The sequence below is a fragment of the Nicotiana tabacum genome, chromosome 13 (genome assembly GCF_000715075.1).
Source record: "Nicotiana tabacum cultivar K326 chromosome 13, ASM71507v2, whole genome shotgun sequence".
NCBI classification, from domain to species: domain Eukaryota; kingdom Viridiplantae; phylum Streptophyta; class Magnoliopsida; order Solanales; family Solanaceae; genus Nicotiana; species Nicotiana tabacum.
Window position 1 is genome coordinate 73,549,201 of NC_134092.1, and position 72,089 is coordinate 73,621,289.

At 40.8% G+C, this 72,089-nt stretch overlaps 1 protein-coding gene across 1 annotated transcript; it reads right to left on the reverse strand.

Moving 5' to 3' along the window:
- Positions 1-29,325: 29,325 nt before the first annotated feature.
- LOC142168167 (uncharacterized) lies at positions 29,326-30,803 on the reverse strand. The gene is made up of 4 exons (XM_075228829.1): positions 30,738-30,803; positions 29,928-30,373; positions 29,571-29,757; positions 29,326-29,478 (listed from the first exon to the last, which is right to left on the reverse strand). Exons 1-4 carry the CDS (start codon positions 30,801-30,803, stop codon positions 29,326-29,328), a joined length of 852 nt encoding a protein of 283 aa, XP_075084930.1.
- Positions 30,804-72,089: the final 41,286 nt, after the last annotated feature.

Below are 72,089 nucleotides of genomic sequence, written 5' to 3' on the forward strand. Positions count from 1 at the left end.
GGCTGGAATACAACTGGCGGTTGGAAGAGCTGAATTAATGGGGTGACCCACATAACCCCTACCATGGCGAGCTGCTGGGGCACGAGCTCCAAAATAAGAACCAGTCTCTCGAGACCTCTTGGCCCCTCTCTCCTCTCGGTCCCGGGCAAGCATGCCCTCCAATCTCCTAGCAATACTCACAACCTGCTGGTAAGGAATATCCATCTCCAGCTCCCTGACCATACTAATCCTGATACTGGGGTGGAGTCCCTCAATAAATCGTCGAACCCTCTCTCGAACTGTGGCAACCAAGGCCGGTGCATGTCGGGCCAAATCACTGAAGCGGACTGCATACTCTAACACAGTCATAGCACCCTGGCGCAGCTGCTCAAACTCCGCACGCCATGAGTCACTGAGGCTCTGAGGGACATACTCTCTCAAAAACATGTCCGAGAACTGAGTCCATGTAAGTGAAGCTGCCTCATCCGGACTACTCAACTCATAAGCAGGCCACCACTTATAGACTGCTCTTCTAAGCTGGAAAGTGGTAAAAGAAACCCCACTCGTCTCCGCTACGCCCATAGTATGGAGAATACGATGACACTCCTCCAGAAAACCCTGAGCATCATTTGTCGCCAATCCGCTGAAGGTTAGTGGGTAGTACTTCTGGTACCTCTCAAGTATAAGATGCTCCTCCTCAAAAGCGGCTGTCCTAGTCTCATACTGAACCGGGGCTACCGGCGGTATAGGAATGAACTCTGGGGCCTAATCAACCTGACCCTCTACCCAGGAGTATGGGCTGCGGGAGTCTGTGCCCCTCCTCTGGCCTGAGATGTGGCGGGAGCTAACGGAATCAATCCAGCCTGAGCTAAGGTGCTGAACATGCTCATGAACTAAGCTAGAGTCTCCTGGAGGGTTGGTGTAGCAATAGGAACCTCCTGTGCCTGCCCTCCAGCTGGAACTGCTGGGGGCTCCTTTGTCGCAGCTGGCGCGGGTGCTCTGTCTACACCGCGTGGCTGTACTCTACCCCAGCCCTGGCCTTTGGCGGCTCTAGTAGGTGGGGCGGGTGCCTAGTCATAAGATCCTCTGGTATGGATCCTCACCATCTGCGGGAAAGAATAGAATAGAGAATTTTTAGAATTTGATGCCAATAACTCGCACGACAAGGAATCAAAAGAAGTATGTTTGTTCCTAAAAGTTCAATAGCCTCCCGAAGATAAGTACAGATGTCTCCATACCGATCCGCGAGACTCTAATAAACCGGCTTGTGACTCACGACTCCTATGAACCTAGAGCTCTGATACCGACTTGTCACGACCCAATTTTTTCTTCCGTGAACCGTCATGACGACACCTAGTCTCTACGACTAGGTAAGCCTAACACTTTTGCGGAAGTGAAACTAAAGCATGAACATTAACTACAAACAGTATCAAATATCTAATAAGCAACTGAATGCCACTCGGCATATACAATTATCACCTCTTAAAATGTACAAAACAATTTCCCAAAACCCGGAATACCGTAAGTCACAAGCTACTAAGAAGTCTTAACCGTTCTATACATCATTTCTACAAAAAGAAGGAAAAATGAACATAGGGGGATAAAGGATGACTCTGAGGATATGCGAGCGCGAGCAGATGTACCTTGAAGTCTCCAATAAGCAGAAGCGACTGCAGCTAGTGATGAGGCTGGTAAGATGAACCTGGATCTGCACACGAAAAACATGTGCAGGAAAGGGCGTGAATACACCACGACGGTACCCAGTAAGTGCCAAGCCTAACCTCGGTCGAGTAGTGACGAGATCAGGTTAGGGCCCTACAGGTATAAATATAATGAAATAAGATAGAATGAAATATCACAGTAAAATAAATATGAAAATCTAACTGGAATAGAATCAATGAAAGACAACAACTCAGAACAAAATGATAACAACAGGGGATCTCCTGAGATACCGTCTCGTAGTCCCAAACATAAATGTGCAGGGGGATCTCCTGGAATACCGTTCCGTAGTCCCAAAATAAATATGCAAAACATGGGGATCTCCCGGAATACCGTTTTGTAGTCCCAAAGTAAATATGCAGTACAGGGGGATCTCCCAGAATACCGTTCTGTAGTTCCAAAATAAATATGCAGCACAACCCACCGAAATAATAGTTATAACAAGGATTCCTACAGATTAGACTAAGTTCAAGTCAAGGAAAGCTGATAATTTCACTAAACATACTGCACAAAGTTCAAATGGGCAGTTAAACAAGTAGGCATGCTATTCTAGTCTAGACAAGATATTTACATATGCTAGTGTGTTACAATTAAGGAGAAAACAAGTTAAGACATAGTGAAAAATGGAGATTTACAACAAATAGCCCGTGTACGTACTCATCACCTCACGTACACGGCGCTCACATATCAAACAGTACCAAATCCTGGGGGGGGAGTTCCACCACACAAGGTTAGACAAGTCACTTACCTTGAACCAAGCTCAATACAATCTATCACAATGCTCTTTCCACAAATCTAGCCAAAACCAATTACATAACCTAAATATAGCTACAAAAAATTAATCTAGCTAGCGAAATCAAAGCTAAGGAAAGAAACTAGAAAACGCCCAAAAAGCCTCCCCTGGCCCACGTATCGGAATCGGGTTAAAGTCACAAAATACGAACACTCATTCACTCACGAGTCTAACCATACCAAATTCACTCAAATCCGATACAAAAATCTCGATCAAAACCCCAAAATATGGTCTAAGAACTTTTCTTAATTTTTCTCAATTTTCACCCCAAATCCGAAATTAAACGATACAATTAATGATAGATTAGTGAGTTATAACCATAAAGTAGTTAGGAATCATTACCAAATGACTCCCTCTGAAAACTCTCGAAATTTTGTCTTCTACCGAGCTCCCAATTCAAGTTTGGAGAAATGAATCAAACCCTCAAAATTTTCCCTTTTCTGCCTAGCAAATTCGCTCATGCGACCTATTCATCACACCTGCAGAAATTCCATCGCAGGTGAGGAAATGACTTAAGGAACCTGGGATCGCTTATGCGAGAAAGTGGCCGCACCTGCGCGTTTGCACCTACAGAAACGGGTCCGCTTCTGCGGTCTCTCTTAGCACCTGCGCTCCAGGGTCGCATCTGCGGGCATCGCAGATGCTGAATATTACCTCGCACCTGCGATCCCTGAGCTCCTCCTTCCAAACCACTTCTGCGCCTGATCTTTCGCACGTGCGTGTCCGCACCTGCGGTTCCCCAACCGCAGATGTGAAAGCACCAGCAACTAGAAATCTTCAGCAATTGCATAAGTCCAAATTTCAACCCGTTAAGCATCCGAAACACACCCGACGCCCCAGGGACCTCAACCAAACATACCAACCAATCCTAAAACACCATACGAACTTAATCGAGCCTTCAAACCACATCAAACAATGCTAAAATCACGAATCATCCTCCGATTCAAACTTAAAGAACGTGAAACTTCAAAATTCTACAACCGATGCCGAAACCTATCAAACCACATCCGATTGACACCAAATTTTTCACACAAGTCATAATCAACACTACAGACCTACTCCAACTTTTGAAATTGGATTCCGACTCCGATATCGAAAATTCCACTACCGGCCCAAAACTCCAAAAATTCGACTTTCGCCATTTCAAGCATAAATGAGCTACAAACCTCCAAAACACAATCCGGACATGTCCCTAAGCCCAAAATCACACAATGAAGCTAACGGAATTGACGGAATTCCATTCCGGAGTCATCTTCACACAGTTCCGACTACCGTCCGAATCCTAAAGCTTAAGCTTTCCGTTTAGGGACTAATTGTCCCAAAACACTCCAAAAACCAAAACGAAACCTCCCGGGAAGTCACAATAGCAGTAATAGATATGGGGAAATCAGTTAATAGGGGATCGAGGCTATAACTCTCAAGACGACCGGATGGGTCGTCACATACATATTTTCGCAAAAGACATGTGCTATAGGGATTGTCAAGAGAATTGGTTCAGATATGTTAAGGCTATCCCTTCTTTCTTTTTGGCATGATCCATACGATACAAACGAAACGAGTAAATGCACAACTTTCATAAATGACTCTATTCATAGAAGTATTAGAGGTGCCTATATTCTTGATTCCCTATATGAATTCTTATTCTATCATATGTTCATGGGTCTCAGAAAAATACGTATTTGATAAAGTTTATTTCATGATATTAATCAAAGGCATAATGGTCTTATGACATTCCGAGGAACTTTATTGATGTACTTCTCATGCATTGCATTCATTTACATTGACCCATGACGAGATGGCATTATATACGCGTATATATGTATATGGGATATGGGATATGGGAAAAGGATACGACGTTCTATACGCACCACCACCTGATCAGCTGGTTTACGTTGATGATTTGTCCACAGTGGCCGAGATGATATGATGGGATGCACTCAGAGGCTTGATGATGTTATGTACGCATATACCTATGCATGGTATGACATTTATACGCATATGCATGGCATTGTAAATATTATTGATTCACAGAGTTATTCAAACATACATGTTGAGTTTTTTACTCCATGTTTCTCATGTCTATTATTTACTGATTTTCATTCCTTACATACTCGGTACATTATTTGTACTGATGTCCCTTTTGCCTGAAGACACTGCGTTGCATGCCCTGCAGGTCCCGATAGATAGGTCGAGAGTCTTCCAGGTAGGCTATCAGCTCAGCGGAAGGTGTTGGTGCGCTCCATTTGCTCCGGAGTTGCTATTTGGTCAGTATGATTAAGATATGTATTGATTGGTATGGCGGGGCTCTGTTCCGACCTTTGTGACAATTATGTATTCTTAAAAGCTTGTAGACAGATGTCATGTATATGAAAGATTGTATGGCCTTATCGGCCTATGTTCAGTATAGGAGCGATCACTTTGGCCTTATGGCCCGTATGTCACGTGTATAAGTTTTTATATCAAATTAGGTCATCTTATATTGAGTATTCCCTTATGTTTACTCTGGTTATCTCATGACGCCCCTTCTGGCCAACGTACCCATGGTGGTGTTATAAGAAAGATACGTTACGTTGGTACTCGATTGAGTAAGGTACTGAGTGTCCGTCGCAGCTCATCGGTTTGGGTGGTGACAAATGTGGTAACAGAGCAGTTCTGTCCTAGGGTGTCTACAAGCCGTGTCTAGTAGATTCTTGTTTATGGGTGTGTTGTGCACCACATTTATAAGCAGGAGGCTACAGGGCATTTAGGACTGTCACTCTTTCCTCTTACTCTAGATCGTGTGGTAGAGCTTAGTTGTAAAAACTCAATTTCCTAAACTCTATCTTATTCATAATACGACGATGCCTACATCTAGAAATACGGTTAATAAGGGGGATTGAATGTAGCTGTGGAAGAATTGAGTAAGAGGAACTCGATTTTGCATGATGCTCATGATGAGTAAATGTGAGGTCTTCAGCAGATCATGTGTGTACTAAGACGTGTAAGCCTCTTGATAAGGAGCCTTAAGGCAAGAATATCTATCCACTTCTATGGTGAAGGGCAATGAGAGATTCAGAAGCTAGATACAAGTTTCAACAAGTAAAAAAAGCAAGATGAAGAAAGGTACGAGGTACCCAGCTAGTGAAGATTTTCATTAATTACCATTCAGGAAGAGAGATATAAGCATTTTGAATCACCTTAGACGGTAGCAGAGGTATGTACAATCAGCCATACCCATCTCAGTTATGCCCTATGGAAGCTAATAGATATGGTTTAAGAGAAGGACGGGATATCAGGATTCGGCTGGGGTTAGAGTAACCCAAAATGGTGAATGGATTGTTTGAGTTAGTTGACATTTCTGAAGGATACTACAAATGTGCTAATAGATCTCCTTGTGAGACACCAGATGGTGCACTCTAGAATAGTACAATTCATTTTTACAAAGATAGGCACCGGAAGCCTAGAAGGGATAAATATTACCTTAGTGTGGCTCCCGTCTCTAGTAGAGAAAGAATGTTAGGCAACCCGAAGAGCCAGTAGATGGAGCAAGGGGAACTAAAAGCAAAAGAATGTCTTGTTTGAGTTTTCAGAATAAAGTGATAGACATAAATGTTAGCGAAAAATAAGAAAAGAGTTAATGAAGCATTATGAGTAAGATATGATACATGGATGACAACGCTAGATCAAAAAAATGACAGTATTACAGAGTCTATAGTCAAGTGAAGGAAAAGACGAGAGGTGACAAAAAGAGTATAGGCCATAAAGTCATATCCTCATTTCGAGAAATAAGTTCGTGACTCCAACGCGACTGCCAGAAAGAAAAGTTAGACCCCAGAATAATAGAAATCAGTATGGCTGGTGAACAAGATAAACTAAACATGAATTAGGGACTAGTAATTTGATAATAGTCGGCATCATGAGAAATTCAGAGATTGCATTCCAGCGATAATAGAATGGACAACAGAAGAATATTCAGGAGAAATTCAGAGAATGGCCATTCAGGAAGACGCTTCCCTAAAGCAAGCAATGTGAGAAAGGTTAAGCTTAAAGGACTTTGTGTGCCAGTGACACTAAGCGTCACCCTCGTGAGTAAGGAATTTTGTTATCCTTGGTACAGAAGGATTACCGCAAGGCAAGTAAAGGTCATCGATGATGTGAAAAGACGCCAAAGATAAAGAGGTAAAATATCTATGGGTAGATCGTCGTAGCTCTAAATCTTAAGTACTCCCCTAAAGGGGCGAATATGGAGTGATGTGACATTAAGTCAGACTTACGTGGTTCTAGTAACTATGGAATGGTGAAGGAAGAATGCGATAAAAATGAGAAAGGGATGAGACTGCACTTATCCGAATCCTACAGATATGCTACGATTCCAGAACATTATGCAAGCACGACGTCAAGGAAAGGAAATAAGAGTTCCAGCCCGGGATGTTATTGATAAATAAGGAGCCGGTACGAGAGGTAAGTTAAGACAAAGGAAATAATCCAAGAAAGATTACGCGGACTATTGATATGAGAATGGGCCAACGAGTAGTTAGTAGTTGATTCAAGAAGAGCCTAGTTAATGGCTAGACAAGAGGACACAGACAAATCAGCAGTCATGCAAGATAAACATAGTAAAACCCAATATAGTAAATTCAACCTCGCAAATATGACATTGCAATACTTGAGAAATATTCAGATAAGAGTTGGGATAGTTAAAGGTACCGTATGAGTGTTACGGAAAAAGAAAGAGTGCCACTGGGAAGACAGTCAAAATACTAGTTTAGAAGCAACTGTACGAGCACATGAGTGTGGAGGTAAGTGACTACGGATAATTAGATGCGAGGAAGAACGTCAAAAATTCGGTCGAGTATTCGATGTAATAAGCTCGCAGCTTTACAAGAGTCAAAGGGTCCTCCCTAAGTACTACAATGAAAGACTAGCTGAGAAAATAAGGAAGAAGGCTTCAACCTAAGCACAGTGACCTAAAGAGGAAATGGTCTTGTAACAACAGTCTCACTACAACATTGTATGTACTCCATAAGAAAGTGGCACCTACCGTGGCTAATGAATGGGAAAAAAATAATCAAAAGGTGATATTCAAGATCATATGGGTTGTATGGAATTCCAATATGTGTGGGCAATAAGATAAACCAAGTATTCATGCAACAAGTGGCAGAACGATCAGGAGAAGTAATTGCTTACATTTTAAAGAAAGTTGAGAAGGAACGAAAGGAATTATTCAATCGATGATCCAGAGTTAGTTACGTTATGAACGCACTTAAGATTTTGGAGTATTATCTATGCAACATATATGTTGACAATCATACAGCCATCGAAGACTCCTGTATAAGTTAAAAGAAAGAATTGAGTCGAGGTCATAGACGAAGGATAGAATTGTTAAAATATTGTATCATGGATATTCCATAGCGCCCATGAAAGGCTAAAGTAATAACTAATACCAGGAGCCGCATATCGAAAGATAGCTTAAGCCTACATAAAGGCTGATCAGAAGGAAGAGGAAACTAAAGAGTTACATCAACTAAGTAAATCAGGAGTCTGATTATTGGACCAAACAAATTATAGACCTTGTGATTGAAAACATTGCAGGATCACTCTTAAATATCAGAGGTACAAGAGAGATAATACATTAGCCATATTCTATAACGGCTCTACGATAAAGCCAGTTAGAAGAGTACCAGCCTCATAAGAAGTTAGTATGAAGCTCCCACCGGATTGTGTATGCACCAGAGGTGCAAGTGTTATAATAGAGCTTCAAATTATACCTATGTGGAAGGGAGGTTATGAAAGAGATAGAAGATATGACGTGAGACTTTAAGATAAGTAAGGTAAAGGTGGACAACGTAAGAGATACTCAAATGCAGAAGGTTGTGAATAGTCCTTACTTCAGATAAATGGTTAGAAGCGTGTGCATTCAGTATCCAGGAAAGATAGTGGCGTCGTCAATGGTATGTCTTCCAGCTTATGGTTTCTAGGTATCGAGAAGTCTAATTAAGAGGGTAAAGAAGAGTTAGAGACGATGTGATGTCTCGCTTGATGTTCTAGAATGATATAAGGAAATCTATAATGCAAGCAAGTTGAAGGAAGATTGCAAATAGTATAAATAGATATGTGTAGGTCGCAAGCTAAAGTATGGTAGAGCGACAAGGTTTTAAGAAGACATTAGTAAGGATAAGGAAAGGCGAGTGAGAAGGCAACGAGAAGGGATAAGTTCTCGGGATTAAGCCCATGAAAACAAGAGAGCTAATGGGTTTTCTAAGTTATAGAAAGCTCATTATAGCCTGAATGAACTCAAAGGAGTCCAAGACTAATAGCATTTTGGAGAGATGGAATGCTGCCCTGGTAGTAGAATAAGGATGTAATTGCGATAGATAAAGGATGACGTTTGGTCCTTCGATTGAGTAATGATTTGAAGAAGAAAATAAAGGGATTTCATGAATTGTACAGGGTTAAAATACCCACATAAGGTGAATCATATTGGGATGCTATTAGATATGGTTATGAAAGCATGGTATCGCCCCAGGCGGATTAGTCTAATCATTTCAGACGTGAGCCCTAGCGGCAATGTTACATAAAAGGTCAAGTTATCAGTAGTAGATTATAGATCAATATTGAGGTGAATCAACAATGGATGGATAAAATCTACAAAGTATGAGATGAGATTAGGCCGTCATTCTTAAGATAAACAGTAATAAAGAAGCAATAAAGGACTTAGACTTAGACTTATACATATAGGATAAGCAACGAGAGTAACCTGGAGTTTGGTAGTAGAAATCAGTAATGGTAAATCGAAGTAAGAGTTATGGTACAGTAGTACCTACCTAGATGCAGTAAAGTCATACGGATGGATAACTGGGTCAATGAAATAAGATATAGCAATATTCGTAAGTTCAACAAAGTACGGAGCGAAGAACTTCAGTATACCTATAGATGCCAGAGGGATATCTTGTCAAGCTCTGCATATGTTCACAAAGTGAACCCTAGAGATTGGCTAAAAACTAGAGGGAAGAGTCCCATAGGTGCACATACAAGGGAAACGTTACAGGTTTCATGACAGAAGGTAGCAAGAGTTACGAGATTAGATTTATTCACAAAACAGTTGCCTAGATGACAAAGAGAGTACTAAAGTATTCACAACAGCTATAGGTTATGATGATGATAAGTGCACCAGTCAACATTCGAGGATGAATATTCCAAAGGGAGGAATGATGTTACACCCCATTTTTTCGTACGTGAAAGTACGCCATAAGTAAATTGATAAAAGCTCGAAAATGAGATTATTTTGAAGTTACAAGTATCTATTTCAAACAAGTGAAAAGTAAATTCGTGAAGGTGAGAGGGTAAGCGAATTGAAGAAAATGAGTTTTGTCAAAGGTTGTCATTTTGAGATAAAATACGGTCCGAGCTATAATACCCGGTATTTATGGACTAGTGCTATACAAGGTACCATATGACCATGTCAGTAAGGTGTATAAAGTGTGTTAAAAGTAAGTAGTATTTTAAGTAATTAGAGATAATTCTTAATTATGTGGATAATTAGTTAATTATTGATTTAATGGGAGATTAACCGTGTAATTAAGGAATTGTGGATAATACCTAAAGGGCCCCAACGTGGCAGCCAAGAGCATTAGTTAAATATGACTCTTAAGTCATAAAGTAATGTGGCATCTTATGAGGAATTGGTGGCTTAGTCACCCCCTAATGTGGGACCCACCTAAAGGTTAAAGACAACCTTTCTAATTCACAATTGAGTTTCTCATCTTAAAGAAGAAAGCTTTAGCAAAGGTATTGTTGCAATAGCAACGTGATTGCCTCAACCATGTCATACGAAGACTATTTAATACTATAGCAATGGATCTTCAATAAGAATTCAAACAAAAATTCATTAGCATATTAGCAATGTGACATTTTTGCAATTCTAAGGAAGTCTGGTATAATCTTTCTCAAGAATATCATACGGAATTTTCCCTACTCCGATCTTGCCGTTACATGTTTTCGCAAAAGATATGTGTTAGAGGGATTGTCAAGAGAATCAGTTCAGGTATGTGAAGGCTATCCCTTCTTTCTTTTTGGCATGATCCGTACGATACAAACGAAAGGAGCAAATGCACAACTTTCATAAATGACTCTATTCATAGAAGTTTTAGAGGTGCCTATGTTCTTGATTCCCCAAGTGAATTATTATTCTATTATATATTCATGGGTCTCTGAAAAATACGTAGTTGATAAAGTTTATTTCATGATATTAATCAAAGGCATAATGGTCTTATGACTTCCGAGGAATTTTATTGACGTACTTCTCATGCATTGCATTCATTTACATTGACCCATGACCAGATGGCGTTATATACGCATATATATGTATAAAATATGTATATGGGATATAGGAAAAGGTTACGATGTTATATACGCACCACCACCTGATCAGCTAGTATACGTTGATGATTTGCCCACAATGGCCGAGATGATATGATGGGATGTCCTCAGAGGCTTGATGATGTTATATACGCATATACCTATGCATGGTATGACATTTATACGCATATGCATGGCATTGTAAATATTATTGATTCACAGAGTTATTCAAACTTACATGTTGAGTCTTTTACTCCATGTTTCTCATGTATATTATTTACTGATTTTCATTCCTTACATACTTGGTACATTATCTGTACTGATGTCCCTTTTGCCTGGGGATGCTGTATTTCATGTCCGCAGGTCCCAATAGATAGGTCGAGAGTCCTCCAAGTAGGCTATCAGCTCAGCGGAAGGTGTTGGTGCGCTCGATTTGCTCCAGAGTTGCTTTTTGGTCAGTTTGATTAAGATATGTAGTGATTGGTATGGAGGGTCTTTGTCCCGACCTTTATGAAAATTATGTATTCTTATAGGCTTGCAAACAGATGTCATGTATTTGAAAGATTGTATGGCCTTATCGGCCTATGTTCAGTATACGAGCGATCACTTTGGCCGTATAGGTCGTATGTCACGTGTATAAGTTTTTATATCAGATTGGGTCATCTTATATGAGGTATTCCCTTATGTTTACTCTGGTTATCTCATGATGCCCCTTCTGGCCCACTTACCCATGATGATGTAATAAGAAAGATACGTTACATTGGTACTCGATTGTGTAAGGTACCGAGTGCCCATCGCGGCCCATCGGTTTGGGTCGTGACATGTACTAGATGCACAAGTTTTTTGTTAACGGCTTTAAGTCGTGAATATCTAATGAGACCCATGCGGGTAGAAGGCTACGAGAACACCAGATGTAACAGTGTTAGTTCATAAGTAAAAGAGGTCAGGTGAATAAAGTGTAGTTGCTAGGTTAGATGTCTGGTGAACACATTCGTAATGAGTATGGGTCTAGTAGGTGTACTAGTAAGGAAGCGAGGTACTGAGTTTAGCGTCGACAAGGCAAGTAGTGGATCTTTATTATTGAATGATATGGGAGATAGTCAAAGCATCAGTCTTAGCATCAACAGAAGAAAAGGACCGACCGACTGCCATTCAAGAGAGATCCTGAAGGCTCAAACTTTTTGCTAGCTTTGAAAGATGGTCCGAAGGAAAGAGGAAGACCAAAAGAAGTCACGGTCAAAGCAAAGAAAAAGATGCCAGCCCAATATCTATTTGATGGCCGGTGTGGCGATAGGCTTCATTTCTATGACTGCCTTCCCAGTTGTTGAAAGACTGAGCGAGAATGGTAAGGGGCGCACAAACAAAGAAAGTGCGATATATCTAAGTTGAGAAAGTTATAAAATAGTTAGAGTTCAGATAGAGGAACACACGTGTCATGATTTCATCTTCAATAGTGATAGAGGTACAATTAGTAGCACCCCTCTCAGTTTACAACTTATGAGTATCAACAGATATAGCGCATGAAAAGATTAGACCTACAATATTTAATAAAGGGTTAGAGAAACCCATGGCTAAGGATAGATTGTCAGAACTAGACGACCTTACTAAATGGAATTAGGAACATGTCAATAGTTCCTCTTTATTAGACATGTATCTGTTCCTCTTTATTAGACATATGCTAATAGGCCAGGTATGACTTCTTGAGTGTTTAGAAGATTCACAGGTTAGGTATTTGAATCCCTGTATATAGGATGGGTACTTACCTCAGTACGGCCCATGTTCCCAGTAAAGAAGGAATATTAAACGACCAAAGAATAAGACTGGATTAAGCGGGGGAAGCAAGAAGCGAAAGAGCGCCTCGTTGAGTTTTCCAGAAGAAGATAAGAGATGGTAATGTTAGCAAGTGATTGATAGAAGGCTAAGTGTAAAGCGTTATGAGTAGATATGACAAATCATTAGAGAACCTAATCTAAGGTATGTTGGTATGACAAGGTTCGTAGTCTAGTAGAAGAAGAGATACGAGATAGCAAGATTTGAGATTACAAAAAGATGTATGCCATAATATTATGTTTCATTACGAGAAGTGAATTGGCGACCTTAATGAGAATTATCAGAAGAACAATTTAGCCACTGGACTTAGAGATACCAGTATTAGGGAGTAACCTAAAATAAGCTAATATCGAAATAGAGACTCAAAGGATTACTGCAGCAGTTGGCATTACGATATTTGGAAAAAAATAAACGATTAGGTGGTGAAAGGATGAACCATAGCAGAATAACCTTTGAGGGTCATTGAGAAAGTGAGTTCCCTGAGACAAGAGTCATGGGCAAAGTTAAGCTCATTAAAATAAAGTATGGCAGCTATGAATACATACCACTCCATACATGCAAGAGATTCGGTTGCCCTAGTATGGGAAAACTATCCTAAGTTGAGTTATAAGACGACGGAAGTGCGAAAGGTAGTGAAGAGCGACGAGGTAACAACTTAACCTCTACAGAAAAGGAATCCAAGAACATACGATGTTAATTGCTCTCCTAAGGTAGGGGGGAGGGGGGGCGATGGCGTAGTATCAAAATAGAGTCACACATTACGTTTAGTGATAAAGTGGCAAAAAAGATTACAACAAAAAGGTTGGAAACGAATGGGATTGTATTTACTTAGACTTTATAGCTACATCACAACTCCAGCACCATACGTGGTAAAATGGTAGGGAGAAGCTAGTGACAATCTTCTGGCTAGAGGTGCCAATTGTTGGTAAAAGCAATGGGGCATTTAATGTTCAAAAAATTAGCAGGAGGGATAAGTGAAGGCAAATAGATGTAGCCCAATAAGGGTGACTCAGAATGAAGATGTGAAGATAAATAGATTGGAATAATCAATAATTAACGTATGGGGGGCATGGTTGCGGCTAAAAAAGAGGACATAGACAAGTCATTAGATTATACAGAAAAACATAGTGAATTCAAGCTATGAAGTTTCAGTTTCATAAGAGTGTAGTCGCAACTCTCATAAGTATTTCAAAAAGAAGCAACGGTAGATAAAGTTTAGTATAAGCATTTTAAAAGTAAAAAGGGAACGATTGAGCCTAGTATACGAGGCACGCGTTTAAAAGGTGTGTTCAGAAGTAATATTACTAAAGTAAAGGTGAAATGAAAAGCAATTAGGGATGATTGAAGACAGTTCAAAATCACCTAAGTTTATGCGAGGTGATGTAATGAGCTTGCAGCTTAATATGAATAAGAGAATATTTTCTAAGTGCAAATTGATGGAAGACAAGGGAGAATTTGGTCTAAGTATAGTAATCTGAATTTGACATTATAGAAATATTGGCTTGTAACACCAAGTTCTTCAGAATTTATATGTATCCTGAAGAGATGCCGTAGGAAGCTGGTGTAACGACCCGACCGGTTATTTTGTATATTTTCACCATGTTTCCCCTATTGATGCTTCACATATGCGTAATTTAGGTTTTATGACTTGCGGGGTTTGTTGGTTTCGTTCCGGGAAGATTTCAGGTTGATTTATACCCATTGGTTCTTGACTTAAAGCTTAAGTTAGAAATATTGACCAAACTTTGACTTTTACAAAAACAACCCCAGAATGATATTTTTATGACTCTGATAGCTTTGTATCGTGATTTTAGACTTGGGCGTATGCCCGAAATCGAATTCGGAAGTCCATAGGTTGATTTGTGTTATTTTGCCAAAAATTGATAATTTGAGATTTAGAAGTTTGATCGTAGGTTGAATTTTTTCTATTGGGTTCATAATTTAATTTTGGGACTTGGAATAGGTCTGTTATGCTATTTAGAACATGTCTGCAAAATTTGGTATCATTTGGAGTTGATTTGATAGGATTTGGATGCTTGGTTGCAATTCTAGAGGTTCTTGAACTTTACTTTGAAATTCATGCATTTTGGTGTGCGATTCGTGGTTCTAGATGTTATTTTTGTGTTTTGATCACGTGAGCGAGTTCGTATGATATTTTTAGACTTGTGTGAATGTTTGGTTGTAACAACCTGATCGGTTGTTTTGAGCTTTAAGGTTCCGTTCAGTGGTTCGAGGTCTTGAGTGTATTCATATTGTGTATTATGACTTGCGTGCATGGTCGGATTTGATTTTGGATGGTTCGGGATGAATTTGGAGGAGTGATTCTCTTCTTTTTTTTTGCAAATATTCCCAAGGCAGCATATATACAAATAATCCCAAATAGGTCCATATCTTACAAATTGTTCAACTACTACTAATTGAAATAAACTCATATAAGGCAGAAATATGCAAACCACTAAGCTAGCTATTACATAAGCAGCAGATGAATACTTCAATAGGAAAATTGTGCATGTAACTTCACAAGCCAAGTGCAAATAGTAGCACCTATAAATCTCTCACTTGGCGCTAGGTTTTGTATTCCAAAGGACAAGGCAAGTGTGAAACTCCAACAAATACACCACTCCTTAGAAGCCATCCAATAGACTCTGACTATATATGTGAAGCATGTAGCCTTTATTATTGTGATCGCGTGGTACAAAGCTCGAACTATCCTCTCCTCAATCTGGTAATGTGTCACTGTCTCAAACCACACCTCCAGCATATTACAAATTGGCCAAAACTTGAACGAATACGCAACAATAAATGTATTGTTATCATGAGTGTCTCTTGTGTGATTCCAGATGTGAAGAAGTAGAAGTACCAGTATGTCACTTTCTGTATTCACATAAGCAATAGAAAGCCTCCTGCATGTTGTGATTGCTTCATACATTGTAGAGCCACCACCAGACTGAGCATGTAACCACATAATACCACTGGCAAGCAACTCAACAACATACAAAGACTAGTGAAGATAGCAAAAGCAAGCAGTGTTGTAGTAGCTGCTAATATAAGTCTGGTGCTCTTCTTTTTGCTAACATAACCCTAAGATTAGGTATTTGAGCCTTGTCAATGTTGAGTAATCTCCTTCCTGCACTTGGCAGTTTAGAGAAAGATTGAAACTCAATTGTACCTGCAAAAGAAAACACAAGGTTAGTTAAAAAGTCGGCCACAATGTTGCCTTCCCTTAGAACATGCTGGAGTAGCCCATTGAAGTGCTCCTTCATCTCCTGTATCTTTATAACCTCATCTATAATACACAATAGTGGATCCCATTTCCCTTCAATAATCTTCTTCATCCCTAATGAATCTTTTTCCAATATGCGAGGGTGTAGGTCGTGAGCCACACAATATGCTAAGCCTTATTCAATGGCCTTAGCCTCAACAACAATATTTGCTGTGTCCTCCAGCAGTTTTGCTCGTGCATACACCAAGTCATCTTCACCATCCATCACACGTAATCCTATAGTACTAGGTCCTGGATTACCCTTGAAGCTCCATCAGTATTGCTCTTATTCCATCCACTATGAGGCAATTGCCAAGTTACCCTTCTAGTCACTAAAACTGGCTTGTATCCCTCAAAGAATTTGATCATGTCTGGCCACAGATAAGTAATACCATAAAGCCACTTGTATCTTATTTTTGCTAAGTAATATAAGGTCTTGTTGATCTCATGAATGACTCTACAAACCGATACTGATCCACCATTTCTATTTGTGTTTCTCATCTTCCACAACTCTCATGTTACAATTGCTTGCAAGGCTTGAAATAGAGGCTTAAGTTTTTTATAGCATATAGCATTCCACCATGCCCTAATCACTTGGTGCACCTGTATTGGATGCAAATTAAGGCATGCAACATTCATGAATATCCTCCACAGTTTAGTAGCAGTATGTCCAGTTAAGAACAAATGATCAAATGATTCCTCTTGTTGAGATTAACAACACCAATACCTAGACATAAATCAATATCCCTAGCTTCTCCACATATCATCAGTAGCCATTTGAATCTCCATAGCCTCCAAAGGAAGAAAGAAATTTTGAAGGGCAGACCTTTAATCCACATATGCTTCAATCCCTAATTAGGATTTGCCCTATGTCTCACTAGTTGCCATGCACTACTGACTGTGAGCTTTCTTGAAGCTGTAGGTTTCCACCAAGGCTTGTCCCAATAGCCTCCAGTGTCTTTTGTGACGACCTGATAGGCCATCTAGAGTTTTAAATCTTAAATTTGTGTTTCGAAGACTTCATAGCTCCTTTAAGCATTCCTCGATTTGCATGCACAATCCTAGTATCTTTTCGGAAGGCTTTTATGTTAAACAATTGATAAAATATGAAAGTTTTCCTTAAAATCCAATTGAGTTGACTTCGTTCAATATTTTGAGCAAAAGGACCTGAATCCATGTTTTGATGGTCCCGGTGTGTCCGTATCGTGATTTGGGACTTGGGCGTATGCCCGAAACCGAATTCGGAGGTCCCTAACTTGAGTTATCGCAATTTGTTGAAAATGTGAAGTTTAAAGGTTTAAAGAATTTATAAAGTGGACTTATGTTTGACTTTGTTGATACCGGGTCCGCATTATTATTTCGGAACTTGGTATAGGTCCATTACGATATTTATTACCTGTCTGCAAAATTTGGTCCAAAACGGAAGTGATTTGACATGATTTGGATATCCGGTTGTTAATAATATAAATTCTAAAGTTTTCTTGAAAATTTCATATGATTTGGTGCCCGATTCGTAGTTATAGGCATTATTTTAGCATTTTTATCGCGCGAGCGAGTTCATATCAGGTTTTTGGACTTATATGCATATTTGATTTGGATCCCCGAGGGCTCGGGTGAGTTTCGGATAGCCTACAGACCTTTTAAACTTAGAAAGTTTGTTGGTTTTTCACTTCTGCTGGTTTCTGGTGTTTCCTTCTTCGCGGTCGCGAATATACTCCCACGATTTTGTTCTTTGCGAATGCGAAACCTTGGTCATGAACGCGGAGCATTGGGGGGCCAGCTCTATGCGAACATGACCAGTAACACGCGAACGCGTAGTGTTAGATAGGCTGGGCAGGGGAGTTGAGGTAACTCTACGCGAACACGAGCCCAGTCTCGCGAACGCAGAGGTGAGGCGAGCTAGACCTTCGCGAACGCGTGGAGTTACTTGTGACCGCGTAAGCCAGTTAGGCCATACTCTTCGCAAACACGTCAGGTTTCACGCGAACGCGATGAACACCTGATGCTAGTGATTTAAAACAGTCCCAAAACGGGATTTCTTCAATTTTTCATAAACTCTTCATTAGAGCTCGGCCTAGAGGCAATGTTGAAGGGAAAACTCAACACCAATTCATAGGTTTGTACACTTTAACTCATTTTCTTCCATTTGTAACATCACCCATTAATTTCTAGCCCTAATCTTTCTTCTTCCATGGTAGAAAACTAGGGATTTAGGAAGAATTGAGGGTTTTTGCAAATTAGGGATATAGACCTCAAATTGAGGTCAGATTCCAAAACTAATTACATAATCGACCTCGAGGGTGAATGGGAAAATAGATTTTGGTCCGAACCTCAGGTTTTGACCAAGCGGGCCCGGGGTCAATTTTTGACTTTTTGGGGAAAAGTGTGGAATTCCTATATATATGCATCGTAGTTGATTCCTTTAGCAATATTTGACATTATTGAGTCAATTGTGGTCAGATACGAGTGGTTTGGAGACGGATTCTAGGGAAAAGGCTCCGGTAGAGCTTTGAGTCGATTTTTAGAGCGATGTAAGTGTCGTGGTTAACCTTGACTCGAGGGATTAAGACTTGTTTGCCTATTTGCTACTTGTCTAAATGTTGGATACAACGTATATGTGAGGTGACGAGTACTTATGCATTGTTATTGGGTTAAAGCATGCTGGTAGGACTTGTTTCTTATCATTTATTTCTTTCTTTGATTATGATATCCATGCTTAGACTAGTTAATTACTAAGTTGATCATTATTTCCGCATTTATGGGCTATCTATGATAATTGAATATTGTTTCTGAAGAAGAGATTGTTGTTGTGGAACCATTATTGACATAAGACTTGATCTTGCTTCTTTTATCTCTCTGTTGTTATATGTTCATTGTTACATGGGGAGAGTGTTAATGCACGATGGGTGACGCTCTGTCGTATTTGAGTGTTAATGCATGAAGGGTGATGCCGTGCCATATTTGAAAGTTAATGCACGAAGGGTGATGTCGTGTCGTATCAATTGTTCATGATGAAATTGAGAGTAAAAGCACGAAGGGTGATGCCGTGCCGTATTTATCATCATATGGTGAGATTGAGAGTAAAAGCACGAAGTGTGATACCGTTCCATTATTACTGTTTCATGGTGAGGCTGAGAGTAAAGGCACGAAGGGTGATGCCGTGCAGTTTTATTCATTATGTTTGTTCATTTTGTTGATTGATGGTTTATTGACTGTTTCTTATTATCATTCCCTGTTGTACTTATCGTATCTTGTACCCCTTTCGCATGTCCCCTCCCACTAGTACTTGTTAATTCTTTATTTTTGTTATGTTGTACATATATTTCCATCTGTACAGGTTTATTTACGTGGGTGTCCTATCATAGCCTCGTCACTACCTCGTCGAGGTTAGTCTCGACACTTACAGAGTACATTGGGTAGGTTATACGTATACTACACTCTGCACCTCTTGTGCAAATTTTGGTACTGGTCCCAACTGTCCGTGAGGCGTACCAACTTAGATTGGCATTTGGAAGCTCGAGGTAGATCTGCTAGCATCCGCAGACCTTGAAGTCCCCTTCCATTTCCCCTATTTACTGTTATTTTCATTCGAGACAGTTGTATTTATTTCAAACCCTATTTTGTAGATATTCTAGAAGCTTGTGAACTTGTGACTCCAGATCCGGGTTGTACTTAGATATTATTGGTTTTATGTCATTTGTATTCTGTTTTAATTTTTTTTCGGCTCAATTGGTTTTACTTAATTGAATTGATTGAAAATTGGCTTAAAGATCCTCTAACATTGGCTTTCCTAGCAAGTGAAATGTTAGGCGCCATCACGGCCCCGAAGGTGGAAATTTCGGGTCGTGACAAGTTGGTATCAAAGCACTAGCTTACTTAGGTTTCACTAGTCACGAGCAAGCTTAGTAGAGTTTGATGGATCGGTACGGAGATGTCTGTACTTATCTTCCAGAGGCTATGAAGTTTAGGAACAAATTTCACTTCTATTCTTCTTTGTCGTACAATTTTATTCTATCATTGCTGATTGAACTCTTCTATTCTTGTCCTCCCGCAGATGGAGAGAACACGTGCAACATCTATAGCTAGACAGTAGCCGGAGTCCCCAGCGGCAGCTCCTACTAGCTGCAGAGGACGAGGCCGAGGTCGCGCTAGAGGCAGAGGCAGAGCTCAGCCTAGAGCTCGAGCACCAGTACCACCAGTTGAGCCTCAAATAGATTTTGATGAGGAGGTTCCAGCTCATGCTGTACCTGTTGGACCAGCTCAGGTCCCGAAGGGGGTTCATCGCCACCCCAATGCTTTAGGACGCTCTAGTCTGTTTGGTGGGCCTTATGGAGAGTGTGGCCCAGACCGGTGCATTTCTTGTGGCACCAGCCGTCTCTCAGGCTGGGGGAGGAGCACAGACTCCCACTACTCGCACTCCAGAGCAGATGGTTCCCCAGTATCAGTCTCCAGCAGCCCTTCCAGTTGGGGTAGTTTAGCCAGTTGTTGCGGTATAGGCCGGTGATAGGCCCGCCATGTCTTCTAAGGGCTTATTGAGATTGGACAAGTTCACAAATCTCTTCCCAGTTCACTTCAGTGGTACACCTTCTATGGACCCACAAGATTATCTTGACCGCTTCCATGAGGTGTTGCAGAACATAGGTATAGTTGAGACCAATGGGGTCGATTTTGCTATATTTTAGATGACGGGTTCCACCAAGAGGTGGTGGAGAGATTACCTGTTGACCAGACCAGTTGGGTCGCCTACACTTACTTGGGAGCAGTTCTCACAGCTATTTCTAGAGAAGTTTCTCCCTATCACTTTGAGAGAGGATTACCGCAGGCAGTTCGAGCGTCTCCAGCAGGGCAGTATGACTGTTACTCAGTACGAGACACGTTTTGTGGATCTAGATCGTCATGCCCTTATCTTGCTTCCTACTGAGAGGTAAATGGTGAGGAGATTTATTGATGGACTGCGCTCACCCTATTAGGCTTCAGATGGCCAAGGAGACCGGGGGTGAGATTTCCTTTCAGATGGCTGCTAATGTTGCTAGGCAGATCGAGGTGGTTCTTGCTCAGGATAGGGGGCAGGGGTCTGATAAGAGGCCTCGTTATTCCGGTGGGTTCAGTGGTGCCTCATCTGGATGCAAGGGTACTTTTGGTAGAAGCTATCCTCCCAGGCTATATCATTCAGCACTCCAGGCATCTCACAGTGCTTTAGGTGGTCGCGGCCCTCATATGCCTCATCCTGCTCAGCTAGCCTACAGTGCACCACCAGCTCTTATTAGTGCACCTCCGCTCTAGAGTTTTCAGGGTGGTTACTCAGGTCGATAGGGTCAGTTTCATGCTCAGCAGTCATAGCAGTCGAGGTCCTGTTATACTTGTGGTGACCCGAAGCATATTGCTAGATTTTGCCCTCGGGCACCGGGCAACTCATAGCAGCAGGGTTCTCGTGCCATGGTTCTGGCACCGGTTGCTTCACCGCCTGCTCGGCTAGCTAGAGGCAGGGGTCAAGCAGGTAGAGGCGGAGGTCAGGTTGTTAGAGGTGGAGGTCAGGCCGTTAGAGGTGGAGGCCAGCCAGTTAGGGTCATCCCAGATACATGGTTCTGAGTGGTGGGGCCCAGCCCCGATGTTATGCTTTCCAGCCAGGCTTGAGGCTGAGTCATCTGATGTTGTTATGATATGTTTTGTTTCAGTTTTCCATATGGATGCTTCATTTCTATTTGATCTGGGCTCTACTTATTCCTACGTGTCGTCCTACTTTGCTTCATATCTGGTTGTGCCTCGTGATTCTTTGAGTGCTTCTGTGTATGTGTCCACACCTGTGGGACATTCTATTATTGTAGATCGTGTCTATTATTCGTGTGAGCTTACCATTAGGAGTCTTGAGACTAGCGTAGATCTCCTACTTCTGGATATCGTAGATTTTGATGTCATATTGGGTATGGATTGGCTGTCACCTTATTTTGGATTATCACGCCAAGACGGTGGCCTTTGCCTTGCCTGATTTGCCTTGATTAGAGTGGAGGGGGAGTCCTGACCATTTTACCAGCAGGGTTATCTCTTATGTGAAGGCTCGACATATGGTCGAGAAGGGGTGTCTAGCTTATTTGGCTTATGTCCGCGATTCTAGTGCGGAGGTTCCTTCCACGGATTCAGTACCAGTTATTCGTGAGTTTCCAGAGGTGTTTCCTATAGATCTGTCCGGGATACCACCCGGCAGAGATATTGACTTCTGTATTGATTTGGCTTCGGGCACTCAGTCTATTTCTATTTCGACATACCGTATGGCCCTGCCAGAGTTGAAAGAATTGAAGGAGCAGTTGCAAGATTTTCTTGATAAAGGCTTCATTAGACCTATTGTCTCGCCCTGGGGTGCGCCTGTGTTTTTTGTGAAGAAAAATAATGGGTCGATGAGGATGTGCATAGATTATCGACAGTTGAATAAAGTTACCATGAAGAACAAGTATCCATTGCCGAGGATTGATGACTTATTTGATCAGCTTCAGGGTGCTAAGGTGTTTTCGAAGATTGATTTGAGGTCTGGTTACCATCAACTGATGATTAGGGCATCCGATGTCCTTAAGATAGCTTTTCGGACTCGATATGGGCATTATGAGTTTCTATTGATGTCATTTAGGCTGACAAATGCCCCAACAACATTTATGGATTTGATGAACTGGGTGTTCAAGCCCTATCTTTTCTTGATTGTGTTTATTGATGATATCTTGACCTACTCCCGCAGTCGAGAGGAGAATGAGAAGCATCTTCGGATTGTACTTCAAACTCTGAAAGATAGCTAGTTGTATGCCAAGTTTTCAAATTACGAGTTTTGGTTGGACTCAGTCGCATTCTTGGGGCACGTAGTATCGGCAGAGGGAATTCAAATGGATTCTAAGAAGATTGAGGTAGTTCAGAACCGGCCTAGACCCACTTCAGCTACGGAGATCCGGAGTTTCTTAGGTTTGGCGGGTTAGTACCGTCGGTTTGTGGAGGGGTTTTCGTCTATAGCAGCCCCATTGACAAGATTGACCCAGAAGGGTACCCTATTCGGATGGTCAGACAAGTGTGAGGCGAGCTTCTAGAATCTCAAGACTATTTTGACTACAGCACCGGTGTTGATGTTGCCCACAGGTTCAGGATCTTATACGGTATATTATGATGCATCTCGTGTTGGGGTCGGAGCAGTATTGATGCGGGATGGAAGGGTGATCGCATAAGCGTCACGGCAGTTGAAGGTCCATGAGAAGCATTACCCTGTTCATGATCTAGAGTTGGGAACCATTGTTCATGCACTGAAGATCTGGAGGCATTACCTTAACGGCGTGTCGTGCAAGGTTTTCACGGATCATCGGAGTCTACAGTATTTGTTCAAACAAAAGGATCTCAATTTGAGGAAGAGTAGGTGGTAGGAGATATTGAAAGACTATGATATCACCGTCTTGTATCACCCCGGGAAGGCCAATGTGGTGGCTGACGCCTTGAGTAGAAAGGCAGCGAGTATGGGTATCCTTGCGTACATTCCTGTTGGTGAGAGACCGCTTGCATCAGATGATCAGGCTTTGGCCAATTAGTTCATGAGGTTGGATGTTTTAGAGCCTAGTCGTGTTCTAGCTTGTACAGTCGCTCGATCTTCTTTGTTTGAGTACATCAGGGAGCGGCAGTATGATGACCCTCATTTGTTTGTTTTTAGGTGCACAGTGCGACACGGTGGTGCAAAGCATGTTACGATTGGAGATGACGGAGTTTTGAGGATGCATGGTCGTATTTGTGTGCCTAATGTAGATGGGCTTCATGAGTTGATTCTTGAGGAGGTCCACAGTTTCCGGTATTCTATTCATCCAGGTGCCGCCAAAATGTATCAAAATTTGTGGCACCTTTATTGGTGGAGGAGAATGAAGAATGACATAGTTGCTTATGTATCTCTGTGTTTAAATTGTCAGCAAGTAAGGTGTGAGTATCAGAGACTTGGTGGTTTGCTTCAAAAGTTAGAGATTCCTGAGTGGAAGTGGGAGCGTATCACTATGGATTTTGTTGTTGGACTTCCACGGACTCAGAGGAAGTTCGATGCGGTATGGATTATTGTGGATAGGCTGACCAAGTCAGCGCATTTCATTCCTGTGGTAGTTACTTATTTGTCAGAGCAGTTGGCTGAGATTTACATCCGCGAGATCATCCGTCTCCACGGTGTGCTTGTGTTTATCATTTCTGATCAAGGTACGCAGTTCACCTCGCACTTCTGGAGGGCAGTACAACGTGAGTTGGACACACAGGTTGAGTTGAGCACAACATTTCATCATCAGACGGACGAACAGCCCGAGCGCACTATTCAGATATTGGAGGATATGCTCCGCGCTTGTGTTACAGATTTTGGGGGTCCTTGGGATCAGTTCTTGCCACTTGCGGAGTTTGCCTATAACAACAACTACTAGTGGAGCATTCTGATGGCTCCCTATGAGGCATTATAGGGGAGGCGGTGCCGATCGCCAGTTGGATAGTTCGAGCCGGGGGAGGCTCAGTTATTGGGTATAGATTTGGTACAGGACGCCTTGGATAAGGTCAAGATTATTCAGGATCGGCTTCGCACAGCTCAGTCTAGGCAGAAGAGTTCGTGGTGTTGCATTCATGGTCGTAGAGAGAGTATTGCTTCGGATTTCACCCATGAATGGTGTGATGAGGTTCGGAAAGAAGGACAAGTTGAGCCTTAGGTACATCAGACCCTTTGAGATTCTGGAGAGAGTGGGTGAATTGGCGTACAAGCTCGCATTTCCACCTAGTTTATCTGTAGTCCATCCGGTGTTCCATGTGTCCATTGTCCGGAAGTATCACGGTGATCCGTCCCATGTGTTAGACTTCAGCTCAGTCCAATTGGACAAGGATTTGACTTATGAGGAGGAGCCGGTGGCTATTCTAGCCCGACAGGTACGATGGTTGAGATCTAAGAGTTATCCTTAAGTTCGAGTGCAGTGGAGAGATCAGCCCATTGAGGCCGCTACTTGGGAGTCCGAGTCTGACAGGCAGAGTAAATATCCACACCTTTTCACTAGCTTAGGTACTTTTTATGTACGTTTGAGGATGAACGATTTTTTTAGAGGTGGAGAATGTGATGGCCCGATAGGCCATCTAGAGTTTTAAACGTTAACACTGTGTTTCAAAGCCTCCGATAGCTCCTTTAAGCATTCCTCGATTTGCATGCGCAGTTCGGGTGTTTTTCTGGAAGGCATTTATGTTTAAAAAATTGACAAAATATGAAATTTTGCATTAAAAATCTATTTGAGTTGACTTCGATCAACCTTATAAGCAAACGAACCCGGATCCATGTTTTGACGGACCCTGTGGGTCCGTATCGTGATTTGGGATTTAGGCGTATGCCCGAAATCGAATTCGAAGGTCCCTAGCTTGAGTTATCGCAATTTGTTGAAAATTTGAAGTTTAAAGGTTTAAAGAATTTATAAATTGGACTGATGTTTGACTTTGTTGATACCGGGTCTGGATTTTAGTTCTGGAACTTGGTATAGGTCCATTACAATATTTATGACTTGTTTGCAAAATTTGGTACAAAACGGAAGTGATTTGACGTGATTCAGACGCCCGGTTGTTAAAAATAGAAATTCTAAAGTTTTCTTGAAAATTTCATTTGATTTGGTTCCCGATTCTTAGTTCTATGCTTTACTTTGGCATTTTGATCGTGTGAGCGAGTTCGTATCAGGTTTTTGGACTTGTGTGCATATTTGGTTTTGATCCTCGAGGGCTCGGGTAAGTTTCAGATAGCCTACAGACCTTTGAACTTAGACAGTGTGCTTGTTTTTCACTTCTGCTGGTTTCTGGTGTTTCCTTCTTCACGACCGCGAATATACTCCCGCGATCACGAAGGGTAAAATGGGCTGGGGGAGATTTTTTTCTATGCGAACGCGAAACATTGGTCGCGAACGCGGAGCATTGGGGGGTCTGCTCTACGCGAACGCGACCAATCACACGCGAACACGTAGCGTTAGATAGGCTGGGCAGGGGAGTTGAGGTAACTCTACCCGAACGCGAGCCCAGTCTCACGAACGCGGAGGTGAGGTGGGCTAGACCTTCACGAACGTGTGGATTTACTCGCGATCACGTAAGCCAGTTAGGCCATGCTCTTCGCGAATGCATCAGGTTTCACGCGAATGCGATGAACACCAAACGCTAGTGATTTAAAACAGTCCCAAAACGGGATTTCTTCCATTTTTCATAAACTCTTCATTAGAGCTCGGCCTAGAGTCGATTTTGAAGGGAAAACTCAATACCAATTCATAGGTTTGTACACTTTAACTCATTTTCTTCCATTTCTAACATCACCCATTAATTTCTAGTCTTAATCTTTGTTTTTCCATGGTAGAAAACTAGGGATTGCCCGGGGTCGATTTTTGACTTTTTGGGGAAAAGTGTGGAAATCCTAAATTTATGCATTGTAATTGATTCCTTTAGCAATATTTGACATTATTGAGTCAATTGTGGTTAGATACGAGTGGTTTGGAGATGGATTCTAGAGGAAAGGCTCCGGTAGAGCTTTGAGTCGACTTTTGGAGCGAGGTAAGTGTTTGGTTAATCTTGACTCGAGGGATTAGGACTTGTTTGCCTATTTTCTACTTTTCTAAATGTTGGATACAACATATAGGGAGTTAACTTTTGTTGACTTTTTAACTAATGACCATAATTGAACTTTTATCATTCGTGAGTAGTTTCTAAGGCTTATTTTGAATCGCTTGGTTAATAATTTGTTAGATTTGATTGGTTCGTAGGCTTGTTTGAAAGGCTAATAATTGAGTATTGTTTCTGAAGTTGAGGTTGGTATTGTGGAACCATTGTTGACATAAGGCTTGTTCTTGTTTATTCTATCTCTCTGTTGTTATATGTTCATTGTTACATGGTAAGGGAGAGTGTTAATGCACGAAGGGTGATGCCGTGCTGTATCTATTGTTCATGATGAAATTGAGAGTAAAAGCACCAAGAGTGATGCCATTCTGTATTTATCATCTTATGGTGAGATTGAGAGTAAAAGCAGGAAGGGTGATGTCGCGCCATTATTACTGTTTCATGATGAGGCTGAGAGTAAGAGCATGAAGGGTGATGCCGTGCAGTTTTATTCATTATGTTGGTTCATTTTGTTGATTGAAGGTTTATTGACTGCTTCTTATTATCATTCCCTGTTGTAGTTATCATATCTTGTACCCCTTTCGCATGTCCCCTCCCACTAGTACTTGTTAATTCTTTATTTGTTGTTATGTTTTACATATATTTCCATCTGTACGGGTTTATTTACGTGGGTGTCATGTCATAGCCTCATCACTACCTCGTTGAGGTTATGCTCGACACTTACAGAATACATTGGGTCGGTTGTACTCATCTACACTCTGCGCTTCTTGTGCAGATTTTGGTACTGGTCCCAGCTGTCCGTGAGGCATACCAGCTCGGATTGGCATTTGGAGACTCGAGGTAGATCTGCTGGCATCCGTAGACCTTGAAGTCCCCTTCCATTTCCCCTATTTATTGTTCTTTTCATTCGATACAATTGTATTTATTTCAAACCCTATTTTGTTCTAGAAGCTCGTGAATTTGTGACTCCAGATCCGGGTTGTACTCAAATATTATTGGTTTTATGTCATTTGTATTTTGTTTTAGTTTCTTTTTGGCTCAATTGGTTTTACTTAGTTGAATTGATTGAAAATTGGCTTAAAGATCCTCTTACGTTGGCTTGCCTAGAAAGTGAATTGTTAGGTGGCATCACGGCCCCGAATGTGGAAATTCCGAGTCGTGACATCTTCAAACTGCACCTGTTGTATAATATGTTCTGCAATATCCTCAGGAAAATATTGTTCAATCAACTGCACATTCCAGTCATCTCCTTGCCTCAAGTCTTCCACTTCTTGTAAGTCCTCATTGATGTGAAAATTAGGTAGCACTACATGATATAAAGCTCCTAATCCAGTCCAGTTTTCATGACAAACGTTTGTAGTACCACTCTTCATCTCCCACCAAATCTCATGCTCCACATCTTGCCTAGCATTTAACATTTGCCTCCAAACTTGAGAACCTTGCCTAAACTATACCACTATTGGTATCTCCTTCTTGCAGTATTTGTTCCATATAAAATTTGACCACAATGACTTTGTTATCCTAAATCTCCGCCATAGCTTTGCAAATAGTGCCCTAGATACATCAAATAAGGATCTGAAGCCTAATCCTCCTTCCTCCTTTGGGAGACAAAGCTTCTACCATGAGGACCAATGTCTACTCATCCCTTCTTCCTTATTTCTCCAAAAGAACCTTGCAAATAACTTATGCAAATGTTCTAATATGTTTTTGGGAGGATCTAGAACTGAAAGTAGGTGCACTAGCATGCTTTGAAGCACACTGCTGATCAATCTAGCCTTGCCTCCATAAGATAACAACTTTTCTTTCCATGAGTGCAGTTTGGCCTTTACCTTCTTTATAAGATCATCATAGTAGTCTTTCCTTCTCCTAGTATAGAATATTGGACACCCTAGGTAGATAAAAGGGAATGCACCCTTAGCAAAGCCTGCGATATCACCAACTGTTTGAACCAAAGCAGATGCCACATTAAAGTGCATGTAATAGGAGCTCTTAGCCTTATTAATGAGCTGGTCCGAGATCTTCTCATAATCACACAATATTTCCATGATCTTGTTTAAAGAATCTAGATGAGCTGAGGCAAAGATAATTGTATCATCAGTATCTGCAAGATGGTTCAATGGATCGGTCCACTTTGGCATTTCAAACCCCATAAAAAATTTGTCATCAAATAGTTTGTTCAATGATCAAGACAATACTTCAGCTGACAGTATAAATAATGCTGGAGATAATGGGTCTCCTTGCTTCACCCCTCTTGTAGACTGAAAGAATCCTGAATATTGGCCATTCACCAAGATTGAGTACCAGTTATTTTACAAAAAGTTCCATATCATGATGATAAAATGTTCAACAAATCCCATCTTTCATAACATATGAAGCAAGTACTTCAAAGACACCCTATCATATGCTTTAGCCATGTCTAATTTAATCAGAACATTAGCAGGCTTGCCCCTTAACCTGATGTCAGTAACATTCTCCTGAGTGAGGAGTATGTTTTCAAAAATACTTCTTCCCTTCACAAAGCCAGACTGGTTGGAGGATATCAAATAAGGCAAGAACTTCTCTACTCTATCATGCAGGACTCTAGACATCACCTTGTTGATGAAGTTGCTCAAACCTATGGGCCTCAAATAAGAGAAAGTCTTAACCATTGGCTTTTTTGGAAGTAAAACAAGATTTGTATGTGTAATAGATTTAGGCAATGGTGCTCCCCCAAAGAAGTGCATTACCATGTTATGAATATCCATACCAATGATGTCCCAATATATTTGATAGAAAATACTAGTGAATCAATCAGGACCATTCATACTCTCCCACTTAGTTCAAACACAACAACCTTGACTTCTTCAAGAGTAGGATACCTACATAATTCCAGATTCTGCTCCATAGTTACCATAGCTGGCACATTGTCTAGTAGAATGAAGTCAGGAGGATCCGCTTCTCTAGTGAATTGCCTCTGGTAGAATTCCACAACAGCAGAACTTTCCACCCAATCTCTATCCCTTTTTTGTATTCTTTTCAATTGCAGTTATGTCTCTTTCCATTAACATGATTGTGGAAAAAGCTTGTATTCCTGTCTTCTTCAGTAAACAATGTCACCCCTGCCTTCTGCTTCCAGTATTGCTCCTCAATGCTTAAGTACCTCTTCAATTCAGCTTGTGCTTTTTGAAGCACTCTATTCTCAACTGTAGGTTCTTCTTCAAAAAGCATCTCCTTCACCTTCATAATGTCTTCCCTAATAGAAAGTTGTTTGAATATGTCTCCTTTCTCAATTTAGATAGAGAAATCTTCACCCTCTTTTGTTTTTGCTTGAACATGAGATATGGAACACCAATAAAATCAGCAATCCAACTCTGCCTAACCACCTCCTTAAATGTTTCATGTTTAGTCTAGAAGTTTAGGAACCTAAAAGGCTTGATGAAGTTAGTAGCTTGTTCACCACAACTCATGAATAGAGGAGCATGGTCTGAGCCAGTCCTAATGAGATGTTCAACATCAATAGTAGGGAATAGATTCTTGAATGGTAGGTTCAAAAAAACTCTATCCAGCCTCTTTAAGATACACTCAGCATTTAGCCTGTCATTCCACCAGGTGAATGGACTTCCTTTGTAGCCTAAATCAAATAGCCCACAAGAATTCACACAAAAAGAAAAGTCTTTATATTCAGGAGGGTGAACTGGCAGTCCCCCAATCTTCTCATCTTCATATAGCACAACATTGAATTCACCACCAACAACCCAAGGTATATCCATATCACTTGCAAGATAATATAGATTATCCCACAAATTCAGCCTCTCAAGTGAAGAACATTTATCATATACAAATGTACACATGATGTATTGGCCAACATCCTGATGATAGAGTTTTATAGTCAACTTCTGTCCAATTTACATCACTAATTCCCACACTACAATAACATCAAAGAAAATCCAGATCTTTCCATTAATGTTAGACATAGCAGTAGCCATATTAAGTCTTCTTCTGCATCTTTGAATATATCTTGAGTTCTAAAAAGGTTCCATCAAAGCAACCACAAAGAATCCATGTTCCATGTTCATATTGATCATTCTTTGAAAGTCCTATTGAGTTTTAACAGACCTTATGTTCCATATCAAGGCCTTGAGCATCATTTAGTAACTAGGACTGCCCTCATCGGCATAACTCTTGTTGGTTGAGGTACTTCTTTAACTTGACCCTGCGTCTTGCCCTTCTTACCACTTCTGCCAGCAACTCTTGGAGATATGTCTGCATCTCTAGCAACTGCCTTGAAATTGCCTGCATTAGATTAATCTTCTCACTCTTCCTCAATTTCACCTTGTTCCTACCACTACATTCTGAAGCTGCACAGGTGCCACATTGTGATGATAATGTCATTTAGTATTTGATTAGGTGACTTTAATGGGACATTGGTTTGAAGTTGCATGGACTGCCCAGTTCCTAATGCAGAGGCCACAGGTAATGCCTCAATTGCATCTGAGGCCTTAGGAACAATGGCATGCTCCTTTGACACCCTAGTCACCTCCTTCAACCCTTGGTTATGATGTTCCATTACTCCCAAAGCCTCCTGCAACATCTTGATTTGCAATTCATAGACTGAACCTAGATTACGGTTTACTATAGAAGTAATAATTATAATTATTGTTCCATTGGATTCCTTAGGGTTACCATCAATTGTTTTGGTATTTGACCTCACTGTATCATCGAAGACCATTATAGGAGCCTTGTTAACCTGTTCTACACCCTTACAATCCATCGCATGAGCTGCAGTCGAAGAGAAACCCTTGTCAGTGTTACTAGGGTTTACTGTTCCATTGCCTTTCTCCTTCCCTGTAGCTTCTTCACCCATACCCTCATTGATTTTAGCTTCTACAAATGACCCTGCACCTACTCCAGTTGATTCTGTTGTGTTCTGCATTATGGTTTGATCAAGAGCTTCAACCCTAGTTTCCTCTATCCTAGGGTTTACTATAGCTTGTGAATATACTGTGCCAGACTGCTTTGCATGATCATTGTTGTGAGCATTCTTATCTGTATCATTGTTTACCTCTATCTCTTCAACTTCCTCACCCCATGATGTGCCTCTATTTCTTGTTGCATCAGTTGTTCCAATTCCCCTTGATCTATCATCAATAGCTTGTGGAGGTACCTCTTGACAAGATTGATTTGTAGTGACATTCAAAGATTTATTACTCATTCCAAACCTTCTAGCAACCCAGTCAACTGTTCTCTCCTTATTTTTATTCTCCCCAATCCCAGTAACAGAAGGATTAGGTCTTGCCTCCTTAACCGCAATTTGAATCCCAGAACCACTAGGATTTGTAGCTTCTTTCCCAGTTGTTGTAGCTTCCTTTTGCCCTAGAGTTTGGTCCTGTGGCTCAAACACCACCATATCATTGTTAATTTCCTCCTCTCCAGCTAGCGCATCAAATGAATTCTTTATTGCAACCACTTGGTCCTTGCCTTTGCCTTTGACATTAACCACATGTTTCCTAGCTGCCTCTTCTATAATATGACCTCTCATGTGTTACGCCTCGCATTATTACGTCGATGTTATGATCCATAGTAATTTATTATGACGATGTTACACTCTGCAGTAATTTGTTATGACGATGTTACACCCTGTAATATTGTATGTTTAATTTATCGTAAGATAGTTGACATCAGTTCAAGGACAGGATTATTTGGAGATTATAAGTATTATGCAATTTCAAACAAATGATGAGTAAATTCGTGAAGGTGAAAGGGTAAAGGAATCAAAGAAAATGAGTTTCGTCGAAATTTGATAATTTGGGATAAAATATGGTCCGAGCTATAATACCAGGTATTTATGGACTTGTACCATACAAGGTACCACATGACTATGATAGTAAGGTGTATAAGGTATGTTAAAAGCGAGTAGTATTTTAAGTAATTTGAGATAATTCTTAATTATGTGGATAATTAGTTAATAGGGAAATTAACTAGTTAATTAAGGATTTGTGGGTAATTAATTAAAGACTTTGGATAAACTTAGCCACCCCCCACGTGGCAGCACCCCTTTAATCTTTAATGACTCTTAAAGAAGAGTGGGAGGTGGCACATTTAAATGATTTATGTGATACCAAAGACTTGAAATGTGGGCTTACCTAAGAGTTAAAGATAACTTCCTAATTCAAGTCACTTTCTAATCTCTTAAAAGAGTTTCAGCCAAGCACATAGAAACGTTACAATTCAGACCACTTTCTAATCAAAGGAACATAGCAACGTCAATTCACTTTCCAAATAGCAACGTTGTTGCTAAGTTCTTAAGGAAAGGTTCGGCCAAAATTTTCTTTGCATAGCAACGTAATTGCTTCGAGCTTTTCATACGACTTGTTCCGTGTTTTGTCACAATTAACGTGTGATAGAGGATTGTCAAGAGAATTGACTCAGGTATGTTAAGGTTATCCCTTCTTTGTTTTTGGCATGATCTAAATGATACAAACGAAACGAGCAAAATACGCAACTTTCATAAGTGAATCTATTCATAGAAATGCTAGGGGTGTCTATATTTTTGATTCCCCATGTGTCTTATTATTCCATCATCTGTTCATGGGTCTCAGAAAATACATAAATTGAAAAAGTTTATTTCATGACTTTAATCAAAGACATAATGGTCCTATTACGTTCCGAGAGATTTTATTGACGTATTTCATATGCATTTCATTCATTTATACATGTACATTGACCCATGACCAGATGGAGTTATATACGCTTATATATGTATATTATATGTATATGGGATATGGAAAAAGGTTACGGCGGTATATACGCACCACCACCTGATCAGCTGGTATACATTGATGATATTGCCCACAGTGGCCGAAATGATATGATGGGATGCCCTCAGAGGCTTGATGATGTTATGAAGATGTTGGTGCACTCCGTTTGCTCCGGAGTTGCTTGTTTGGTCAGTATGATTTAGATGTGTATTGTTTGGTATGGCGGGGCTTTGTCCTGACCTTTATGACAATTATGTATTCTTAGAGATTTTTAGACAGAGGTCATGTACGTAAAATATTGTATGGCCTTGTCGGCCTATGTTCAGTGTACGAGTGGTTATTTTGGCCTTAGAGGCCCGTATGTCTTAAGTATAAGTTGGTATTTCATGTTGTATTCTACTTATCTTACGACAGTCTCCCCAGCTCAGTTATCTATGATAGTATGATACAAAAAGATATGTTATGTTGGTACTCGGATGAGCAAGGTACCGGGTGCTCGTCGTGGCCCATCGGTTTGGGTCGTGACAAAAGTGGTATGAAAGCAGTTCTGTCCTATAGAGTCTACATGCCGTGTCTAGTAGAGTCTTGTTTATGGGTGTATTTTGCACCACACTTATATGCAAGAGGCTACAAGGCAGTTAGGACTGTCACTCTTTCTTCTTACTCTAGATCGTGTGGTAGAGCTCAGTTGTAAGAACTTAATTTCCTAAACTCTATCTTATTCATAATACGACAATGCCTACATCCAGAAAGACGGTTGGTAAGAGATATAGCTGTGGAAGAGTTGAGTCAGAGGAACTCGATTTCTCATGATGCTTATGATGAGTAAATATGAAGTTTTCAGTAGAACATGTGTGTAAGCTTCTTGATAAGGAGCCTTAAGATAAGAATATCTACCCAATAAGGAGCCTTAAGATAAGAATATCTACCCATATGGTGAAAAGCAATGAGATATTCAAGAGGTAGATATAAGTTTCAATAAGTAAAAGAAGCAAGGTGAAGAATGGTACGAGGCACCCAATTAATGAAGATTATCAGTAGTTGCAACTCAGGCAGAGAAAAATAAGCATTTTGAGTTACCTTCAACGGCAACAGAGGTATGTACGATCAGCTACACCCATATTAGTTATGCCCTATGGGAGTTGACAAATATGGTTTAAGAGAAGGACGGGATATCAGGATCCTGTTGGGGTTAGAGTAACCCAAAATGATGGGTGTGTTGTTTGCGTTAGTTGACATTTCTGAGGGATATTGCAAATGTACTAATGGATCTCCTTGTGAGACGCTCAGATGGTCCACTCTAGAATAATACAACCAGATATGAATACTAGAATGTTCAAAGACAGGCACTGGAATATTAGAATGAATAAATATTACCTTAGTATGGCTCCCGTCCCTAGTAAAGAAAGAATGTTAGGCAACCCGAAGAGCCAATGGATGGAGCAAAGGGAGCTAAAAGCAAAAGAATGTCTTGTTCGAGGTCATAAATGTTAGCGGGAAATAAGAAGAGAATTAATGAAGCATTATGAGTAAGATATGATACATGGATGACAATAGTAGATAAAAAAGATGACAATATTACAGAATCTATAGCCAAGTGAGGGAAGAGACGAGAGGTGACAGGCCTTAAGACAACAAAAGAGTATAGGCTATACAATCATATCCTGATTCCGAGAAATAAGTTCGTGACTCCAACGTGACTACCAGAAAGGGGAGTTAAACCCTAGAGTAATAGAAATCAGTATGGGCTGGTGAACAAGATAAACTAAACATGAATTAGGGGCTAAGTGATTTGATAATAGTCAGCGTCATGAGAATTTCAGATTTGCATTCCGGCGATAATAGAATGCACAACAAAACAAGATTCATGAGGAATTCAGAGAATGGTCATTCAGGAAAACACTTCCCTAAAGCAAGCTAGGTGAGTAAAGTTAAGCTTAAGGGACTATGTATGCTAGTTACGCTAAGTGTCACCATGTGAGGAATTTCGTTATCCTTGGTACAGAAGGATTACCGCGAGGAGAGTAAGGATCATCGATAATGTGAAAAGATGCCAAAGATGAATAGGTAAAACATCTATATGTAGATCATCGTAGCTCCAATTCATAGTACTCCCCTAAATGGGAGAATATGGAGTGATGTGGCATTAAGTCATAATTAAGTGGTTTTAGTAACTACGAAATAGTAAAGGGAGAATGCGATAAAAATGAGAAAGGGATGAGATTGCACTCATTCAAATCCTACAGATATGCAACAATTCCAGAACATTATGCAAACACGACGCCAAGGAGAGGAAGTAAGGATTCATGCCCGAGATATTATTAATAGATAAGGAGCCAGTGCGAGACGCAGGTTAGGACAAAGTAAATAACCCAAGAAAGATTACGCGGAATATTAATATATGGGAATGGACCAACGAGTGAGTAGTTAGTAGTTGATTCAGGAATAGTCTAGTTATGGCTAGACAAGAGGTTACAGACAAATCAACAGATCGTGCAAGATAAACATAGTGAACCCCAACATGGGAATTCAGTCTTGCATATACGACATCGTGACCCTTGAGATATATTCAGACAAGAGTTAGGGTAGTTAAAGGTACCATATGAATGTTATGGAAATAAAAGATAGTCTCACTGGGACGACAGTCAAAACTTCAGTTCAGGAGCAACCCTACAAGCATAAGGGCGTGGAAATAAGTAACTACGGATAATTATAGGCGAGGAAGAACATCAAAAGTTTCGTCAAGTATACGATATGATAAGCTTGTAACTTTACAAGAGCTAGAAGGTCTCCCTAAATACTACAACGAAAGACTAGCTGAGGAAATAAGGAAGAAGGCTTCAAGCTAAGCACAGTGACCTAAAGAGGAAATGGTCATGTAAAAAAAACAGTCTTACTACAACATTGTATGCACTCCATGAGAAAGTGTCACTTACCGTGGCTAAAGAATGGGAAGAAAAATCAAAAGTATTATTCGAGATCATATGAGTTGCACGAATCTTTCGGCATGTGTAGGAACTAAGATAAACTAAGTATGCATGCAACAAGTGGCAAAACGACCAGGAAAAGTAATTGCTTACATTTAAAGAAAGTGGAGAAGGAATGAAAGGAATTATTCGATCAGTGATCCAGAGTAAGTTACGTTATGAATGCACTTAATATTTCGGATATTATCCATGCAACATAAATGTTGACAATCATACAAGTCGTAGAAGACTCTGGTATAAGTTAAAAGAAAGAATTAGGCCCAAGTCATAAACAAAGGATTGAATTGTTAGAATATTGTATGGTTATTCCATAGCGTCCATGAAGGGCTAAAGTAATAACTAATACCATGAGCCGCAGATCGGAAGATAGCTTAAGCCTACATAAAGGCTGATCAAAAGGAAGAGGAAACTAAAGAGTTCCATCAACTAAGTAAATCGGTAGTCTGATTATTGGACCCAGAAAATTATAGAAATCATGATTGAGAACATAGTGGAATCACTCTTAATATCAGAGGTGCAAGAGAGATAGTACAACAGCCATATTCTATAACGGCTCTACGATAAAGCCAGTTAGAAGAGTACCAGCCTCATAAGAAGTCAGTATGAAACTCCCACCGAATTGTGTATGCACCTGAGGTGCAAGTGTTATAATAGAGCTTCAAGTCATGGATGTAAATTATACCTATGTGGAAGGGAAGTCATGAAAGAGATTGAAGATGTGGTGCGATATTTTAAGGTAAGTAAAGTAAAGATGAACAATGTACGAGATACTCAGGTGCAGAAGGTTATGAATAATCCATACTTCATATAGAAGGCTAGAAGTGTTGGGATTCAATATCTAGGAATGGTAGCAGCATCGTCAGTGGCATATCTTCCAGCCTATGGTTTCTAGGTATCGAGAGGCTTAGTTAAGAGAGCAAAGAAGAGTTAGAAACGATGTGATGTCTCGCTTGATGTTTCAGAATAACACAAGGAAATCTATGGTGCAAGAAAGTTAAAGGAAGGCTGTGAATAATATAAATAGATATGTGTAGGTTGCAAGGTAAAGTATGGTAAAGCGACAAGGTTTTAGGAAGACAGGAGTAAGGATAAGAAAAGGCAAGTAAGAAGGTGGCGAAAATGGATGTCCTAGGGATTAAGCCAGTGCAAACAAGAGAGATGATGGTTTCTCTAAGTTATAGAAAGCTCAGTATAGCCTGAATGAACTCAAAGGAGTCTAAGACTAGTAGCATTTAGAAAAAGGTGAAATACTACCCTGGTAGTAGTATGAAGGTGTGATTACGATAGATAAAGGATGACGTTTGGGCCTTCGATTGAGTAATGACTTGAAGAGGATTTCATGAATTGTACGGGATTAAAATACCCATGTAAGGCGAATCGCATTGGAATACTATAAAGTACAGTTATGGAAGTATAATATCACCCCTAGGTGGAACAATCTAATTACTCTAGATGTCCCCGATAAGACGTGAGCCCTAGCGGCAGTGTTACATAAGAGGTCAAGTTATCAATGGTAGATGATGGATCAACATTAAGGTGAATCAACAATAGATGGATAAACGTTCAACAGTATGAGATGCGATCAGGCCGTCATACTTAAGATGAATAGTAATGGGGAAGCATTAAAGGACTTAGATTTATATATATGGGATAAGCAACGAGAGTAACCTGGAGTTTGGTAGCAGACCTCAGTAACAATGAGGGACCTACTTAGATGTAGTAAAGCCATAGACGCCCAGAAGGACAGCTTGTCATAATTTTATATATGTTCACAAAATGAGGCCTAGAGATTGGCTAAAAGCTGGAGGAAAAAGGAGAGAAGAGTCGCATAGGCAAAGTCATACAGGCTGCATGATAGAAGGTAGCAACAGTTACGAGATTAGAAGGATTCCGACCACAAGTCGTGGTATGAGAAAGAGGCCTAGAGGGGGAATGCCTTGGCCTTTGGATTTATTTACAAAACAATTGCCTAGATGGCAAGGAGAGAATACTAAAGTATTCAGAAGACATAGGTTATGAAAATGATAAGTGCATCAGTCAACATTCAAGGACGAATGTTCCAAAGGGGGGAATGATGTTATGCCTCGCATTATTACGTCGATGTTACGCTCCGCAATAATTTATTACGACTATATTACGCTCCGCAGTAATTTGTTACGACGATGTTACATCCTGTAATATTGTACGCTGAATTTGTCATAAGATAATTGACATCAATTGAAGGACAAGATTATTTGGAGATTATAAGTATTGTGCAATTTCAAACAAATGATGAGTAAATTCGTGATGGTGAAAGGGTAAAAGAATCAAAGAAAATGAGTTTCATCAAAATTTGATAATTTGGGATAAAATATGGTCCGAGCTATAATACCCGGTATTTATGAACTAGTACCATACAAGGTACCACATGACTATGATAGTAAGGTGTATAAGGTATGTTAAAAGTGAGTAATTCTTAATTATGTGGATAATTGGTTAAATATTGGTTAATGGGGAAATTAACTAGTTAATTAAGGATTTGTGGGTAATTAATTAAAGACTTTGGATAAACTTAGCCCCGCCCACCATATGGCAACACCCCTTTAATCTTTAATGACTATTAAAGAAGATTGGGAGGTGGCACATTTAAATGATTTATGTGACACCAAAGCCTTGAAATGTGGGCCTACCTGAGAGTTAAAGATAACTTCCTAATTCAAGTCACTTTCAAATCTCTTAAGAGAGTTTCAGCCAAGCACATAGAAACGTTACAATTCAGATCACTTTCTAATCCAAGGAACATAGCAACGTTGTTGCTAAGTTCTTAAGGAAAGGTTCGGCCAAGATTTTCTTTGCATAGCAACGTGATTGCTTCGAGCTTTTCATACGACTTGTTCCGTGTTTTGTCGCAATTAACGTGTGATAGAGGATTGTCAATAGAATCGACTCAGGTTTGTTAAGGCTATCCCTTCTTTCTTTTTGGCATGATCCAAATGATACAAATGAAACGAGCAAAATACGCAACTTTCATAAATGACTCTATTCATAGAAATGATAGGGGTGTCTATATTTTTGATTCCCCATGTGTCTTATTATTCCATCATCTGTTCATGGGTCTCAGAAAATACATAAATTGAAAAAGTTTATTTCATGACTTTAATAAAAGACATAATGGTCCTATTACGTTCCGAGAGATTTTATTGACGTATTTCATATGCATTTTATTCATTTATACATGTACATTGACCCATGACCAGATGGCGTTATATACACGTATATATGTATATTATATGTATATGGGATATGGAAAAGGGTTACGGCGTTATATACGCACCACCACCTGATCAGCTGGTATACGTTGATTATGTTGCCCATAGTGGCCGAAATGATATGATGGCATGCCCTCGGAGGCTTGATGATTTTATGAATGCATATACCCATGCATGGTATGACATTTATGCGCATATGCATGACATTATAAAAATGAAATGATTCACAGAGCTATGCAGAAATACATGTCGAGTCTTTTACTCCATGTTTCTCTCATGTCTATTATTTATTGATTTTCATTCCTTACATACTCGGTACATTATTTGTACTGATGTCCCTTTTGCCTGGGGACGCTGCGTTTCATGCCCGCAGGTCTTGATAGACAGGTCGAGAGTCCTCCAAGTAGGCGATCAACTCAGCGAAAGATGTTGGTGCACTCCATTTGCTTCGGAGTTGCTTGTTTGGTCAATATGATTTAGATGTGTATTGTTTGGTATGGCGGGGCTCTGTCCCTACCTTTTTGACAATTATGTATTCTTAAAGGTTTGTAGATAGAGGCCATTTACGTAAAAGATTGTATGGCCTTGTCGGCCTATGTTCAGTGTACGAGTGGTTATTTTGGTCTTAGAGGCCCGTATGTCTTAAGTATAAGTTGGTATTTCATGTTGTATTCTACTTATCTCACGACAGTCTCCCCGGCTCAGTTATCTATGATAGTATGATACGAAAAGATACATTATGTTGGTACTCGGTTGAGCAAGGTACCGGGTGCCCGTCTCGGCCCATTGGTTTGGGTCGTGACATCATGTCTCCTTGATAATTATTTTTCCTGCTTTGCATCAAGTCTTGTCTTGGAGAAGGAATTATAGGCATCCCGACATCCTTCCCACTAGTCAATACTTTAGTACTAGCTGCAGCATATCCAATCAATTCCTTTCCATTGTTTTCATCCATTACTTCCTCTTCCACCTGCCTGAGCTCTGGATTAGCTACCCAGCACTCACTATCCATGCGACCTTGCTTCTTGCAATTCTTACAGTACTTAGGCATATAATCATACCTAATTTTGATCCACTTAAATTCTTCAGGCCCAGTTTCATCCTCCTCCTCCATAATCTTTATTCGTTGAGGGGATTTTGATAACAAATTCACCTCCATCTTCTCTTTTGCACAACTAGGTCGTGTACCATTTTGTGTGGCTAAGTCAACATGTAATGGCTTTCCTACAACACTTGCCAACTAAAACACAAAATCGTTTCCAAAGAAATTAAGAGGCAAGTCTTGAAAAGAGATCCAAGCAATAACAACTGGAGTTTCTTCCTCAAGTTTCCACCAAGGATTCCACTTTGTACACCTCATCTGCCACATCTCCCCTTGTATTTTCAAATAATAAGTGGTCTTTTATAATAAATGGATATAATCATCCATTAATAAGAGCTTAATAAGGACATGACTATATTCAATTAATCCCATTGAGCGAGGACCTTTTAACTCACACTATATTGGGATATTCTTATGTAATTCTTGAATAACAGGCTTACCATATGAAAATTTACCTAATACTGCAAAGTACAATCCTTGTTGTGCAATGGATTGACACACCTCATGTTTCTTCCAATGCACTATTGGTTCACCATGAAGATATTCGATAGGTTTTATAGTTACGTGGGGCAGTGGCTGCATGGGGGTTGTGTGGACTATGGTTTGTATTAGCTATTATAGGCTGTGGGAGTTGTATGGACGACTGACCAGCCCCAGTAGGTGGCTGGCCAGTGAGCAGAGAAGCCATCGAAGGCTTGCACAAGCTTTGTCTTTCTTCTCACGTCGCCTATCACCAGAGCTACCCCTAGGTCTCCAGAGATCTTATAGGTTCAAATTTTTGGATGAGTGATTCTCACTTTAGAAGCTTAAGTTGAAAATGTGGACCGAGGTATGCATTTTGTGGAAACGATCTCGGTACAGTATTTTGATTGCTCCAATTGGTTCGTATCGTATTTTTGGGCTTAAGTGTATGCCCGAAATCGAATTCGAAGGCCCGTAAGTTGATTTGTGTTATTTTTCCGAAAGTTGGTAATTTAAAAGGTTAGAATTTTGATAATTTTGACTCTAGGTTGAATTCATAGCTATCATGTTTGGATTTTTATCTCAGAACTTGGAATAGGTCCATTTTGTCATTTGGAACTCATCCGCAAAGTTTGGCATCATTCCGAGTTGATTTGATAGGTATTTGACATGCGGTTGTAGTTTTAGAAGTTCTTGAGTTTCATGCTGATTTCATGTGTTTTGGAGGTCCGATTCATGGTTTCGGATGTTATTTTGATTATTTGATCACACGAGCAAATTTGTGTCATGTTTTTAGACTTGTGTTGATTTTTGGTTTGGAGCCCCAAGGGCCGGGGTAAGTTTCAGACGCGTTCCAGTGTGTTTTCAAGAGCTTTAGTGGTTGGTTTTGATTATGTGTTGTAGGTCTCGCATTTGCGAGATATAGATCGAATTAGCGATATTAGACTGAAGTCTTCTAGGTTCGTATTTGTGAACCAAGAGTTCACATTTGCGATGGGGGGGGGGTGGGTATACAGACCTCCAAATCAATATTCGGACACGCTCTTAAGTCCAAAATCACTATTAGAACAAGCAACACTCCATTCCGGAGTCGTCTACACAAAAGTCAAACTATGGTCAACTCTTCGAATTTAAACTTCCAACTTTGGGACTAAGTATCTCATTTCGCTCCGAAACTCACCCGAACTATGGCCTTCCTTAAATATAGTGGTATACTCTTCCAATAAAGTATACCGTTGTATACCCCAATCGTTCGTGCATTTTACTCTTCCTTACCAAGCATCCCATACAACACAATACCAAACAACCCTCTATTCCCGCCTCCGGTCTGCCAATCCGCAGCACTCATAGGGCAGTGTTACTAAGGTTTACCGTTCCATTGCCTTTCTCCTTCCCTGTAGCTTCTTCACCTGCACCCTCATTGATTGTAGCTTCTACAAATGACCCTGCACCTACTCCAGTTGATTCTTCAGTGTTCTGTATTATGGTTTGATCAAGAGCTTCAACCCTAGTTTCCTACATCATAGGGTTTACAGTAGCTTATGAATCTATTATGCCAGACTTCTTTGCATGATCATTGTTGTGAGCATTCTTATCTGCATTATTGTTTACCTTCATCTTTTTAACTTCTTCTCCCCATGATGTGCCTCTATTGCTTGTTGCATCAGTTGTTCCAATTCCCCTTAAGCTATCATCAATAGCGTGTGGAGGTACCTCTGGACAAGATTGATTTGTATTGACATTCAAAGATTCATTACTCGTTCCAAACCTTCTAGCAACCCAGTCAACTGTTCTCTCCTTATTTTTATTCTCCCCAATCCCAGTAATAGGAGGATTAGGTGTTGCTCCCTTAGCCGCAATTTGAATCCCAGAACCACTAGGATTTGTAGCATCTTTCCTAGTTGTTGTAGCCTCTTTTTGCCCTAGAGTTTGGTCCCGTGTCTCAAACACCACCATAGCATTTTTATTTTCCTCCTCTACAGCTAGCACATCAAATGAATTCTTTGTTGCAACCACTTGATCCTTGCCTTTGCCTTCGACATTAACCATATGTTTCCTAGCTGCCTCTTCTATAATATAACCTCTCATGTCTCTTTGATATTTATTTTTCCTTCTTTGCATCTAGTCTTGTCTTAGAGTAGGATTTAAAGGTTTCCCTACAACCTTCCCTCTAATCAATAGTTTAGTACTAGCTGCAGTCGTTCCAATCAATTTCTTTCTATTATTTTCATCCACTTCCTCATCCACCTTCCTAAGCTCTGGATTAGCTACCCAACACTCACTTTCCTTGTGACCTTGCTTCTTGAAATTCTTATAGTACTTAAGCATATAATCATACCTAATTTAGATCCACTTAGATTCTTCAGGACCAGTTTCATCCTTCTCCTTCATAATCTTGATTCATTGAGGGAAGTTTGATAACGAATTCACCTCTATCTTTACCTTGGCACAACTAGGTCGTGTACCATTTTGTGTGGCTAAGTCAACATGTAATGGTTTCCTACAACACTTGCCAATGAAAACACAATATTTTCCAAAGAAATTAGGAGGCAAGTCTTGAAAAGAGATCCAAGCAATAAGAACTGGAGTTTCTTCCTTAGGTTTCCACCAAGGATTTCACTTTGTACACCTCATCTGCCACGTCTCCCCTTGTATTTTCAAATAATAAGCGGGATTTGATAATAAATGGATATAATCCTCTATTAATGATAGCTTAATAAGGACATGACTGTCTTCAATTAATCTAATTGAGCAAGGACCCTTTAACTCACACTGTATAGGAATATTCTTACGTAATTCTTGAATAGCAGGCGTACCATATGAAAATTTACCCAATACTGCTAAGTGCAATCCCTGTTGTGCACTAGATTGGCGCACCTCCTACTTCTTCCAACACACTACTGGTTCACCATGAAGATATTCGATATGTTTTAGAGTTACGTGGGGCAGACGCTGCATAGGCACATTTAATGTTATAGGTTGAAGACGTTTTGCATAATTCTGGGTAGGATTAGTGTTTGTAACTATTATGGGTTGTGGGGGTGGTGTGGACAACTGACCAGCCCTATTAGGTGGCTGGCCAATAGCCGAAGAAGCCATCGAAGGTCTACATAAGCTTCGTCTTTTTTCTCACGTCGCCTGTCGCCAGACCTAACCCTAGGTCGCCAGAGATCCTATGGGTTCAAATTTTTGGATGAGTGATTCTCACTTTAGAAGCTTAAGTTGAATATGTGGACCGAGATTTGTCTTTTATGGAAATGATCCCGGAACGGTGTTTTGATGGCTCCGATGGATTCGTATCATTATTTTGGACTTGGGTGTATGCCCATAATCGAATTCGGAGGTCCGTAAGTTGATTTATAATATTTTGCAGAAAGTTGGTAATTTAAAAGCTTAGAATTTTAAAAAATTTGACCGTAGGTTGACTTCATAGCTATCGGGTTTGGATTTCTATCTCGGGATAGAACAGGTCCATTTTGTCATTTGGAACTCATACGCAAAGTTTGGCGTCATTATGAGTTGATTTGATAGGTATCAGACGCGTGATTGTGTTTTTAGAAGTTCTTGAGTTTCATGTTGATTTCATGTGTTTTGGAGGTCCGATTCGTGGTTTCGGGTGTTATTTTAATGATTTGATCGTGCGAGCGAGTTCGTGTCATATTTTTAGGCTTGTGTTGATGGTTGGGTTTGAGCCCTGAGGGCTCGGGTGAGTTTCAGATGCATTCCAAAGTGTTTGAAAGAGTTTTAGTTGTTGGTTTTGATCATGTGTTGTAGTAAGTCTCACATTTGTGAGATATAGGACAAATATGTGATATTAGACTGAAGTCTGCTAGGTTCGCATTTGCGAACCAAGAGTTCGCATTTGCGATCACATAGGTCGCATTTGCGATCACATAGGTTGTATTTGCGAAATGTCTATCGTTCGCATTTGCGAACATAATGTCGCATTTGCGACTGTAGCAGGGATGTGAGGCATTTTTTTATTGCGATAATTTCTTTGGGGTACGCAAATGTGAACCCCAGGTCGCAATTGCGACTGGATATAAAAGCTAAGAGACGTGATTTTAGTGTCATTTTCACATCTTTGAACCCTAGACTCGATATGAGGCAATGTTGAAGAGGGGTTTTAATCTACAATCATTGGGTAAGTGATTTTGTTCAATTTTCAACTATTTTACATGATTATATGTGAGTTTTAACATCAAAATTATGAGAATCAAAATGAAATTTTGAGAAACATTGTCTATATTTTGAAAAATGAGAATGAGTCTTGATAGTCGATTTGGACTCACATTTTGAAACAAAATACATGTAAAGACTTGTGGGGTTGTGGGTAGTCAGAATCTACCCTTGGACCCGGATTTCGCCTAGGCGAGCTCGGGGTTGACTTTTGTTGATTTTTGAGGAATTGTGTAAAGATCATAGCTTTTGGCACGACCCCAAATTTTCCTCCGTAGGATGTCGTGATGGCACCCGGTGTCTAACACTAGGTAAGCCTAACACTTACTAAATTGAATGACATAATTTAACCAAAACAACTATTAAACATAAACCATATACTTTTAGATAAAGACAACAATCCCAACATGATACAATGTCCCAAAACTGGTAGTACTAGTCATAAGCTCTACTGAGTTTACTAGAGAATTTCTAACTACAACTGTTTCGGAATAGAAATAAACTGTAAAAATAAACTTTAGAAGGTGACTCTGAGGCATGCGAACGTGATGGCAGGTATACCTTGAGTCTCCACAGCAATATCCGATCAGCTATCTATTGATCAACAAACTCCGAAGTACCTGAATCTGCACAAAAAAGTATAGAAAGCGTAGTATGAGTACACCACAATGGTACCCAACAAGTATCAAGACTAACTTCGGTGGAGTAGTGACGAGGGACAGTCAAGACACCTACTAGACTTAATAACATGTACAAGTATGAATGTGAAACTAATAGAGAACAATATCAATATAAAGCTAAGCATGGTAAAAAGAACAAAACAATAATCACAAACAAAACTAGAAACAACTATAGCAACAGGGAACAACCAACATGTAATAGCGCCGTAGAGTAACCTGAACACAAGTGAAATCAAGTAAGAAAAACAAGTAACAACTCAATAAGAACAACCGCTTTCACATAAGATTAATTCAAGAATTTCCCCGAGGTACCACACCTCATAGTCACAAATCACGGGTCCCAATTCAAGAGCCCTAATCACTTGGCATCTTGAGCCCACATTAAAAATCACAACCGCATGGACAACTCACGTGATGCACAGACAACTCACGTGCCAATACCATTAATACTTCATATCTGCACGGACAACTCACGTGCTAAGGGATGATAATATCTCTTATCCGCACGGACAACTCACGTGCCAACAATAACAATAACTCCTAACTGCACGAACAACTCACGTGCCAATAATACAACTTTCGCACAGAAGGCAAGTATATGAGAGTACATGTAAATGATCAATAAAAATCAGGATTCATCTTCTTAAGACGATATGAGTGATTAATTATGTGTATGCTTGTGCAAGTGTTCTATCACAACTCGAATCAACAAGTAAGAGTAGAGACAACAAATGGCACATAAGAAACAACACAACAAAACGTAAAATGCATAACTCAAACAAGGTAGGCACACCACTACACAAATATCTTCAATTACAATGCCCCCAAGCCATCACAAATCATCCCCGACATAGCCCCCCTTGTCTCACCACATGCGCAACAATAAAGTAAATGCATGCCTTGTCTCGCCGCAATAATATTCCCACCTTGTCTCACCACATGAGCGAACCCACATATAGATATAACCCGCCTTGTCACGCTGCATGTGCAAATATCAATAGTAAACAAAGCACGGACAACTCACGTGCGAACATCCCGACAATCTCTCTCAACAGTATCATGTGTGCCAAAAATATCACAATACAATATAACAACTCGCACCACATGTGCCCATATGCCACAACATTTCCTTAAAATAATTTCAATTCCACAACTACACATAGCCCTTGGCTCAATGACTCTAAGTACAACAACAACAACCATAACACCGGAGTACGACAAGTAAATCAACACAATAGTCTCTAAACATAAAGAATGGAAGAACGAGCTCACAATGAAAGACATAACTAGTAATAATGGTTTCAAACAAGAATAAATCAACGATCGGAGAGATGATGTGTAACAACGATATAAAATAAGAGTATTTTAACAATGGCAGGGATAACATGTAACAATGATTTCCAAATAGGTACAACTCAACGATAAGAGAGATAACATGTAACAATGATTCCAAATAGGCACAACTCAACGATAAGAGAGATAAAATGTAACAATGATTCCAAATAAGGATAAGTCAACAATGGAAGGGGTAACAATAAATTCAATTAAGGTTAAGCAATTGCGGAAGAGATAACATTGCGATAAAATAGGCAACAACTCAAATTAAGGCATATAAGAGTATATTTGGCAACAAGGATATAACATAGAGGATTTAACATGATAAGACAACTTCATTCTAATGCACATAAGAACCTAAGAGTCTAAGCCGGTCAAATTTCCATATATAAGCCGTGCACACACTCGTCATCCCGTGTACACGTGATTCACGTAGTTCAAATAGTCCAAACAAACCAATCCCTACGGGGCAAGATACTTACCTCAAAATCCCTCAATCAATTCTCAAAAATAGCTTTTTCCTTACAATTCACCTCCACTCGACACAAATCTAACCAAAATCCACTTAATAACATCAAATAATGCAAGATAAATCAATTCCAATAATTAAAACTACGATCTTTACACAATTGCTCAAAAGTCAACAAAAGTCAACCTGGGACCCGCCCAGTAAATACCAAGTCCAATGGTAGATTCCGACTACGCATGACCCCACGAGTTCATATATGTGATTAGTTTCAAAATACGAGTCCAAATAAACTCTCAAAACCCAAATTCTTATCTTTCAAAAACTTGACAAAGAATCACAAATTTTCACTTTGATTCATATGATTTTGATGTTAAAATCTAAGATATATTGATGGAATATGATTAGAATCACTTACCCAAAGTTTGTAGATGAAAATACCTATTCAAAATAGCCTCTGACCTAGTCTAAGGTTCCAAAATATAAAAATAAGACCAAAACTCTCATCCCTCAGATTTTATTATAGTCGCAGGTGACGCAATTACGACCTGGGGTTCGCAAATGCTAGGAATCCATCGCAAAAAGCGAAGAATCTCACATCCCTACTATCAACGCAAATGTGATGATTTGTTTGCAAATGCGAACATGGACAATTCGCAAAAGCGATCACAGTGATCACAAATGCAACTAATGCCCAACCCAGGCCTGTATCGCAAATGTGATGGGGAGTTCGCAAATGCGAACTCTTCAGGCCACTTGCTCTTCGCAAATATGATGACGAGGCTCAGAGATGCGAGAGTCGCAAATGCGACCTATTTCTCGTAAATGCGAGATATGAGCACCAGCAAAAATATGAACCTCTTATGAACTCTCTGAAACACGTCAGAAACTCACACGAGCCCTCAGGGCTCCAAGACAAACATCAATACAAGTCTAAAAACATAACGCAAACTCGTTCATGTGATCGAATCATCAAAATAGCATTCGAAACCACGAATCGAACCTCAAAACACATGAATTCAACATGAAACTCAAGAACTTCTAAAAACACAACCGTGCATCCGATTCCTATCAAATCAACTAAGAATAACGCCAAACTTTGCGGACTTATTCCATGTCCTAAAACAAAAATCCAAACAGGATAGCTACGAAGTAAACCTACGGTCAAAATTATAAAAGTTCTAAGCCTTTAAATTGCTAACTTTCGGCAAAACAACACAAATCAACCGACGGAGCTCCGAAATTGATTCCGGGCATATGCCCAAGTCCAAAATCACGATAAGAACCTATCAGAGCCATCAAAACACCGCTACAGGGTCATTTCCATAAAAGTCAAACCTCGGTCAATATTTTCAATATAAGCTTCTAAAGTGAGAACCACTCATCCAAATTCATTCCGAATCATCCGAAACTCAAATCCAAGTATGCACGCAAGTCATAATGCACAATAGGAAGCTACTCAAGACCTCGAACCACTGAACGGAACCTTAAAGCTCAAAATGACTAGTCGAGTCATTACATTCCCCTCTTAAATAAACATTCATCCTCGAACGTGCCAAGAATCTCTCACAAGCCATCAAATCACTATATGAACTCACCATGCATATACACATTGGGGATCCCATGTCACCCCAAACCACATAAAATTGACAACATCATCTCAACCGCAGATTATTCCTTCTACGCACGTCGATAAGCTTTAGAATCAAAATTCCACATCTACCAAATGCCCTATTATCACATAAACACACTGTAAAATCCTCAACTAGCTACTACATCTCATTCATACACCCACAAGGTATAACCACACGACATAACACACCATCCATATGCCCATAGCAACAACTCTGCCCACAATAGCTGCCCATCACCATGCCCGGTACCGGCAACACACCCATATCGACTAGAACCTTGTTCCAAACCTTCACAATGCTGAAAATAATGCAAGAAACATGCGAAAATCATAACTACTCATCCGATCAACAAGCTACCTCAAACGCCACCTGGGCACATATATCGCAATCCAAACCCAACAAGCACAACTCGAATATGACTAAATATGAAAAGAGGAACACATGAGAGAACTGTCAAACAAGCCAAGTAGGCACAACTCCCCACTGATACCATACTACGGATCCAATCCACAAGGAAGAAGCAAGACACATGCAACAACCATAACAAATCTTACTTAATATGACCTCACCGCAGCGCATAGCTTTAGCACCAACACACCTATTCACAAAGAACATAAGGTCCCTATCCTTAACTTGGAATCACAAGTAAGGTAAACATCTCAGCAACTAAACCATCCTACTAACTCAACCTCATAGAACCAGAACCACAACACGTAACAACTTCCCATACATGTAGAGCACCCAAACCACAAGTCGGGCCAAACCATCCGAAGATTACATCAAAACCTACTATATTTAACTAACAGAAAGTCCACCCAAATCTCATGACCTACAATAGCAACCAAACCAGAATGATAGACACAGACTATTACAATAAAATTCTCAACTGGCATGAACACATAAACATAGTACAAGAATCAAAAAAACACAACCATATCTGAAGCAAGGTAGGATGAATCTTACCAATAAATGGGACCGGATTGAAGTAACACAAATGCATCTCTATACTCAACTGAAACCATACCTACAAGGACATCATATGGTGCATCGGCTTTGCCCAACCAGGAAGAGCATAACAATGGGCCCGACCTCCCCCTCTAGGGCAACCTCTACCCGTCTGACCTCCACCCCTAGCTGGCGGTACATGTATAGCAGCAACTGGAGCAGAACTCCTACCCTAAGTACCTCGCTATGACACATCTGTCCGTAGTCTGGGACAATCTCTCACCATGTGGCTGGTATCTCCACACTCAAAGCAACCTCTTCGCTGACGTGGTTATGGAAGCAATCACGTACGGGTACTCTGGGACCCATGCATATCTCAAACACCGCGTGAAGCATGAAGTGCAAACTAAATTGGCTGACCTACAAAACCTCTACCATAACGTGCCATGCCTCCGTAATAGAGATCAGTAGATCCTCCCGGTCCACGAGGCCTCTTAGCCTCCCTGTCCTCTCTCTCCTGACCTTTCATGCCCTCTAATCGGCGAGCGATCTCTACCACTTGCTGAAATGGAACATCCATCTCCAACTCCTGAGCCATGCTGAATCAGATACCATAACTGAGCCTCTCAATGAACCTGTGGACTCGCTCTCTAATTGTAGAAACCAAAGCATGTGCATGCCTGGACAAATCACTGAATTTAATAGCATACTTTGTGTCACGACCCAATTTCTCCCTCCATGAACCATCGTGACAGCACCTAGTCTCTATGACTAGATAAGCCTAACACTTTTGCGGAAGTGAAACTAAAGCATGAACATTAACTACTAACAGTAACAAATATCTAATAAGCAACTGAATGCCACTCGGCATATACAATTAACACCTCTGAAAATGTACAAAACAATTTCCCAAAACCCGGAATACTGTAAGTCACAAGATACTAAGAAGTCTTAACCATTCTAAACATCATTTCTACAGAAAAAATGAAAAATGATCATAGGGGGATAGAGGGGGACTCCGAGGATCTGCGGACGTGAGCAGATTTTCCTTGAAGTCTCTAATAAGCAGCAACGACTACAACTAGTGATGAGGCTGGTAAGATGAACCTGGATCTGTACACAAAAAACATGTGCAGGAAAGGGCGTGAGTACACCACAACGGTACCCAGTAAGTGCCAAGCCTAACCTCGGTCGAGTAGTGACGAGATCAGATCAGGGCCCTACTGGTATAAATATAATGAAATAAGACAGAATGAAATATCGCAGCAAAATAAATACAGAAATTTATGAGGAATAGAATTAATGAATGACAACAGCTCAGAACATAGTGATAACAACAGGGGATCTCTCGATATACCGTCTCGTAGTCCCAAACGTAAATGTGCAGGGGGATCTCCCGGAATACCATTCCGTAGTCCCAAAATAAATATGCAGCACAACCCATCGAAATAACAGTTACAGCAAGAATTCCTACAGTTTAGACTAAGTTCAAGTCAAGGAAAGCAGGTAATTTCACTGAACATACTGCACAGAGTTCAAATAGGCAGTCTAACAAGTAGGCATGCTATTCTAGTCTAAATAGGATAGTTACATATGCTAGTGTGTTTCAAATAAGGAGAAAAACAAGTTATGACTTAGTGAAAAATGGAGTTTTACAACAAATAGCCAGTGTACGTACTCATCACCTCACGTACACGGCGCTCAAATATCAAAAAGTACCAAATCCTAAGGGGAGTTTCCCCCACACAAGGTTAGGCAAGCCACTTACCTCGAACCAAGCTCAATCAATCAGTCACAATGCCTTTACAACGGATATCCGGCTCCGAGTGGCCCAAATCTAACCAAAATCAATTACATAGCATAAATATAACTACAAGAAACTAATCTAGCTAATTAAATCAAATCTAACGCAAGAAATTGAAAAATCACTCAAAAAGCCTCCCCGAGCCCACGTCTCGGTATCGGGTAAAATTCACAAAATACAATCACCCATTCACTCACGAGTTCACTCGTACCAAAATTACTCAAATTCGATACCAAAATCTCAATCAAAACCCCAAAATTTGGCCTAAGCACTTTTCTAAATTTTCACCCCAAATCCGAAATTAAATGATAAAATTAATGATAGATTAGTGGGATATAACCATAAAGGAGTTATGAATCATTACCCAATGACTTCCTCTGAAAATCTCTGGAAATTTTGTCTTCTACCAAGCTCCCAATTCAATTTTGTGATATGAACTCAAAACCCTCGTTTTTGAAATTTAATACTGCCCAGTGATTCCTTAATCGCGATCGCGGAAATAGCCTCGCGATCGCGAGGAACAACTTTGCTGCCTCAACAATTAACTCTACGCGATTACGTAAACCACCATATGAACACGATGCTCTGGATCCCATACTCACGTGATAGCGAACATCCTCACGTGTTCGCGATGAACAAAGCGCGTGGCCCAGCTTTGGTCCACTTAACCCTACGCGAACACGACCTTGTCTCTGCGTTCGCGAAGCACGACTCACATCACTACGTGTTCGCATGCCCATGTCCGCAAATGCAAAGAACAATTCCATACTTTGCCCAGCTAAGCCTACGCGATCGCGGATCACTCCACGCGATCGCGTATAAGGAAACCAGAACTCAGACACCAGAAAACTTCAGCAACCTCCTAAGTCCAAAAATCGATCCGTTGGGCGTTCGAAACTCACCCGAGGACCTCGCGACCTCAACCAAGCATACCAACCAATCCTAAAACACCATACAAACTTAGTCGAGCCCTCAAACCACATCAAACAACGCAAAAATCAAGAATCACCCTCCAATTCAAACTTAAAGAACTTAAAACTTCAAAATTCGACAACCGACGCCGAAACCAACCAAACCATGTCCGATTGACCCCAAATTTTGCACACAAGTCATATTCAACATTACGGACCTACTCCAACTTCCGGAATCGGATTCCGAACCCGATATCAAAATTTTCACTACCGGTCCAAAACTCTAAAAATTCGACTTTTGCCAATTCAAGCCTAAATAAGTTACGGACCTCCAAAACACAATCCGGACATGCCCTAAGTCCAAAATCACCTAACGGAGCTAACGGAACTGACAAAACTCTATTCCGGGGTCTTCTTCACATAGTTCCTACTACGGTGCCAATCCTAAGGCTTAAACCTCTATTTACGGACTAAGTGTCCCAAACACTTCAAAAAACCAAAATGAAACCTCCCGGCAAGTCACAATAGCAGAAAATGATACGGGGGAACTAGTTAAATAGGGGATGGGGGCTATAACACTCAAGACGACCAGCCGGGTCGTCACATCCTCCCCCTCTTAAAATAATCATTTTTCCTCGACTGAGTATAGAGACATACCTGAAGCTATGAAAAGATGAGGATAACGACTGCGCATATCCTGCTCGGTCTCCCAAATTTCCTCCTCGACCGGCTGGCCTCGCTACTGAACCTTTACTAATGCAGTGTTCTTTGACCTCAGCTTCCGAACCTTCCTGTCCAAAATAGCCACTGGCTCCTCAATGTAGGATAGATCCCTGTCCAACTGGGCTGAGCTGAAATCCAACACATGAGATTGATCACCGTGATACATCTGGAGCATCGAAACTTGAAATACCGGATGAACTCCTGCTAGGCTGGGAGGTAAGTCAAGCTCATAAGCAACTTCCCTAACTCGCCGCAACACCTCAAAGGGGCCAATAAACCTTGGGCTCAGCTTGCCCCTCTTTCCGAACCTCATAACGCCCTTCATAGGCGAAACCCGAAGCAGGACCCACTCTCCAACCATGAATGCAACATCGCGAACCTTCCGGTTCACATAGCTTTTCTGTCTCGACTGGGTTGTGTGAAGTCTGTCCTGAATCACCTTCACCTTCTCCAAGGCATCCTGAACCAAGCCTGTACCCAATAATCCGGCCTCTCCCGGCTCGAACCAACCTACTGGAGACCGACACCGCCTACCATACAGAGCCTCATACGGTGCCATCTGAATGCTGGATTGATAAATTTTATTGTAGGCAAACTCTGCAAGTGGCAAGAACTGATCCCAAGAACCTCCAAACTTCATCACACACGCACAGAGCATATCCTCAAGAATCTGAATAGTGTGCTCGGACTGCCCGTCCGTCTGAGGGTGAAAAGCTATGCTCAACTCCACCCGAGTACCCAACTCCTGCTGTACGGCTCTCCAGAACCGTGATGTAAACTGCGTGCCCCGGTCAGAGATGATAGATACCGGTACACCATGAAGTCTGACAATATCTCGGATATAAACTCGAGCCAGCTGCTCGGAAGAATAGGTAGTCATCACATGAATGAAATGAGCTAGCTTGGTCAGCCTGTCCACAATCACCCAAACTACATCAAACTTCCACTGAGTCCTTGGGAGTCCAACAACGAAGTCCATAGTGATCCGCTCCCATTTCCACTCTAGAATCTCTATCTTCTGAAGCAACCCACCAGGTCGCTGATGCTCATACTTCACCTGCTGGCAATTTAGACATCTAGCCACATACTCTACTATGTCCTTCATCATCCTCCTCCACCAATAATGTTGCCTCAGTTCTTGATACATCTTCGCGGCACCCAGATGAATGGAGTACCATGAGCTGTGAGCCTCCTGGAGAATCAACACATGCAAACCGTCCACATTGGGCACACATAACCTGCCCTGCATCCTCAATGCACCATCCTACACAATAGTGACCTCTTTAGCATCACCGTGCTAGACCGTGTCCTTAAGGACAAGAAGATGGGGGTCATCATACTGACGTTCCCTGATACGATCATAAAGGGAAGATCGAGAGACCACACAAGCCAATACTCGACTCGGCTCAAAAATATCCAATCTCACAAACTGGCTGACTAAGGCTAGAACATCCAACGCCATGGGCCTCTCTGCTGCTGGTAGATAAGCTAAACTCCCCAAACTCGCTGCCCGGCGACTCAAAGCATCAACCACCACATTGGCCTTCCCCGGGTGGTACAAAATGGTGATGTCATAATCCTTAAGCAGCTCTTACCACCTCCTCTGACGCAAATTAAGATCCTTTTGCTTGAACAGATGCTGCAAACTCTGGTGATTAGTGTAGATCTTACAAGGAACGCCGTACAAATAGTGCCTCTAAATCTTCAAGGCATGAACAATAGCTGCTAGCTCAAGGTCGTGGACAAGATTGTTCTTTTCATGCACCTTAAGTTGTCTGGATGCATAGGCAATCACCCTACGGTCCTGCATCAACACCACGCCGAGGCCAACTCATGACGGATCACAATAAACTGTATAAGACTCCAACCCTGAAGGCAATACCAATACTAAGGCTGTAGTCAAAGCTGTCTTGAGCATATGAAAGCTCTCCTCATACTCCTCTGTCCACCTGAACGGAGCACCCTTCTAGGTCAGCCTTTTCATAGGTGCTGCAATAGAAGAAAATCCCTTAACAAACCGACAGTAATACCCCGCCAACCCAAGAAAACTCCGGATTTATCTAGATGAGGACGGTCTGGGCCAACTCTGCACTGCTTCCACCTTCTTCGGATCCACTTTGATCCCCTCACTCGACACAATATGACCCAAAAATGCCACGAAGTCTAACCAGAACTCACATTTTGAGAACTTGGCATACAACTTCTTTTCTTTCAAAGTTTGAAGCACTGTCCTCAGGTGCTGCTCATGATCTTCCCGAGTACTAGAATACAGTAGTATGTCATCAATGAATACGATGATGAAAGAATCAATATAGGGCCGGAACACACTATGCATCAAGTGCATAAAAGCAGCTGGGGCATTGGTCAGCCCAAAAGACATAACGATAAACTCATAGTGACCATATCTGGTCGTGAAAGTAGTCTTCAGGATATCTGGCTCCCGAATCTTCAATTGATGGTATCCTGAATGCAAGTCAATCTTGGAAAACACTTTGGCACCCTGTAACTGATCAAATAGGTCATCAATACGAGGCAAATGATACATGTTCTTCACTGTGACTTTGTTCAACTGGCGATAATAAATACACATACGCATAGAACTATCACTTTTCTTCACAAACAAGGCAGGAGCACCCCAAGGTGACACACAGGACCGAATGAAGCCCTTATTAAGCAACTCCTGCAACTGCTCCTTCAACTCCTTCAACTCAGGAGGAGCCATACGGTATGGAGGAATAGAGATGGGCTGAGTGCCCGACAACAAATCAATGCTGAAATCAATATCTCTGTCGGGCGGCATGCTCAGAAGATCAGCTGGGAACACATCTGGATAGTCCCTCACTACAGGAACTGACTCAACTGTAGGGGTATCAATACTGACATCTCTCACATAAGCTAGATACGCGTCACACCCCTTCTCAACTATTCGTTGAGCTTTAAGAAATGAAATAACTCTACGGGGAGTATACTCTAAGGTACCTCTCCACTCTAATCGCGGTAAGCCTGGCATAGCCAGCGTCACGGTCTTAGCGTGACAATCAAGAATAGCATAATGGGGCGACAACCAGTCCATGCCCAAGATAACATCAAAATCTACCATGCTGAGTAATAATAAGTCGGCTCTGGTTTCAGAACCACTAAGAACAATCAAACATGACCGATACACGTGGTCCACAACAAGAGAATCTCCCACATGAGTAGACACATAAACAGGTAAACTCAAAGAATCCCGAGATACGCCCAAATGTGGGGCAAAATAAGAGGACACATATGAATACGTAGAGCCTAGGTCAAATAATACCGACGCATCTCTATGACTGAGTTGAACAATACCTGTAATGATATAGTTGGAAGCAACTGCCTCTGTACAAGCTAGAAGAGCATAATACCTGGACTAGCCTCCCCCTCTAGGGCAACCTCGACCTCCCCGACCTCCACCTCGAGCTGGCTGAGCAGGGGGGCGATAGGTGGTGCTGGAGTCATGGCCTAAGGACCCGGTGGAGCATGTGGTAGCTGAGAAGTCTGTGGAGGTGCAACCCTCCTATGTCTTGGGCAATCCCTCACCATATGGCGGGTGTCTCCATACTCAAAACAACCCCTCGGAGGGCATGGCTGCTGCGACTGACTCGGGCCAGGTCTGCTGGACTGGCCACTAAAAGCACCCCGAGTAGGAGGCACACTAGATATTGGCGGTGCATAATAAGACTCCCGGGGCCTAGAAGGGGCAGTAACACCACTGGCGGCTGGAAGAGTTGAATGAATGGGGCAACCCACATAACCCCTACCATGGCGGACTGCGGGGGCACGAGCTCCAGAATAAGAACCAGTCTCTCGAGACCTCTTGGCCTCTCTCTTCTCTCGGTCCCGAGAAAGCGTGCTCTCTAATCTCCTAGCAATACTCACAACCTGCTGGTAAGGAATATCCATCACCAGCTCCCTGACCACACTAATGCTGATACTGGGGTGTAGTCCCTCAATAAATTGTCGAACCCTCTCTCGAACTATGGCAACCAAGGCCGGTGCATATCGGGCCAAATCATTGAAGCAGATTGCATACTCTGACACAGTCACAGCACCATGGCGCAGCTTCTCAAACTCCACGCACCATGAGGTCCTGAGGCTCTGAGGAACATACTCTCTCAAAAACATGTTCGAGAACTGAGTCCATGCAAGTGAAGCTACCTCATCCGGACTACTCAACTCATAAGAATGCCACCACTGATAGGCTGGTCCTCTAAGCTGGAAAGTGGTAAAAGAAACCCCACTCATCTCCGCTACGCCCATAGTACGGAGAATACGATGACCTTCCTCTAGAAAACCCTGAGCATCATCTGTAGCCAATCCGCTGAAGGTAGGTGGGTGGTACTTCTGGTACCTCTCAAGTCTGGGCAGCTCCGCCTCAGAAGTGGCTGTCCTAGTCTCTTGCTAGTGGCGGTATAGGAATGAACTCTACGGCCTGATCAACCTGAACCCTCTGCTCAGGAGTGTGGGCTGCGGGAGTCTGCACCCCTCCCCCGGCCTGAGATGTGGCGGGAGCTAACCAAATCAATCTAGCCTGAGCTAAGGTGCTGAACATGCTCATTAACTGGGCTAGAGTCTCCTGGTAGGTTGGTGCAGCAATAGGAACCTCCAGTGCCTGCCCTCTAGCTGGAACTGCTGGGGGTTCCTCTGTCAGAGCTCGCACGGGTGCTTTGGCTGCAACATGTGGCCGTACTCTACCCCGGCTCTGACCTCTGGCGGCTTTAGTAGGGGGCACGAGTGCCTGGTCGTCAGGATCTGCGAGAAAGAATGGAATAGAGAATTTTTAGAATTTGATGCCAATAACTCGCACGACAAGGAATCAAAAGAAGTATGTTTGTTCCTAACAGTTCAATAGCCTCCCGAAGATATGTACATACATCTCTGTACCGATCCGAAAGACTCTATTAAACCGGCTTGTGACTCATGACTCCAATGAACCTAGAGCTCTGATACCAACTTATCACGAACCAATTTCTCCCTCCGTGAACCGTCATGACGGCACCTAGTCTCTACGACTAGGTAAGCCTAACACTTTTGCGGAAGTGAAACTAAAGCATAAACATTAACTACTAACAGTAATAAATATCTAATAAGCAACTGAATGCCACTCGGCATATACAATTAATACCTCTGAAAATATACAAAATAATTTTCCAAAACCCGGAATACCGTAAGTCACAAGCTACTAAGAAGTCTTAACCGTTCTATACATCATTTCTATAGAAAGAAGGAAAAATGAACATAGGGGGATAGAGGGGGACTCAGAGGATCTACGGAGGTGAGCAGATGTACCTTGAAGTCTCCAATAAGCAGTAGCGACTGCAACTAGTGATGAGGCTGGTAAGATGAACCTGGATATGCACATGAAAAACATGTGCAAGAAAGGGCGTGAGTACACCACAACGGTACCCAGTAAGTGCCAAGCCTAACTTTGGTCGAGTAGTGACGAGATCAAATCAGGGCCCTACTGGTATAAATATAATGAAATAAGACAGAATGAAATATCGCAGCAAAATAAATACAGAAATCTAACAGGAATAGAATCAATGAAAGACAACAGCTCAGAACACAGTGGTAACAATAGGGGATCTCCCGAGATACCGTCTCGAAGTCCCAAACGTAAATGTGTAGGGGGGTCTCCCGGAATACCGTTCCGTAGTCCCAAAATAAATATGCAAAATAGAGAGATCTCCCGGAATACTGTTCCGTAGTCCCAAAGTAAATATGCAGTACATGGGGATCTCCCGGAATACCGTTCCGTAGTCCCAAAATAAATATGCAGCACAACCCACTGAAATAATAGTTACAGCAAGAATTCCTACAGTTTAGACTAAGTTAAAGTCAAGGAAAGCAGGTAATTTTACCTCACGTACACGGCGCTCACATATCAAACAGTACGAAATCCTAAGGGGAGCTTCCCCCACACAAGGTTAGGCAAGCCACTTACCTCGAACCAAGCTCACTCAATCAGTCACAATGCCTTTCTCACAAATATCCGACTCCTAGTGGCCCAAATCTAGCCAAAATCAATTACATAGCATAAATATAACTACAAGAAACTAATGTAGCTAATGAAATCAAAGCTAACGCAAGAAATTAAAAAATTGCTCAAAAAGCCTCCCCGGGCCCACGTCTCAGAATCGGGTAAAGTCATAAAATACAATCACCCATTCACTCACGAGTTCACACGTACCAAAATTACTCAAATCCGATACCAAAATCTCGATCAAAACCCCAAAATTTGGCCTAAGAACGTTTCTCAATTTCCCTCCAAATTTTCACCCCAAATCCGAAATTAAATGATAAAATTAATGATAGATTAGTGGGATATAACCATAAATAAGTTAAAAATCATTACCCAATGACTTCCTCTGAAAATCTCTCGAAAGTTCGTCTTCTACCGAGCTCCCAATTCAATTTGGTGATATGAACTCAAAACCTTCGTTTTTGAATTTTAATACTGCCCAGTGATTCCTTAATCGCGATCGCGGAAACAGCCTCGCGATCGCCAAGAACAACTTTGCTGCGCCGACAACTAACTCTACGCGATTGCGTAAACCACCATGCGAACGCGATGCTCTGGCTCCCATACTCTCGTGATCGCGAACGTCCTCACGCGTTCGCGATGAGCAAAGCGCGTGGCCCAGCTTTGGTCCACTTAACCCTACGCGAACGCGACCTTGCCTCTGCGTTCGCGAAGCACCACCTCACATCACTACGCGTTTGCATGCCCATGTCTGTGAACGCGAAGAAAAATTCCATCCTCTGCCCAGCTAAGCCTACGCGATCATGGAACATCCCATGCGATCGCGTATAAGGAAACCAGAACTCAAACACCAGAAAACTTCAGCAACCTCCTAAGTCCAAAAATCGATCTGTTGGGCATCTAAAACTCACCCGAGGCCCTTGAGACCTCAACCAAGCATACAAACCAATCCTAAAATACCATATGAACTTAGTCGAGCCCTCAAACCACATCAATCAATGCAAAAATCAAGAATCACCCTTCAATTTAAACTTAAAGAACTTGAAACTTCAAAATTCAACAACTGACATAGAAACCAACCAAACCACGTCTGCTTGACACCAAATTATGTACACAAGTCATATTCGACATTACAGACCTACTCCAACTTCCGGAATTGGATTCCGACGCCAATATCAAAATTTCCACTACCGGTCCAAAACTCTAAAAATTTGACTTTTTCCAATTCAAGCCTAAATAAGTTACGGACCTCCAAAATACAATCCGGACACGCTCCTAAGTCGAAAATCACCTAACAAAGCTAACAGAACTGATGGAACTCTATTACGGAGTCGTCTCCACACAGTTTTGACTACGGTGCCAATCCTAGGGCTTAAACCTCCATTTAGGGACTAAGTGTCCCAAACACTTCCAAAAACCAAAATGAGACCTCCCGGCAAGTCACAATAGCAGAAAAAGATACGGGGGAAGCAGTTAAATAGGGGATCGGGGCTATAACTCTCAAGATGACTGGCCGGGTCGTCATATCTCTAACACTAACATAGTACCCTGACGCAGCTACTTAAACTCCGTGCTCCACGCATCCCAAAGGGTCTAGGGAACTAACTCTCTTAAGAACATCTCTGAACACTGAGTCAATGAAAGTGAGGCTGCATTGGCTGGGCTACCCTCCTCGTAAACCCGCCACCACTGATACGCTGCTCCTGACAGCTGAAATGTAGTAAAAGAAACCCAACTCGTCTCCACAATACCCATGGTTCAAAGAATACGGTGGAACTTCTTAAACCTCTCAAGTCTAAGCTCCTCCTCCTCAGATATTGTTGCCCTAACTGTGGGTGGAACCAGAACAACGGGTTGTGCTGGCATGATACCTGGAACATAACAAATGTGGACTCACTACTCTGGAGTACGGGTTGCGGGAGTCTGAGCTCCTCCTCCGGTCTATGAAGTAGCAGTGCAACCGGAATCAATACTGCGTGAGCCAATGCACCAAACATGCTCAGGAACCACGCTAAAGTCTCCTGAAGTACCAGGGTAGCAACATGCACCTCCGGTGCCTGTCCCCCAATTGGAACTATTGGTGGCTCCTCAGCTGCTGGTGGAAATGAAATAGGCAACAAATCCAATTAAGGCATATAAGAGTATATTTGGCAACAAGGGTAGAATATGAATCAATCAACTTCAAATAAAATGCGTAAGGGTAAATTTATCAATGGAGGATTTAACTTGATAATACAACTTCATTATAATGTACATAAGAACCTAAGAGTCTAAGCCGGTTAAATTTCAATATATAAGTTGTGCATATACTCGTCACCTCGTATACACGTCATTCACGTAGTTCAGATAGTCCAAACAAACTAATCCCTAGGGGGTAGTTCCCCCACACAACGTTAGACAACATACTTACCTCAAAAGTCCTCAATCAGTTCTCAAAAATAGCTTTTCCTTTACAATTCACCTCCGCTCAGCACAAATCTAACCAAAACCGACTTAATAATATCAATTAATGCAAGAGAAATCAATTCCAATAATTAAAGATACATTCTTTACACAATTGCTCAAAATCAACAAAAGTCAACCCGGGACTCACCCGGTCAAAACTTGGGTCCAACGGTAGATTCCGACAACAATGACCCCACGAGTTCATATATGTGATTAGTTTCAAAATCTGAGTCCAACTCAATTCTCAAAACCCAAATTCTTATTTTTCAAAAACTTGACAAACATTCATAAATTTCCACTTTGATTCACATGATTTTGATGTTACAATCTAAGATATGTTGATGGAATATGATTAGAAATAGATTAGAGTCACTTACCCAAAGTTTGTAGGTTCCCTCTTCAAAATTGCCTCCTACCGAGTCTAGGGTTCCAAAATATGAAAATGAGACCAAAACTCCTGTCCCCCGGCTTTTTGTCCAATCACAGATGTCGCAATTGAGACCTAAGGTTTGTAAATGCGAACCCCGCAAATGCTAGGAATCCATCGTAAAAACTAAGAATCTCACATCGCTACTATCAACACAAATGCGATGATTGTTTCGCAAATGCGAACATGGACAATTCGCAAAAGAGATCATAATGATCGCAAATGCAACAATGCCCAGCCCAAGCAAGTATCGCAAATTCGATGGGGAGTTCGCAAATGCAAACTCTTCAGGCCACTGTGCTCTTCAAAAATATGATGACGAGCCTCGCAAATGCAACAATCGCAAATGCGACCTATTTCTTGCAAATGCGAGATCTGAGCACCAGCAAAAATCTGAACCTCCTATGAACTCTCCGAAACTCGTCATAAACTCACCCGAGCCCTCAGAGCTCCAAACCAAACATCAATACAAGTCTAAAAACATAACCCAAACTCGCTCGTGTGATCAAATCATCAAAATATCATATGAAATCACGAATTGGACTTCAAAACACACGAATTCAACATGAAACTCAAGAACTTCTAAAAATACAACCGCGCGTTCGATTCCTATCAAATCAACTCAGAATGATGCCAAACTTTTCATACACATTCCAAATGACAAACAGACTTATTCCAAGACCCGAAATAGAAATCCAAATAGGGTAGCTATGAATTCAACCTACGGTCAACACAAATCAACCTATGGACCTCCGAAATCAATTCTGGGCATAGCCCAAGTCCAAAATCACGATACGAATATATCAGAGCCATCAAAACACCGCTACAAGGTCATTTCCACAAAAGTCAAACTCGGTCAACACTTTCAACTTAAGCTTCTAAAGTGTGAACCGCTCATCCAAATTTACTCAGAATCATTCGAAAATCAAATCCGAGCATGTATACAAGTGATAACGCACAATAGGAAGGTACTCAAGACCTCAAACCACTAAACGCAACCGTAAATCTCAAAAGGAATTTTGCAAAGATCATAGCTTTATTTATTGGAATTGATTTCTCTTGTATTATTTGATGTTATTAAATCGATTTTAGTTGGATTTGAGCCGAGCGGAGGTGAATTGTAAAGAAAAAATTGTTTTAGAGTATTGATTGAAGGCTTTAGCGGTAAGTATCTTGCCTAACGTTGTGTGGGAGAACTACCCCATATGGATTCATTTGTTTTACTATTTGAACTACGAGAAAGACGTGTACACGAGTTGACGAGTGTGTACGCGACGTATATGTGGAAATTTGACCGGTTAAGACTCTTAAGTTCTTATGTACATTAAAATGAAGTTGTCTTATCATGTTAAATCCTCCATTGCTAAGTTTACACTTACATATCTTATTTAAAGTTGATTGGTTTATGCTCTACCCTTTATTGGAAAATATACGCTTATATGTCTTAACTGAAGTTGTTACCTCTATTATTGCCACGTTATCTCTTCCGTAGTTGATTATCCTTAATTGAAGTTATTGTTATATCTTCCATTGTTGACTTATTCTTATTTGGAATCATTATTACATGTTATCTCTCTGATTGTTGAGTTACTCTTATTCGATATTGTTGTTACACATTGTCTTTCTTATTGTTGAGTTATTCTTACTGAAACAATTCTTACTTGTTATGTCTTTCATTGTGAGCTCGTTCTTCCATTTCTTTGTGTTTTGTAATTCTTGTGTTGATTTACTTGCCATACTCCCGTGTTATTGTTGTTTTTGTGGTACTCAATGTTGTCAAGCTGAGGGCTATGTGTGATTGTGGTATTGGAATTGTTTCGATGAAATGTTGTGGCATACGCGCACATGTAGTGCGAGTTTCTATATTTTGGTTTTGGCACACGTGATACTGTTGAGAGAATTGCCAGGGTGTTCGCACGTGATATTGTTGAACATTAGACAGCTGATCGAGTATTGCTGTAGACTTCAAGGTATACATGTCGTCGCGTTCGTAGGCCTCAGAGTCACGTTCTAAAGTTTTACTTTGTACTATTTAATTCTATTCCGGAATAATTGTATTTAGAGATTTGTTTTAGTGAACTCAGTAGAGCTAATGACTTGTACTACCGGTTTTGGGATGTTATATATCTACTTGGCATTGTTGGTTTTACATAGAAATTTTAGATTCATGTTTAATAGTTGATTGGTTAAAATTTATTATTAATTCAGTAAGTGTTAGGCTTACCTAGTCTTAGAGACTAGGTGTCATCACGACTCCTAAGGAGGGGTTTTGGGTAGTGACAAGTTGGTATTAGAGCTCTAGGTTCATAGGTGGTACGAGTCATAAGCAAGTTTAGTAGAGTCTTGCAGATCGGTTTAGAGACGTCTATACTTATCTTCAAGAGGCTACGGAACTATTAGGAAAAAATAACTTCTTTTATTCATATCGTGCAAGTTTATTGATATTGGAGTTTGAGCCTTTTTCATTCTATTCACTCATAGATGGTGAGAACACAAGCTGTAGTTACTGATGACACTGCCCCTAGAGCCGGTGCTGGTAGGGGCAAGAGCAGAGGCCTAGAAAGAACACGTGCTACAACTAGAGCACCTGCCAGTGCAGCAGTTGAGGAGCCACCAGTAGCTCCGATTGGGGAACCGGCCAACGGAGGCGCCTGTTGCTACCACGGGACTTCAGGAGACTTTAGCGCAATTCCTGAGCATGTATAGACATTGGCTCAAGAGGGATTAATTTCGAAGCACCAGCTACTTCACCTACCGGGGAAGGAGCTCAAACTCTCGCTGCTCGTACTCCAGAGCAGCGGGTCCATATTGGTCAGGTTCCGGGAGTCATGCCTCAAATCTGGTTATTCTGGTTCATCCTGAGGTGTTACACCCCATATTTTCGTACGTGAAAGTACGCCATAAGTAAATTGATGAAAGCTCTGAAATGAGAAGTTACATCTTGCATTTTCGTACGTTAAAGTTTCATCGTAAGTTAATCGACATAAGTTCGGGAATGAGATTACTTTGGGATTATAAGTATTACGCTATTTCAAACAAGTGATAAGTAAATTCGTGAAGGTGAGAGGGTAAGCGAATCGAACAAAATAAGTTCCGTCGAAGTTTGACAATTTGGGATAAAATATAGTTCAATCTATAATATTCGGTATTTATGGACTAGTGCCATACAAGGTACCACATGACCATGATAGTAAGGTGTGTTAAAATTAAGTAGTATTTTAAGTCATTTGAGATAATTCTTAATTATGTGGGTAATTGGTTAATTATTGGCTAATGGGGGAATTAACAAGTTAATTAAAGATTAGTGGGTGCTTAATTAAGGCTTGGGATAAGCCTTAAACGTGGTAGCCCCCCCCCTCTCCCCATTTCAGAATGTTGACTCTTAAATTATAATTGAGAGGTGGCACATTTGAGTAGATTATGTGGCTTAGTCATTAGTATGTGGGGCTCACATCCATTCTAACATAAGTTATCTCTTCTCTAACTTAAAAGAGAGATGCATATGTGATAAGTAACGTGAGATTTTCATATCATCTTCAACAAAAAGGAGATGCTTACATAAAAATCTCCAAGACATGTGTTAGCAACGAGATTCACTCAAAATGTGTTAGCAATGAGATTCACAACAAAATGAAGATATTTACATCTTCTAAGTGACGGGTCTTCAGCAAGAATTTTCATACTAAATTATACTGTGTAATAGCAACAGGATTTGCAATTCTAAGAGAGCACGGTAAAATCTTTCTCATGAATATCATACGGATTTTTCCCTACTCCGATCTTGCCGTCACGTGTTTTGTCGCGATTGTCATGTGTTAGAGGGATTGTCAAGAGAATCGACTCAGGTATGTTAATGCTATCCCTTATTTCTTTTGTCATGATCTAATTGATACAAATGAAACGAGTAAAATACGCAACTTTCATAAATGACTCTATTCATAATACTAGGGATGTCTATATTCTTGATTCCCCATGTGTCTTATTATACTATCATCTGTTCATGGGTCTCAGAAAATACGTAAGTTGATAAGTTTATTTTATGACATTAATCAAAGGCATAATGGTCCTATGACGTTCCGAGAGATTTTATTGACGTATTTCATATGCACTTCATTCATTTATACATGTACATTGACCCATGACCAGATGGCATTATATACGCGTATATTATATGTATATGGGATATGAGAAAAGATTATGGCATTATATACGCATATATGGGATATGAGAAAAGGTTACGGAGTTATATACGCACCACCACCTGATCAGCTGGTATACGTTGATGATTATGCCCACAATGGCCGAGATGATATAATGGGATGCCCTCAGAGACTTGATGATGTTATGAACACATATACCTATGCATGGTATGACATTTATATGCATATGGATGACATTATAATATTAAATATTTCATAGAGCTATTCAGACATTCATGTTGAGTCTTTTACTCCATGTTTCTCTAATGTCTATTATTTACTGATATTCATTCCTTACATACTAGGTACATTATTTGTACTGATGTCCCTTTTGCATGGGAACACTACGTTTCATGCCCTCAGGTCCCGTTAGACAGGATGAGATTCCTCCAAGTAGGCTATCAGCTCAGCGGAAGGTGTTGGTACGCACCATTTGCTCCGGAGTTGCTATTTGGTCAGTATGATTAGGACCTGTGTTGATTAGTGTGGCGGGGCTCTGTCCCGACCTTTATGATATTTATGTACTCTTAGAGGCTTGTAGACAGATGTTATGTATATGAAAGATTGTATGGCCTTATCGGCCTATGTTGAGTGTAGAGCGATCACTTTTGCCTTATAGGCGCGTATGTCACATCTATAAGTTTTTATATCAGATTAGGTCATCTTATATTGAGTATTCCCTTATGTTTATTCTGGTTAGCCCATGACGGCCCGTTTGGCCCATTTTCCAATGATAGTACAATAAGAAGAAAATGTAACGTTAGTACTCAGTTGAGTAAGGCACCGGGTGCCCGTCGTGGTCCATCGGTTTGGGTCGTGACAAAAGTGGTATCAGAGCAGTTCTGTCCTAGGGAATCTACAAGTCGTGTCTAGCAGAGTCTTGTTTATGGATGTGTTGTGCACCACACTTATAAGCAGGAGGCTACAGGGCATTTAGGACTATCACTATTTCTTCTTACTCTAGATCGTGTTATAGAGCTCAGTTGTAAGAACTCAATTTCCTGAACTCTATCTCATTCATAATACGATGATGTCCAGAAAGACGGTTGGTATGAGATATAGTTGCGAAAAAGTTGAGTTAGAGGAACTCCATTTTTGCATCATGATTATGATGGATAAATATGAGGTATTCATCAGATAATGTGTGTACTAAGATGTGTAAATTTCTTGATAAGGATCCCTAAGGCAAGAATGTCTATCCACTCTTACGGTAAAAAGGAATAAGAGAATCGGAAGGCAGAAACAAGTTTCAGCAAGTAAAAAAAGCAAGATGAAAAAGGGTACGAGCTACCCAGCTAATGAAGATTATCTTAGAGGAATATAAGCCTTTTGAGTTACCTTCAACAATAACAGAGGTATGTACAATTGGCCACACCCATCTCATTTATGCCCTATGGGGGCTAACAGAAGTAGTATAAGAGAAGGCAGGATAGCAGGATGTAGCTGGGGTTAGGGTCACCAAAAATGGTGGATGAATTGTTAGCGTTAGCTGACATTTCTGAAGGATATTGCAAATGTGCTAATAGATCGCCTTGTGAGATGTCCAGATGGTGCACTCTAAAATAGTACAACTAGATATGAGTACTACAGAGATAGGCACTGGAAGCCTGGAAGGGATAAATATTATCTTAGTGTGACTCTTGTCCCTAGTAGAGAGAGAATGTTAGGCAACCCGAAGAACCAGTGGATGGAGAAAGGGGAGCTAAAAGCAAAAGAATGTCTTGTTGAAGTTTTCGGAATAAAGTGATAAACAAAAATGTTTGCAGGGAAATAAGCAGAGAGTTAATGAAGTATTATGAATAAGAAGTGATACATGGATGACAACGGTAGATAAAAAAGATGACAGTATTACAGAGTCTATAGTCAAGTAAAGGAAAAGACGAGAGGTGTCAGGCCTTGAGACAACAAAAGAGTATAGGCCATAAAGTCACATCTTCATTTCGAGAAATAAGTTCGTGACTCTAACATGATTACCAGAAGGAAAAGTTAGACCCCAGAATAATAGAAATTAGTATGGATTGGTGAACAAGATAAACGAAACATGAATTAGGGACTGAATGATTTGATAATGGTCGACATCATTAGAATTTCAGAATTTCATTCCGGCGATAATAGAATGGATAACAGAAGAAGATTCATGAGAAATTCAGAGAATGGTCATTCAGGAAGACGCTTTCCTAAAGTAAGCAATGTGAGAAACGTTTTGCTTAAGGGATTGTATGTGCCAGTTATACTAAGTGCCACCCTCGCGAGTAAGGAAATTTATTATCCTTAGTACAAAAGGATTACCGCAAGGCGGGTAAGGGTTATCGATGATGTGAAAAGATGCCAAAGATGAAGAGGTAAAACATCTATATGTAGATCATCATAGCAATAAATCATAGTACTCCCCAAAAAGGAGGGAATATGGAGTAATGTGGCATTAAGTCAGAATTAAGTGGTTCTAGTAACTATGGAATTGTAAAGGAAGAATGCGATAAAAATGAGAAAGGGATGAGATTGCACTTATTCAAATCCTACAGAGATGCTACGATTCCAGAATATTATGCAAGCACGACGTTAAGGAGAGGAAGTAAGCGTTCCAGCCCTGGATGTTTTTGATAAATAAGGAGCCAGTGCGAGAGATAAGTTAAGACAAAAGGAATAACCCAAGAAGATTACGCGGTATATTGATATGAGAATGGGCCAACGAGTAGTTAGTAGCTGATCCAGGAAGAGCCTAGTTATGGATAAACAAGAGGACATAGACAAATCAACAGATTGTGCAAGGTGAACATTGTGAACCCCAACATGAGGAATTCAGTCTCGCAGATATGACATCGTGATCCTTGAGATATATTCAGATAGGAGCTAGGGTAGTTAAAGGTAAATAAAAGAGAATGCCACTGGGAAGACAGTCAAAATATTAGTTCAGAAGTAACCCTACAAGCACAAGGGCTTGGAAATAAGTAACTACGGATAATTATAGGCGGGGAAGGACATCAAAAATTTCCTTCGAGTATACGATGTAATAAGCTCGCAGCTTTACAAGAGTCAGAGGATCCTCCCTAAGTACTACAACGAATGACTAGCTGAGGAAATAGGGAAGAAGGCCTCAACCTAAACATAGTAACTTGAAGGAGAAATGGTCATGTAAAGGCAGTCTCACTACAACATTGTATGCACTCCATACGAAAGTGGCACCTACGTGGACAATGAATGGGAAGTAAAAATCAAAAGTAATATTCGAGATCGTATAAATTGTACGAAAATTCCGGCATGCATGGGAACTAAGATAAGCTAGGTATGCACGCAACAAGGGGGCAGAAAGACTAGGAAAGTAATAGCTTAATAGCTTACGCTTAAAGAAAGTTGAGAAGGAACGAAAGGAAATATTCGATCAATGATCCAAAGATAATTACGTTATGAACGCCCTCAAGATTTTGGAGTATTATCCATGCAGCATATATGTTGACAATCATACAACCGTAGAAGACTATGGTATAAGTTAAAAGAAAGAATTGAGTCCAGGTCATAGACAAGGGATTGAATTGTTAGATAATGGTATCACAAATATTCCATAGCGTCTATGAAAGGCTAAAGTAATAACTAATACCTGGAGCCGCAAATCGGAAGATAACTTAAGCCTACATAAAGACTGATCAGAAGGAAGAGGAAACTAAAGAGTTACATCACCCAAGTGAATCAGGAGTCTAATTATTGGACCTAGAAAATTTCAGGAATCGTGATTGAGAACATAGCAGAATCACTCTTAATATCAGAGGTACAAGAGAGATAGTACAACAACCATATTCTATAACGGCTTTACAACAAAGTCATTCCCAATTGACAGACACGTCCGTTCTTGCGAGAAGAGTCCTTCAACAATTTTGAAGATGTTCTAAGGCTATTCTGACAGGAATGATTTGGTATTAACCGAAGCTGGGTCTGCATTTTTGTTTTTTGATTAAAAAAAAACACTAGACACATTTCTTTTTTTTTAGTTATTTTATAAAAATGGGGCCGAACCCTATGAAGGTTGCCTACGTATCTCACATCCGGTGAGAATCAGACCCGCGTAGTTCGTAAATATTTCATGAATAGGATGACACTTTTTTTTTTTTGAAAAATTCAGTTTTTTTTTTTGGGTAAATACTGGGGTAAATACTGAGATTTTCGAAAATCGGGTAAATTTTCTCCCTCATATTTTCTTCTTTCTGGTTTTCCCTCAATATTTTTATATTTTTATTTTATTTTAGAAACCGGTCAACATGCACAAACCAAATCAAACATAATGCACAAGTAGCACATAAGATGCATCAGGATGGTCTTGTAATTTCGGGTACACCTGTCCTAGACGGACCCAACCCCTATGTTGAGTCCCCAAAGTCAAATGCACATGATGCAAACAAACGTACCTACTAGGGATCCAGCATGAAGCTATGTTATTCTAGGTTTAAACCTGGGGGTGTGTTCTAGACATGGCTTACCCAAGCGGACAACTCGAGCCGAGGTGGGAGCAATGTACCGGGAGCACGAAAGTCTACCCGGCCTAGTTATTGACCCAGCCTCGTTCTAATTGGTATGACTTCTAACAGAAAAGTGGGCCACGCACACATGTGCACCATAAATTCAGAAGACTCAGAAGGGAGGCGTAAGAAGATAATTTAATATAGTTCAAATAATATCAAAGCGGTAATTAGCACATTAGGCCCAAAAATACAGTAATAACATCAAATCAATAAAGCCAAGTATATATCACATTACAAGCTCAAATTCTGAACCCTGAACCAGAGATTTTGGGTTCTGGTTTCCCCAGCAGGGTCGCCAGAGCTGTCACACCTCCCCTTTTCCTAGGGATAGAGGATTTTTTCCAATTTAAGTGACATTATTCGAAATGGGATTATTTATTTATTTTAGAGTCGCCACTTGGAATATTTATGGTGTCCCAAGTCACCGGCTTATTTTAGAATACCAAATCGAGAAAATTGACTCTATTTATTGGTCCGCGAACACAGAAGACCGGGTAAGGAATTATGTTAATCCGGGAGAAGGTATTAGGCACGCCCGAATTCCGTAGTTTTAGCACGGTCGCTTTACAATCATATACCTGGCTTAATTAACGGATTATTATGTGTTTTAGAACCTATGTGTATTTTAACTTTTACCGTTTTTAATTGCTTGATTATGGTGTGATTATGGAATTATCTTGAAACGAGTCACACGTATGTGTACTCATTTTGTTTGGTATGTCAAGATCATGTCACGCATACATGTACACAATCAATAACACT

What these genes read in the sequence shown, in the direction of transcription:
- LOC142168167 (XM_075228829.1), bottom strand. Translation starts at nt 30,803, where the DNA reads ATGCAGGCAATTTCAAGGCAGTTGCTAGAGATGCAGACATATCTCCAA. An exon ending in AAGAGTTGCTGGCAGAAGTG is followed by an intron (nt 30,374 to 30,737) that starts GTAAGAAGGGCA and finishes CTCTATCATCAG; the next exon opens with GATGTTGGCCAATACATCAT. An exon ending in CAAGCTTTTTCCACAATCAT is followed by an intron (nt 29,479 to 29,570) that starts GTTAATGGAAAG and finishes GAATTCTACCAG; the next exon opens with AGGCAATTCACTAGAGAAGC.